At 31.0% G+C, this 72,089-nt stretch overlaps 4 protein-coding genes and 1 non-coding gene across 6 annotated transcripts; 1 reads left to right on the top strand and 4 right to left on the bottom strand.

The window, feature by feature from the left end:
• Positions 1–12,093: 12,093 nt before the first annotated feature.
• Positions 12,094–17,315, bottom strand: LOC130807822 (disease resistance protein SUMM2-like). The gene is made up of 2 exons (XM_057673168.1): positions 17,159–17,315; positions 12,094–15,031 (listed from the first exon to the last, which is right to left on the bottom strand). Exons 1-2 carry the CDS (start codon positions 17,165–17,167, stop codon positions 12,287–12,289), a joined length of 2,754 nt encoding a protein of 917 aa, XP_057529151.1. The 5' UTR covers positions 17,168–17,315; the 3' UTR covers positions 12,094–12,286.
• Positions 17,316–25,116: 7,801 nt separating this feature from the next.
• LOC130809529 (U5 spliceosomal RNA) lies at positions 25,117–25,232 on the bottom strand. The gene has a single exon (XR_009040833.1). It is a non-coding gene; the product is annotated as a U5 spliceosomal RNA (small nuclear RNA).
• A 1,071-nt stretch (positions 25,233–26,303) lies between these two features.
• LOC130809154 (probable disease resistance protein At1g15890) lies at positions 26,304–28,089 on the top strand. 2 transcript variants are annotated; one of them, XM_057674803.1, is made up of 2 exons: positions 26,304–26,384; positions 26,640–28,089. In XM_057674803.1, the coding sequence occupies exons 1-2, from the start codon at positions 26,369–26,371 to the stop codon at positions 27,806–27,808; spliced, it is 1,185 nt and encodes a 394-aa protein (XP_057530786.1). In that variant the 5' UTR covers positions 26,304–26,368; the 3' UTR covers positions 27,809–28,089. The 2 variants fall into 2 exon arrangements, with proteins under 2 accessions (XP_057530786.1, XP_057530787.1); XM_057674804.1 differs by having other exon boundaries at positions 26,305–26,384; positions 26,698–28,089.
• An 11,223-nt stretch (positions 28,090–39,312) lies between these two features.
• Positions 39,313–46,954, bottom strand: LOC130808249 (uncharacterized). Its single transcript, XM_057673731.1, has 6 exons — positions 46,905–46,954; positions 41,229–41,455; positions 40,846–41,039; positions 40,236–40,757; positions 39,732–40,151; positions 39,313–39,638 (listed from the first exon to the last, which is right to left on the bottom strand). Exons 1-6 carry the CDS (start codon positions 46,952–46,954, stop codon positions 39,483–39,485), a joined length of 1,569 nt encoding a protein of 522 aa, XP_057529714.1. The 3' UTR covers positions 39,313–39,482.
• Positions 46,955–59,592: 12,638 nt separating this feature from the next.
• On the bottom strand, positions 59,593–64,814 carry LOC130807828 (disease resistance protein SUMM2-like). Its single transcript, XM_057673175.1, has 2 exons — positions 64,658–64,814; positions 59,593–62,530 (listed from the first exon to the last, which is right to left on the bottom strand). Exons 1-2 carry the CDS (start codon positions 64,664–64,666, stop codon positions 59,786–59,788), a joined length of 2,754 nt encoding a protein of 917 aa, XP_057529158.1. The 5' UTR covers positions 64,667–64,814; the 3' UTR covers positions 59,593–59,785.
• Positions 64,815–72,089: the final 7,275 nt, after the last annotated feature.

Consider the following 72,089-nt stretch of genomic DNA (forward strand, 5'->3'; position numbering starts at 1 on the left):
CCCTTAGCATGCGATTCTGCATCGGGGACTAAGTCACTGCCAACAACTAATCCTACTTCATCAGATTCTTCTTCATATCCAAACAACCAATTACGAGTTAAAATCAAGGCTTCAACATGTCTTGATAAAAGGGATGCTCTCCATCTATTCAAAATTCTTCCTCCCATAGAAAAAGTTGATTCGGATGCAACTGTGGTTATTGGAATAGCCAATATGTCTTTAGCTATTTTAGACATAATTGGGTATGTAGTTTGTTGGTCTTTCCAATACAACAAAATATCAAACTTCGAATCACCATGCATGTGCAAAGGTGATTCAAGGTATTTTTCCACTTCCGATAAAATATTTGAAGAAAAAAGTAGTTCTTGAGAACTTTCAAAACTCTGTAAACAAACAATAAAACATATGAAACTTATTAATAGTAATAATAATAAATATATTGTTAAAAGGAGTTTAAAATTAAATAATACATACCTCATAGCCATCAGAATCACGAGAGCATGAACCAACTAATGCGACATTTTCAGAAGTAGAAGCTTGATGAGTTTTAGTCGATAAAGTAATTGTAGACTTGTAATCATTGAAAATATTGACAAGTCCAGAGCGAACCCTCACAATTTGTTGATAAACCTCATCCTCAGATTGATAAACCTTTCTAAAATGATGTTTTAGAAATGGAATCTTATGCCTAGGGTCAAACACCGCAGCAATAGACAAAATTAAAGAGGACTCGCCCCAATATTTCTCTAACTTCTCAAACATCTCATTTCTCATCCCTCTAATGCAGGTATCCTCACTTTCACAAGCACGTCGTAGGTGGTACTTTGCCTTACAAACTTGTTCAAAATACAGATTTGCAGTGGGATAATCTGACCCAGAAAAAAGATTGGTCATTTCATAGAAAGGTTGAAGAATAGAAGCCATGTTTTCAACAGATTCCCACTCACGATCAGTGAGCTTTAAGGTGTAGTCAGGCTCAGTACTACCAAAGCGATTCACCGCAACTCTATAGTCAAGAGCTCGCTTCAACATTAAGTATGTAGAGTTCCATCTCGTTACAACATCCAACCACAATTTCAGCGAAGAAGGTTTTTCCAACTGAGATACAAAATCTCTAAACCTAATCATCCTTCGACCTCCAGCTAAAGAAATTCCACCTCTTCCTCTACTAGTTTTTGCACGCTTTGGTGGACGAATAGGACATTGGACAACTTGTCTAGGGTTCGGGTTCACATTCCTTGGAGTGGATACACTAGTTTGTAACTCTTCAAACGCTGTTAATTTCAACAAAAATAATACACATGCTAGTAATTTATCTCAATATTGAACACAATGCAAAAGAATGATAAAGTACACAACATATAAGGTACTTGAACCATTAGATTAACAAATTACCCGTGTTCGAAATATTGTCAAATTGAAAACCATTAGCTTCATTTGCCTCATTAAAATTCATCTTCCTACAATTAAGAATTAGAGATTGAACAAATTTAATCCTATCTTCTAATTTCAAAAGAAGTATTGAACATTGTTTGAACAAAATTATACATTAATATGTATTCAAGATTACTAATACAATTACAAACTATCTTATACTTCTCTGAATAATAAGCTATTAAAAATGAGTGACAAAGAAAAACTGCTTGGAGGACTTATAGCGGGTATTCTGAGACTACTTCAACTCAGACTACACCAACTAAGAGTGCAAGTAAGCCTCCGAATCCTGGGTATGGTCCGATGAGTTTACGCGTAGTTCCCATAGAGGAATGACACCAACAATATTTGAATATTTTTTCAGTACAATGAGCAGATCACAGCTCTCCTTGATCCATCATCAACAAATTTGTTTCTTCGTGATACTGTGAAAATTGTGTCCGATAGAAGCAAAAACATTTACGTTAGAATATTCAGATCCAATATATGATTGTGAATTTTGAAGCAAAAACCATAGTGGTATGACCAATAACAAAGAAAATGATGCCAATTTTGGTCCATTTGATAAAGCTAACTAAAAACACCAAAACAAGGGTTCAACAGATGAACAACTTACAAAAACTTGACAGTTGCAACCATTTCAACATAGGAACAACATATGAACAACTTACAGGGGTCCATTTGATAAAGCTAACCATGAATATCAGCCGTTTTCTATACAAAAACTTACAATTTTAACCCAAACAAGAAAACAGATGCAAAAGTCACTATCAAAACCCATAAGCATTAATCAAACATTCAGACTAAAACCTAAAAAGTAATAATATGGAAAAAGTAAGTTCATGTACATGGAAGAAGCTTGCAATGTTATTCATAATTAGGAACACATTTGGTTGGGTAAATTGCAAGTCCTTAGGTCAGTTTTGAATACATCAATGGCATTTGGTATAAGATGGATTGGATTTCATGACGCTGAAATTGAAGAAATGTGCGAAACAATAAGTGCAACATCAAATAATCCAGCGATAAACCAACGATAAGAAATTAATCCAGCGATAAACCAAAGATAACATAAAATTCAAGCATCCTTATTGCATCTTGAGAGCTTGAAGGCTGGTTAAATTAAAATCCCCTTTCTATGAATTTATATCACAGATTCACAGTTATCCTTATTAGAAGTATCCATTACTATCTAAGATTTTATTTGAGTGTTTATATCCTTATGTGAACCTAACCAACTATAACAAATCTCAAACATCATCATCATTATACACAAATGATTCTCAATAAAGATATACATAACTATCAACTATGTCTAAGTGTGTACTTACCATTAAGAATAACAACTACAATTCACACTGCAAAACAAAAAGGCACTTCTATGACAGAAGAGAATTGCATACAGAAATTAAACTTTCATAAATACAGACTTCAATTACACGATGGGGCTCCTTCCAAAGCAGATAAGGTTGCATACAGAAGACAATTGAACTAAATCTTCATAAATACAGACTTCAAGCATGCCAAGAAAGTAAAAAATGACCCCAATGAATATAACTTTCAAAGACAATAGCATAAGCCCTTACCTTCCTTCACCAAATTTAATCAAGTTCACAGCCTCCTCATCAATTTACTCAAAGCAATTTACTCAAAGCAAAACTCAATCAGTGTGTGCGGCTATGACGGTGAAGGTGAAGAAACTAGGGTTTCTTCGACTGCCTTAAGATTGTTGGGTATTTGGGCCGTGAGAGTGTGAAGTGTATTGTAAATTGGAGGAGAACGGTGAAGTGTGAACGTGTTCTACCAGCCGGATTGGAGGAGAACGGATGGGATTGAAAGAGGGCCGCCGGTTTCAGTGAGAGGATGAAGAAGAGAGAGTTGGGTTAGGGTTTAGTTGAGCGGGAATTGGGAAATAAGGTATTGTATCAGATTCACTTTCAGGATGAGGAAAATACATCAAATCCCTTTTTCATCCGGCGACGTGGCACAATCTTGACCACTGATATGATATTACCATTATAAATCCAACGGCTTAAACCCGTTATCCGTGTGCTATCAATATAACCAATAACATTTTATCATCAAATTGGACAATTATATGATTATATCTAAAATAATTTATTTGAGTAATATAAATATTTTATATCAAATATTAAATATTTTTATTATTGAATTTGGTCAAATTACATAATTTAGGCTATTTAATTCAAAGTAAAAAAAAAGGTGGAGTACTACACTAGTTTCATTTACTATAATCTATAATAGATCGAATTATGATAAGTGAACTTTGAATTACGATCGATTATTAATAATAGCCTATAAATTACTTTAGAGTTTAGAGTATTCAAGATCAATAATAACTAATAACTAATAGTAATAAGTAATAACATTGAGTTAACTGTCAAATGTCAATGATAGTCTATAAGTCTATAACTATAACTCTATAAGTATAACTCTATAAGATAGTTTGTATTAGTTTTATTTACTCCAATAGATATAGTTCCAAACATTATTAAGCTTTAAATTAAATACGAATATACGATCAATTATTAGTGTAATATTCATGGTCACTAATAAGTATAAATACATAATATCATATAAAATGGTTATAATTACTTGATATATCTAATTCACTTTATTATATATAATAAGTTTCAATTATCAAACTTAGAAATACAATCGATTATTAGTGTAATAGAGTAATGTATATTCTAATAGCTTATACTCCCTCTAATTAAAAAACAAATGTCTCATTTGGAATTTGCATAAATTCTCCTCTAGTAATATATTCTAAATTTCTAATAGGTTAATTACAAGCCTAAAAAGAAATCGAGATAATTACTCTGAATTGGAGAGACTATTAGTTTATACTTTAGAATACTCAATAAGACAATAACGCTAATAAGTCTAAGTACGCAACTAATAGTCTACGAGATAGTTTAGATTATTCTTATTCATTCAAACAAATCGAGTTTCGATTATTGAGTTTTAATATTCAACCAATTATCAAAAGTAGCAACATGATGCATCATTAAATAAAAGTCTCATATATATATATATATATATATATATATATATATATATATATATATATATATATATATATATATATATATATATATATATATATATATATATATATATATATATATATATATATATATATATATATATATATATATATATATATATATATATATATATATATATATATATATATATATATATATATATATATATATATATATATATATATATATATAAACTAATTGAAATAAATTGATCTGCCATAAAATGAGCATACATCAATTAAAAACCCGACTATTAACTTATTTCGATATTGACCCGATCGATAGTTGTCCGTAACCGATAACTACTCGAAAAATAAAGCTCGAACCCGATCTGTACCCGAAAAAACCGAACCACTTAGTAATCGATGACAACCCGAGACCGATTGACACTCGACACGAACTTCAACCGACACCGAACTGATGCAAACCCGATAGCTTGAATAACCGATCTCCAACCGAACCGTGACTAACCGACTCGACCCGAGTGCGACCCGTTGTAACACACAGCCGAAAAATAACCGATCCGAAATACAACCGAACCGAATAACACCCGTCCGAAACCGACCCGATCAACCGAATGAACACCTCTACTTATTCTTTACACCATTTGCTATTGATTAGATCTCATAGGGACTGATAGTGATAGGAGAGAGTAGTTGTTATTTATACTCCAAAAATATCTCAATCCTTTAATTTTGCCATTTTTTTATTACATTGCCACCCCTTTATAATAAAATTACTAAAATGTTCTTAAATTTATTTTTAATTATAAAATCAACCATTATTACTACTAAACTAAATTTATTAATAATTATTAAATTAAAATAAAAATTATTAATTTAAAAAAGAAAATAATTTTTTAAAATCGGAAAATAAACATAATCACACGTTTTGTGTTGAAATTTGATACATAATCACTCTTTTGGCCGAAACTTTTGATAGGAAAATCACATTACTGCAATATTTACGGCATTAGAACCTAGACTTCAAGATCTTTCCAATGATATATTACATGCCCAACTCCGATAACCGAACAAGAAATGACGATCGTTTAAAGTTTGTTTGTGCTGAAATTTAATATATGTTCAATCTTCCAACAATGGAATTTGAAGAAAAGTTGGCTTTAATCTCAATAAATGATGAATCTACCTGATGGCATTTGAGATTCGGACATCTAAATTTTAACAGTCTAAAACTATTAAAACAAAAAGAAATGGTAATTAGACTACCATCAATAAAAAATGAAAGAAAAATTTGCCAAGGCATGAAGTATGGCAAGATGCACAGATTGCCATTTCCTACCGCATCTTGGAGGGCCAAGGCTCCTCTAAAGCTTGTTCATGCAAATATTTGAGGTTCTATCAAGAATCTGTCTCTCAGTGGAAAAAGATATTTTCTTTTGTTTGTAGATGACTACTCCCACATGATGTGAGTATATTTCCTAGAGAAAAAAAAATCAGAAGCTTTTTCCAACTTCATGCAATTCAAAGCCCTCAGAGAAAATCAAAATGGGCATTCTCTTAAGATTCTTAGAACGGATCATGGCGGAGAATTTACAACCAATGAATTCAACAGCTTCTGTAAGAAGCATGGAATTAAAAGAGAACTTCCAGTAAGACATACACCTCAACAAAATGGTGTCGCAGAAATGAAAAACCGCACTATAGCATAGATGGCCTGTAGCATGATGCAGGGTAAACATCTACCCAAAAGATACTGGGCCGAAACTATTCACACGGCAGTATATATCCTCAATAGATCTCCCACAAAAGCAGTTAAGGATTTAACACCATATGAAGCTTGGCACAAGAGAAATCCAAGAGTAGAGAACCTAAAAGTGTTCCGGAATCGGGAAAAGCTCGATGAGAAGGGAGAAAAATGCATATTCATTGGATACAGTCACGAAACAAAAGGATATCGGCTCTACAAGTGTAACACCCCTGCGGGAGGAAATTCGGGCGTTATAACAAGCCTGAATCTAAAGAATTAATCATCTCTAGAGACGTAATTATTAACGAAGCAGCCGAATGGACGTGAAAAGAAAAAGAAATTGATGCTCGCGAAGGAGATACTCTCCCAAGAGATGCAAGTGAAGAAGACGAAGCAGACCAACCAACAAACCCATCATCTCCGAGTCCAAGCACACCTGGAAGTACAAGATCATCCCCAAGCTCAAGAAACCAAACATCACGTTCAACTCTTCAACATCAAGAAGCTCGAAGATCAACACGAGATCGACAACCGCCATCATGGCTACAAGATTACCATTGTGACCAAGCAATGATGGCTCTCTTCTCTAGTGAGTCACAAACATTTCAAGAAGCAGCACAAGAAGAAACATGGATTGAGGCTATGAACGAAGAAATCAAAATGATCGAGAAGAATCACACATGGGAACTTGTAGACAAACCACAAGACAAGGAAGTCAGCGCACTCAAGTGGGTCTACAAGATGAAACATAACAATGATGGCTCCATCAACAAGTACAAAGCAAGGCTCGTAGCAAAGGGATATGCGCAACAACCAGTAATCGACTTCAACGAAACATATGCTTCAGTTTTCCACATGGAGACAATCAGAACAGTCCTGGCATTAGCAACACAACATCAGCTACCAGTCTTTCAGCTCGATGTCAAATCAGCATTTCTAAATGGAGAACTCGAAGAAGAAGTGTACGTCGAGCAACCGCAGGGATACGTCATCAAAGGCAAAGAAGACAAAGTATCCCGCCTTCGAAAAGCTCTGTACGGACTCAAACAAGCACCCCTAGCGTGGAACAGCAACATCGACGATTATGTTCTCCAGCATGGTTTCATCAAGAATCCAAGTGAACCTTCACTATACATCAAGACACAAGGTAAAAACTTTCTCATTTTATGCCTGTATGTGAATGATCTAATCTATACAGGCACACATCCAACAATGATCGAAGAATTTAAAAAGACAGACCTTGGTACAATGAAATACTTCCTTGGCATACAAATCAAACAAATCCCAGGAAGAATATTTCTATCACAAAAGAAATATGCAGAAGACCTTCTCAAGAAATTCAACATGGGTGAATGTAAACCGCTGGCTACACCAATGGCAATTAGTGAGAAGTTATCACAGTACGATGGCAAACCAAAATTCGACGAAGCAATGCATCGAAGCTTGGTCGGCTTACTTATTTATCTCATAGCATCGTATCCAGGTTCATGAGTGAACCGAGCAAGGATCATCTAACAGCAGCAAAGAGGATTCTCAGATACATTAAGGGAACGAAAAGCTATGGGATCATGTACGAAACTGAGAAAGATTTCAAGCTCACAGGATACACCGATAGCGACTAGGCTGGAAGCGTGGATGATAGAAAAAGTACAAGCGGGTACATATTTCAGCTTAGGAACAAGGTGGTCTCATGGTCATCAAAAAAAACAAGCGACAGTAGCTTTATCATCAGCAGAAGCAGAGTACATTGCAGCAACAAGTGCAGCATGTGAAGTAGTCTGGCTCAGAAGGATATTAATCGATCTACAACATAAGCAAGAGACACCAACTACAATGTTCTGCGACAACATGTCAACAATAGCAATGATGAAGAATCCAGTGTTTCATAGCAGATCAAAACACATCGAGATACGACATCACTAAATTCGTGAGTTAGTAGACAAGAAAGAGATCGAACTACAATTCTGCAAGACAGGGGAGCAGCTCGCAGACATTTTCAAAAAAACCCATATCAACTGATAGATTTATCGAGTTCTGAAGACAACTCAGAGTTCAAGATTTTTCAAAATAGGGGGAGTGTTAAATTAATCTAGAAAAATCTAGAATTTTAATTAAACCTAAAAACATCTAAACTAAAGAATTAAAAAATGAAAATATCTAAGATAATTTAATAGAAGATCCTAGAAAAAGTAATTAAAAGATAAAAATATTTAAGATATTTTGGTAAACTTGTAACCAAACTCATCACTATACATACCCATATGCTAATTGGAATTCCTAAAAAATTTGTTTTCCAACTATATTTATTGGGTCTGTTATTTTGTAACAACCAAACGGCCCTCGAGACTATAGTCTCTAACTAAACAAAAGAATTAGCTAGCTGTTCAACTATGTGATTCTTGCATGTGTTTGGTTTGAATCTTTCCTGCCAAATTGTTTTGATGGAATGTGCATTTTGAAAATAGCTTGGAATTTTTAAAGGTAGCAAATTTGATTTAATTTTGTGTTTTTTTAAAAATAAAAGTGCATTGGTATGTGTTTACGTTATTTTTAAAAATGAAAAAACAAAGAAATCCCATAATAGGTGTTATTAATTTGCTCTATTTTCTCTCTATATTTTTTTTTGAAGATCGTTGAATTTATATAATATATATATTATTAATTTATTATAACACCCCGTAATTTATCGGATTTAAAAAATAAATAAAATATAATAAAATAAAGTATAACAAAATAAAATAAATACGTAATATTGAATTATGTTATTTTACATGGTTAATTATAAGAAACGAAGTAAGTTTAAATTTTAACGGTAACGAGTTTTATCGCGTGACGTTTCTTTTCTGTTTTAACAATAATATAATAATTACTCAATTAATTAATTAATTAACAAAAAAAAATTAAGGAGGGAATGGGAAGGGGGTAGCCAGTTGAGTATAGGGAATGGGAGGAGTTTTGTAACTCCTCTCATAATTGGGTTTTATGGCACAATAAGTGATTAATAATTCCTATTAATCCTTTAAACCTCAATTGAAGTCTTCACATTCTTAATCCCCAAAATTGATCACAAAAATCAGAAAAATTTTTTCCTTCCCTTGCTCTTGGTTTCGGTTTTCACAAAGAAAAAAAAAATTTGGTTTGTTCAATTCAATCTTTTGATCTAAGGGGTAAGTTAATTGAATTGTTAATTAAGAAAAAAATTTTATATACAAGATTTCTAAGGTGAATTATATGTATATATTTATCTTTGTGTATGATGATATCGACTTTTTGGAGGATTGAGTATATTTTTTTTTATATATATATAATTTTCTCTAATAATCCTTTAATAAACTTTAATTTTGTTAAAAGGATTAAGTTATGTTTCTTGATTTATATTCTTTAACAATGTTTAAATTATTATAAGAATTAAGTTTATATTGATATTTAAATAAATTCTTTTATGATTTATATTTCTCTAACTAAATTACAATTTGTTAGTAGGAATTTAAATAGTATGGATCAAGTAGTGTAGTCATCCAAGAATATATAAATCCATTAACAAAATTTGATTTGCTTGAAGGAATGTGAATTTATATATGTCTTAATTTAAAAAGGATGATTTGGTTTATGATTCTCTACAAGAATTATAATTTGTTAAGAGAATTAAGTATTTAATTTAATTATCATAGTTTGTGAAATGTTTTAAAGTCTCTTGAAAGATCTTGTGGATGGACATATTTCTTTTATTTGATGACTCTTATGTTTTGTTGAACGGGGTTTTGTGAAATAATATATATGTGGAATTATCAAGTGGTTGTGTGATAGAAAAATTTGTCTTGTTTGTTTTATTGTAGTCATTGTGATATTGGTCTTGTTAGATTATTTTGGTCGTGAGATTAAAAGAGTTAGTAATTTGAATAATGAATATATATAATAATAATAATAATAATAATAATAATAATAATAATATAATGGGAGTGTTGGACAGCAGCTGCTGCCTCGGCATTGGTGCCGATCCGGAAACGTTAGTCGGGTTCCGTTGTTGGTTTATGTATCCGATGCGTTAAAAAAAACCCGTTAAACGCTTGAAATAATTAAAAATAGTAATCGGATGTTAGAAATTATGAAATTTGGTACCCAAGGTAATTGATGCATTCCGGACGCAGTGGTGAAGTCGGATTTTTCATTTGAATTTTCTAAACTGTCCGAAATGGCCAATAAAGTTTCTGGTCAGAAATTAAATTTGGAATCATTGAAAATTGGATGAAAACATTTAAAATTATCAAGTCTTAGTAATATCTTAGTAGTATGGAGTGGATTAAATGTGTAAACACGTTCTAATACGTGATCGTTTTGTGTGTGTGTTATTTAGGACCTCGATTCATAAGAGGGCGAAATTCTTATCGTGCTTAAACGTTGTTTGGTTGCAGCGCTTAGACCATACTGTTTATGTGGTTGTGCAAGTAGTGTTGTTTCATTTCTAATCGAGGCTTTGTAAATCACATAAGGATTAGACACCTCAAATAATTTGAAAGAAATTAATTGAAAATTTAGAATTTATGTGTTTGTCACCCAAAGGGGTTGACGTTTGGTTATGTTACCCAAAGGGGTTAACGATTGGTTTGGATTATTATAATTATTGTTCCCATGACAGTTTTGGATTATTACGGTCACCATGGGGGTATGCATACTTTAGCCTTTAGCGACCCGAACAGGACGGGCAACGTCTTAGGTCGGTGGTTGCCTTGGGATTAGCTCTCCCAAGTGTACTCCTCCAAAAACATTTGAATTTGTACTTGAACGACCCGAACAGGACGGGCAACGTTACAAGTTGGAATTATCTAATGATGAATGGTTTGTACTTGAACGACCCGAACAGGACGGGCAACGTTACAAGTTGGGTTTCATTAATAATAAATGTATTAGAGCCTATGCATGCTAGGATGAACAATTTGCTTGTTTTCAACCTGATTGATAATTGTATGATGTCTCTGACGTGTATTGGTTTGTTTCTTTGGAACCTACTATGTGTTGTCTTACGACGACTAGTAGGTTGATTGCAGGTGGGGTCTGGAGTGAGATCTTGACGTAGAACCCGTAATAAGCAAGACTATGTATTATCTTTTATATTAGATTATGAATAGACAGAATCTCTGTAATTAATGTAACAAAAGAGATAGTTTCTTTTCGCTTCCGCTATTTCAATTAGTTTGTTTAGAGGCCTCTAGGCTCTCGAGTTGTACGTTAGAGTTTCCGCTGACTTATTATCTTTCACATTGGTCTTGTTTTCTGTTTATCTATATTTCTTTATCGACGGAACGTTGACGGTCCTAGAGAAAAGTCTTCTCTAGAGTCCAAAAAGGTGAATCGGAATTTGTATTTTCATATGGATTTCCGGATCACTTAAACCGGACCGTTACATTTATAGTATATTTCTTGATTATTTATATCTAGATTTCATTTTCTTGAGTAAAAAATGTTTTAATATAGTTACTAAATATAATAGAATTGACATTTATTTATTAGTGGAAAATATTCTAAATATTCACACTGGCCCATAAATAGAGGAGACTAGGGGCGTTCAAATTGATTTTCAAATCGATTCAAATATTTAGTTTTTCGGATAGTAAAAATCATGATCTAGTACCGGTTCGAATAAACGGGAAATCCGATTTACCTTAGATCGTATATTGGATATCAAATTTCGATTTTATCAAAATTCTTATTTTTTTTATCTTTTATTGTTTGAAAAAATAATTTTGGCAATACGATTTGATGTTCAGGAGGCTAAATTAATTAAAAATTGCAATTTAATGGAATTTAATTGTAGTTGAGAATTGAAAAAATAAATAAAATAAATATTGAAATTGAAAAATAAATAAATAAATGCAACAAGTTTATGGCAATGTTTTGAATATCATCACTTTGAGATGTAAAACATCACTCAAATCCAAGATTTTCTATGAAAAATTCAAGTTCATAATCACACCTTCCAACAGTAATATATTACTTGACAAACTTAGTTTCAAATAATATGTTAATCTAAAATACAATATCTGCTATTACTTCACAACGTACATACTTGAAAATTAAGAAAGGGAGAGTGATAAAGCTGCATCCCATTCGAGAATTTCATTGATTTTATGAGAAATCTGGGTAACATTTAGGGGTTCATACTGCTGAAAGATCTCCCAAAATTCTGCATCTTTGGAAATGGAAGCTAATGTAGACGGTGATGCAGGGCATATTATGTGTTTTATATCATTCAACACCCGCAACTCTGGACATTCATCTATGTAGAGTACCCTTTTTTTATAATAAAAAACAATTAGCCCCTCATATATGCAGTGCAACTTTGGTAGGCAATTTAAAAGTAGTAGTTCTAATCTAGGAATAGAAAGAACAAGATTGGGTAGAGTACCGTTGTTTGATTCAAATATACGCTCCAATAAATCACAATTACTCACCATTAAGGAGCGCAAGTTGGGGAGGTTCCAATGCTTGCTGAATGGAAACATCTCCTTTAGTTTTGGACATTTGAATATATGTAGAACTTCAAGTTGGAAAAAGGAGCAGCTACAGAATTCTACTATCCTTGTCAAATCAGACGACTCATCGATTTGTAATTTTTGAAGGCTATCTAGTTGTTGCGTCCCGGTAAATATATATTCTAACCCTATACATTCTGTTATGATAACCTGGTTTACCAAGGAGGGGGAAATATCTGTCAATGCTCTTTTCCCCTTTATATTACATTCGTCAATTAAAAGCACCTCAATTGAAGTAGGAAGTAGACTTGTCTCCTCTCCAAATTCTACACCTGTGATACACACCATCCTCTCACTTTCTTGATATCCTGTAAGCCACGATATTCTATTGAATGGACTATCGTTGACATCAAAATGATCATGTGATGTAAGCCAGAACCTGTAGCAACTTAAATGATGTAAACGTTGTATAAGCCCATTAAAACCAGTCATATCATCATTTATAATCCAACGGCAGTATACCTTCTCTAGCTTCTCTAATCTTTCTATTCCTCTCACATTTTCTTCAAGCTTGTAGTTGCGATCCAAGTCCAACACTCTTAGATTTGTAAGCTTTTCCAGTGATGGCAAATAAGTTAGCTCCGAACAGCCATGAAGTAAGAGTGCCCTTAAATTTTCCAACTTTGAAATACCTTCTGGCACCCTTTTAATTTTAGTATTACACAAATCAAGAATTTTAAGAGCCCTCATATGATCAAAGAAAGATTCTGGGATCTTCGTTAAAGAAGTGTGATCAAGCTTGAGCACTGTGAGATTTGGAGTCCGAGGTGCCATACCATATGGAATCACTGTGATGTCATAATTGTCGCTCAGTGAGACTTTCACTAGATCTCGACTCCATAATCCTTCTTCTGGTACTTCCTGCAATTGTTTTCCTGATTTTACTAGAAAACGTGGACAACAATTTGTGATCGAAATAGCCATTTCTCTCACCGCATCATGCATCTTCACACAGTCATCTCTAGCATATTCCAATAAGCATGAGTTTTTTAGTTTTTCTAAGATGTCATGGCCTTTGTACTTTTTCTCTAACCTGCTCCCTTTATCATCCAACATTCCTTCCATAATCCAATACTCTATTAAAGCTTCATTAAATATAAATAAATCTTCTGGATATAGCACACAACTTAAGAAACACTGTTTTAGAAGCTCATTATTGAGGCGATCATAGCTGAATTTTAGTTTCTGAAGCACCTTTTCATCCATGTCTTCATGCACCCTACTTGGATTTTTCAACTCAGCTAAAGCATTTTTCCACACTAGCACGTCAAAAACGCCTATCATACTACGAGCTATGACAATGGTTGCAAGCGGCAAACACGCACACTCCTTAGCCACTAATTTTGCTATTTCTTGGCCCTCAAAACAAAGATCATCATAAGTCTCGAGCTTGTTCTTAAACAAATCCCATGCCTCATGCTCTGAAAGAACTTGAACTCGAATGACATAATTCTTACACCCCGTCATTCGGCACACGTCTTCTTTTCTAGTGCTAAGGATGATGTTAATCTTACATCCATTCTCTTTATTTGGAATGCCAATAGAACTCAATTGAAACTTTTCCCACACATCATCAAGAAAAAGCACCACATTCTTCTTCATCATGACAAAAGAATGATGTAATTCAGAAGCTCTCTTATCAGTATGTACCTTACTAGAAAGCTCTACACCAATCTCTTTTGCAACTTTTTCCTGTAACATGTACAAATTGCAATCACTTGAAACTGTTACCCAAATAACACGCCCTGATTTGTAATCACCCAGTAGCTGATTGTATATGTTTTTCATGAGCGTGGTCTTCCCTATACCTCCCATACCAAGAACCCCAATTGAATATGCTAAAGGATGATCATCAAGCCATTCTCGAATCATTCGAACATTTTTCTGGAAAAGCTCACCATACAATGGTTCGGGATAAAATGGCACTTCCTTAGTCTTAGGATCATCGAGTACCAAACCATTTGGAAAGTCACTCACCTGAAAAAGATCATCAACCTCTTTTGTCATTACGTTTATGCGATCATTGAGTTGCATATTGGTGAAAAACCCTCTTGATTTCTGGAATTCGTCCACAATACTTTCAAACTTAGATCTTTTGAGTTTGTAAGTATCCAACCAATCAATAACTTCTTGTCTTTTTCTTTTCCCAGCTTGTAACTCAGCTTGATTACATTCTGCACAAATATCATCTTTTCGTGCAGTTAGTCTCTTCATCTTCTCTTCCAGGGTCTCTAACTTTTGTACCACAATGGAGTCGTTCAAAGAACCCAATTTCGGGAGTAGCCCCTGATTCATATGATACTAGTAAGTATCCAGCCAAAGCATGTTACAATAATTATTAGAAAAGCTAAGGTAAACAATAGCAATACACTTTCTTCGTCCCACCAATTTTGCCCCAATGGCAATTAAGAAAAATGAGTAAAGTAATATTTCATGGGAAAGTAGAGACATACGTAAATGTCATCGGAAATCTTTTGTTAAATATATGGATGAATGTTAAAAATAGTTATTTTGGATCTTCGCTAAATTAAAAATAAGGATAATTTGATGAGACAATATAAAAGAAAGAAAGTAAGACAAAATTGTAGAACAGGGGAAGTATGAAACATATTCAATACTTCTTTTTATTATCCATTTACTTTTAGTACTCTATTTAATATATTTTTTATTTTTACATTTTTCTAATTGTATATAATTAAAAATTATAAATACCTGAAAATAACATTTATATTGAAATGAATAAAACAAGATTTCACTTGACTATATTTTAATTTAAAGATTAAAAATATAATATATATTAAAAGTGATTAATCAATGGAATCCAAAAAACAAATGCGACAAATACATTCAATAGTAGAGAATAATAATTTGATTCTTCATTCACATTTTGTATTGCATACAAGGAAAAATAATGCGTGGCACATTTTTTGCAAAATTAGTTGTCAGAATAAAAATTATTATTTTTAATATTTTAAAGTACTTAAATTTTTTATTTATTAAGTTTATAATTATTCAATTTAATTTATTAATTAAATTTTAATAGTAACATAAAAAAGTGAATTGAATATTAGTCATGAGAAAATTACCTAAGTAGAAATGACAATAATTAAATACCAAAACAAAAAATCAGCCCATTGCAAAATATCGAATGATGCAAAAAACATATAAAAATTTGCTTCTAAAAATTCAACCTATTAACCGTCTGGAGCGGGCCAACGTTTCATTTATTCATGAGAGATTGAACATTTTGCTCATTTTTGTAAAGAAAGAGCTTCTTGATTGACTATCAAAAGGATTTGATATATATAGTAATATCAAAAGGAGAAGGTCTTAGTAAATAAAGGTTATTTGTGATGTTAAAAAATCAACCTTATGTGGTAGGATTTAATATGGTGAGAATTCTGTTGTTTTAATTTATCTTTTTTTTATTTAATTTATTATATTAATTTTGTTTTTCTTGTGGTGATTTACAAATCACAGTGATTGATTAGGAATTTTTGATTATAAAAGTAAATATCAAATGGATGATTAAAATCCAACTAAACGTTGAAAAGAAAGACTATTTAAACAAAAAAAAAAACACATAGAAATGCCTTTTAAATTAAATTCATAAGATTTAAGTTCAACACTACTATTTATATTTAAGTTTTTTTTTGTTTTATGGAAAAATCTATTATACTATCTTAAATAGGAGTCTATCCCATTCCAACCCATATAAATATCTTAAATCAAATAGCAGATCTACTTGTGATTCACTTTTGGTTTTCAAAACTGGCTTTAGATCTTATCATGCCAAGAGAAGGCACATAGCATATTCACCTTTTTTTTTTTATTATTTTTATTTTTATTTTTATTTTTTTAATAAACATGGCATATTTAGCTAAGTTTTTAATTCTTGAAGAATTAAGATCATTTTAGATTATGCGAATCGGACCGACATCATTCAAGCATCAATATTAATCGCTCCACATTAATTATAAAACCAGCAACAGCCAACATATACACAGTCTATTAGTAACAAAAAAATAAAAAACAATGAAAAAAGAATTAATATTACAAAAAGTACATATTAAAGTTCTTATAAGATTTGAAACGCGGTCAAAATAGATCCGACCAATCGACCTTGTAATCGAACTCGATTTAAATAGACTTTCAAATGAATTTAAAATTAGGTAAACATCAATATGAACACAAGACCCGATCTTAAATCGACCCAAAACTTGTGACCTAAAATTAATCCGATGACCTAAATAAATACCTCTATAAATCCCACCTTGATAAATTTAACTCATATACATCATATATCTATGAAACTCATGTTTGAATTTCTCCTTTAAGCATAAAATATACCAAACTTAATCAATAAAATAGAAGAATGAATGTTATGAGAGCAACAGAACATAAATAACATACCTCAGCCATTAAAAAATTGCAGTGTGAGACCACTGAAGTATAAATAAAGAAAAAAGAAGACAATTAGAAATAATACCAAAAGACAACTCAATATAGAGAAGGAAAGAGAAGGAAGTATATGAAAAAGAGAACTCAATATTGCAGTGTTTTTATAGAGAAGGTAAGAGAAGGAAGATTAATTAGGAATGAAAAATAACTTTTTTTTTATTTGAAAATAGATCCTACCAAAAAATATTTTTCTTTTGTTATTATTCTATTTGAAATTATTCTACTTATTTTATTTCTTTCATATTTGAAATAAACCGTATAATGTCATCCAAATAATAAAATTGTAAAATAGTTAATTACTTTTTTGTCCTTTTAATTTAACATCATTAAGAAAGTGAGATATTATTAAGCAAAAAATGAATATTTGAAAAATAAATAAATATAGAGATTAAATTATATCAATAAAAATTAGATAAATTAAAATACATGAATAATATTAAAATGAAGTGGTGAGTGTATTTCTAAAAATAAAAATAATATACAAAATAAAAAAATAACTTTAAATAAAATATAACTAAATAACGTATAAGGGAGCACTTATGGTCATCGGTCAAAAAGTTTAATCGATGATGATATTATTTCCCAATATTTTCTGTGATCTTTCCATAAAAAATCCTTGAAGAAGTCAATTACATTTTCATCAAAGAGAATAAAACATAATTTTAAAGAGAACCACATTAAATCTTGTCTTATGTATTTATTTATTATTTTCATTTATCATTAACTTGCATTAGTTGTTTTCTAAACTTAGAGGCAACATAAACATCCAACTTAAACTTTATATTGTGATCCTTGAGTGATCTGAGGCAAACGTTTCTTCTTTTAAAGACTATTTTTATTTTTTTTATTTGAAACAATAGTTCCTACCAAAAAATTTTTTTATTTGAATGTAGACTAGTAAATATTTTAAATGTCTTCAATACAATAAAACGGTAAAATAGTTAGGCATTTTTAAGAAAAGGTGAAAATTTAGTAAAAATTAAGTAAAGAAAAATTACATTGTATAAATAAATTTTAAAAAGAATTAAAATATATAAATGTGATTAAAAAAATAGTATGTTATTTCCAAAAAAATAATATATCCTTTTAACAAAATATAAAATGAGAAAATCAACACAAAATAAAAATACGTTAAAATTATAGCAAATGAGGGAGTCGTTATATGGTCATCGGTGAAACTTCTTTCGTCTTTCCATGCAAGTTGATTTTTGAGTGCTAAACTTATTTGACGTTTGATGGTGAAGTCATTGTCGTCATCAACTTTTAAATACAAAAATTATAAAAAGTTAATATTGTGAGAGTATGCGATTAGACGATTTAAATAAGATCTCACTTGACTATATTTTTTCTTACATATTGGTCGCAATATATAAAATAAGATTGAACAATAAATAGTGTCAATAATAAAAATGTAGCGAGTATTTCAGAACAGAGAAAGTACGTGTATATATATATATATATATATATATATATATATATATATATATATATATATATATATATATATATATATATATATATATATATATATATATATATATATGATCAAATAAGAAAGATTTTAAAATGAGAAGGATGAGAAGAATTTTTGTTTGATTTTGTTTTGTTACTATATATACAAAAAAGGATACTATATTATAAATTAAGAACATTTTAAAAAATTATTTTATAGTTACTTTTCTATGTAACATAGTTACTTTTACAATTAGGTGTTTTTGGCTCAATCATGATTCATGACCATATATTTTTTTATTTTAGTGAAATTAAAGGTGTAGGATCCTTCTTACCCTTCTCATTTTCAACCCATTTTCATTGGATCCCTCCTATATATATATATATATATATATATATATATATATATATATATATATATATATATATATATATATATATATATATATATATTGCACGCTTTTTTAGACTATTTTAGGCCGTCTATAGAAAACTTACCTGTAACTTTGATTTAAACATTACTCAAAATCAGCGGAATGATATTTAAATATAAACTAATTAAAATAAATAAACATGTCAAACCAACTTATAATGGAATTATTATGTTGATTCATTCACTGTTTTCTCCGTCTATTATACTTGCAAATAATAGTTACATTTTCTTATGTAAATATCTCTATCACTTAAATATTTTTAAAACAAAAATAATAAGAGAAAACACCACAACATGACTTTCAAGTTAGAATACTTAAAAGACTTTTCAAAGTTGACTAACTTTATTCACTTGCTAAAAAGTCTTTATCCACATAGTTCCCACTTAAATAGTATGTAACTTTTTATTTCAAAAATAGAATTAAGTAATTTATTAGAATATAAAGAAATATAAATATCATTGCACATAATTTTAGATTGGACTAAGACTATAAAACAATTTACCCATAAATTTGTTTAAATATTAGTAATATGTTAGGGTTTGCAACACATTGCCTAAATTTCCTACACAAAAACTTAGACGAGATCATCCCAAGTTTAGATGAAGTGTAGGCCGGGCCATTTCACGTGCGTGTAACAATATTTTAATTTTTGGACATTTATCAATTTTGACTTGAAAGGTATTAATAATGAAAATTGATACCTTTAAAGTCAAAATTGATAAAATTGATATCTTTCAGGTTAAAATTAATATCTTTTAAGATCAAAAATGATAAATGTCCAGAATATGAAAAAAAAAATGTCCAGATTGTTACATGCGCGAATTGAACCAGCCCAAATTGACGGTCTCATTTAGAGGCCGTCTCGTCCAAGACCAACTGAATTTCCTAACCATCCATATTTAGAAAATATAAGATTACGAATAAAAAGGCCGTAATTATATAGCCCAATCTAATAGTTAATCTTAGTCCAATAAAATATACTTATGCGTAATGTTTTAGGATTTGGAAAACAGATGACAGATCCAAAAGGAATTGGGTATGCTAAAAGAGTTCAAAAAGTCAAAAATTTGGCAATTATTATTGTTTAAATCAGTTAATTGTCAATTAATGCCCGATTGCCATAAAGAAATATGATAAATATATAAAGCCAAGAATTATCAAATACTCCTTGTTTGAATGAGAAATAAATTTGGGCTATTTTTTTTAAAAAAATGTAATTAAATTATTAAATAATAAAAAGTACCAACATTATTTTATGTGTGATGCTTTCCTAAATATATTTAGTGATTGCCTGAAAGGTCACATCACATGCATAAATCTTTGACACTAAAGTTAAATATATTAATTTATGTACTCAAATACAATATTTAATAATTTATTATTGTTTTCGTGATTTCTCTTTTTTTTTTTTTTGTATCTAATTGGGTTAAAATTTACTCATGGGCATGGCTGAAAAGTATGCAAAAGTGAGTATCGTCGAACTGCTCATATGCTCACTCGAAATTGGCGTCATTAGAGTAGAACATGTATTTTCCAGCAGGTCTTAGTAATCAACTTGAAGACCCCACACTATATTATATTTCCACTTATTCTGTTATTCATTTTAAGTGTCTTATTTTCTTATTGGATTAAGTCACCTTAAACATCTCATTTTTAATTTCTCTTTCGTTCTTTTATATTTGTCCACTCTATATTTTATACATATTTTTAGCTAATTTTAAGTCTTAATATCTCTGATTACACATCATGAAAAATTATAAAAATTATATATTAAAAAACTTTACATCAAGAAAAATTTAATAACATTTCACAAGAATATCTTTTTTTCAATATATAATTTAAAATTCTAATTTAATTGCTCCCTCTTAAAGTTGGTGATGAAGCCCAAAGTTGGTGGAACACCTTAAATCTTATCTTGTTTATTTAATTATTATTTTCATTTATCAATAACTTACATTAGTTGTTTCCTAAACTTCGACGCAACATAAACATCCAACTTAAACTTTATATTGTAATCCTTGAGCGAGCTAGGCAAATGTTTCTCCTTTTAAAGACTATTTTTACTTTTTTTATTTGAAACAATACTTCCTACCAAAAATTTTTTTATTTGAATGTAGACTAGTAAAGATTTTAAATGTCTTCAATACAATAAAACGGTAAAATAGTTAGGCATTTCTAAGAAAAGGTGAATATTTAGTAAAAATTAAATAAAGAAAAATTACATTGTATAAATAAGTTTTAAAAAGAATTAAAATATATAATGTGATTAAAAAAATAGTATGTTATTTCCAAAAAAATAATATATCCTTTTAAGAAAATATAAAACGAGAAAATCAACAAAAAATAAAAATACGTTAAAATTATAGCAAATGAGGGAGTCGTTATATGGTCATCGGTAGAAAAAGTTGTATTCATAATGATTTAATGAATCATGATGTACCGAAACTTCTTTGTCTTTCCATGCAAGTTGATTTTTGAGTGCTAAACTTATTTGACGTTTGATGGTGAAGTCATTGTCGTCATCAACTTTTAAATATAAAAATTATAAAAAGTTAATATTGTGAGAGTATGCGATTAAACGATTTAAATAAGATTTTACTTGACTATATTTTTTTCTTATATATTGGTCGCAATATATAAAATAAGATTGAACAATAAATAGTGTCAATAATAAAAATGTAGCGAGTATTTCAGAATAGAAGAAGTACGTATATATATAGGATCAAATAAGAAAGATTTTAAAATGAGAAGGAGGAGAAGAATTTTTGTTTGATTTTGTTTTGTTACTATATATAAAAAAAGATACTATATTATAAATTAACAACATTTACAAAAATTATTTTATAGTTACTTTTCTATGTAATATAGTTAATTTTACAATTAGGTGTTTTTGGCTCAATCATGACCATATATTTTTTTTATTTTAGTAAAATTAAGGGTGTAGAGTCCTTCTTACCCTTCTCATTTTCAACCCATTTTCATTGGATCCCTCCTATATATATATATATATATATATATATATATATATATATATATATATATATATATATATATATATATATATATATATATATATATATATATATATATATATACATATACATATTATTGCACGCTTTTTTAGACTATTTTAGGCCGTCTATAGAAAACTTACTTGTAACTTTGATTTAAACATTACTCAAAATCAGCGGAATGATATTTGAATATAAACTAATTAAATTAAATAAACATGTCAAACCAACTTGTAATGGAATTATTAAGTTGCTTCATTAACTGTTTTCTCCGTCTATTATAGTTGCAAATAATAGTTACATTTTCTTATGTAAATATCTCTATCACTTAAATATTTAAAAACAAAAATAATAGGAGATAACACCACAACATGACTTACAAGTTAGAATACTTAAAAGACTTATCAAAGTTGACTAACTTTATTCAGTTGCTAAAAAGTCTTCATCCACATAGTTCCCACTTAAATAGTATGTAACTTTTTATTTCAAAAATAGAATTAAGTATTATTAGAATATAAAGAAATATAAATATCATTGCACATAATTTTAGAGTGGACTAAGACTATAAAACAATTTACCCATAAATTTGATTTAAACATTAGTAATATGTTAGGGTTTGCAACACATTACATAAATTTCCTACCCAAAACTTAGACGAGATCATAGCAAGTTAAGATGAAGTGTGGGCCGGGCCTTTTTACGTGCGTGTAACAATATTTTAATTTTTTTGGCATTTATCAATTTTGACCTGAAAGGTATTAATATTGAAAATTGATATCTTAAAGGTCAAAATTGATACCTTTTAAGATCAAAATTGAAAAATGCCCAGAATATAAAAAAAAAATATCTAGATTGTCACATACGTGAATTGAACCAACCCAAATTAACCGTCTCATTATGAGGCCGTCTCGTCCAATACCAACTGAATTTCCTAACCATCCATATTTAGAAAATATAAGGTTATGAATAAAAAGGCCGTAATTATATAGCCCAATCTAATAGTTAATCTTAGTCCAATACAATATACGTATGCGTAATCTTTTAGGATTTGGAAAACAAAAGAGTTCAAAAAGTCAAAAATTTGGCAATTAATATTGTTTAATCATTTAATTTGTCAATTAATGCCCGATTGCAATAAAGAAATATGATAAATATATAAAGCTAAGAATTATCAATACTCCTTTTTTGAATGAGAAATTTAAATTTGGGCTATTATTTAAAAAAGTTGTAATTAAATTATTAAATAATAAAAAGTACTAGAATTATTTTATGTGTAATGTTTTTTCTAAGTTTATTTAGTAATTGCCTGAAATGTCACATGCAAAATTCCTTCATATTAAAACAAAATATATTAATTTATGTAGTTAAACATAGTTTTTAAGAATTAAGGCTTTGGTAGTATTGTTTTTGTGATTTCTCAAACATGCATTTTTTTTATCATTTACTCATTGGCATGGTTGAAAAGTATGCAAAAGTGAGTTTCATCGCAACTGCTCATATGCTCACTGGAAATTAGCGTGTTGACTTCGTTTCCTGCTATTCATCTTAGTAGTCAACTTGAAGACCCCACTCTAAATTATATTCCCTCCATGTTAAACTCTTATTTTCATGTTGGATCAAGTCACTTTAAATATCTCATTTTTATTTTTGATATATTATTTTTATCAACTTTACTCTTACTGAACTTAATATTTTCACACTTTTACAATTATTAATCCCACTTTACCCCTATCAAAATTTAAAAACACTACATTTTTTCTTTCATATGTGGTCCTGTTTCACTACTTATAAAAATGGTAAAAAGTCAAATAAGACATATTAGGTGAATAAGAGGGAGTATTATCTTCTTTTCATAAAGTTGTTTTCACAAAAAATCATTCACAAAAATTTAAAAATATAATTTTTTAGATGGCGGATATATTAATTTATTGAATAACAAATTTGGTGGAAGAAAAATAAATATCATAAATATTTAAAATATATAAAAATAATTAGTGAGATAAAAATATAAAGACCAAAATATGTAATGACCATAAGTATATACTATCAAAATATTAAATAAAAATAAATAAAATAATTTTGTCTAGAGACTATCACATAAATAGAAATATTGTCTATGAAAACAACAAGTTGAATGACTAAAATGGCATATGCGAACAATATTAAATAACAGAGGGAGTATACGTACTCTAACATACTTCTTCCGTTTCATTATACTTACTATATTTGATTTTTTACGCAATTTAATGTGTTATTTTGTTCATTTAACTATGGTACGTTTAACTTTACTTTTTCATTTTATATCTTGATTATATTTTAACTTACATATTAGTTGCAATATAAACTTGAACAATAAATAGTACCAAAATTGAAATGTAGGAGTAGAGGTGTTCATTCGGTTGATCGGGTCGGTTTCGGACGGGTGTTATTCGGTTCGGTTGCATTTCGGATCGGTTATTTTTAGGCTGTGTGTTACAACGGGTTACACTCGGGTCGAGTCGGTTAGTCACGGTTCGGTTAGAGATCGGTTATTCAAGCTATCGGGTTAGCATCAGTTCGGTTTCGGTTGAAGTTTGTGTCGAGTGTCAATCGGTCTCGGGTTGTCATCGATTACTAATTGGTTCGGTTTTTTCGGGTACAGATCGGATTCGAGCTTTATTTTTCGAGTAGTTATCGGTTACGGATAACTATTGATCGGGTCAATATCGAAATAAGTTAATAGTCAGGTTTTTAATTGATGTATGCTCATTTACTTACAAAAAATAATTACCGATTGTTTTATCAGATATAGCAGATAGGGGTGTCAAACAGGTCGGGTTAGGTCATTTTCAGGTTCGGATCATATATAATGGTCAATAAACCCTTAATATGAACCTGACTCATTTAATTAATGGGTCAAAAATTGAAACACCGACCTGATCTGTAGCATATCGGATCAACCTGCTAATGGCCCTTTTAACCTACTTTTTTTTTAGGTCATTAAATTCATATATTTCAGGTCATTTGACCCATTTAACCTTAATTAAAGGCTTCCTCCAAAAATAAACGTATGCCACTTAATGCAGCGAGCACACGGTATTCTTTAGTAAAAGGCGAAAGAATAGTTCGCTTTGTGCTCACGGCGTGGCTGCGTAAGTTGGTATGAGATCTGTGGAAGTGATTTAAAGAATTTTTCTTTTATTAGTATCTTTCATAGCCGATGTGGGACAACTTCCTTTGTTATTAAAAGTCATCTTCAGCTGACGAATCCCTTAGCCGATGTGGGACAACTTCCTTTTTTATTGAAAATCATCTTCAGCTGACAAATCCCTCAATACATGGTAATTGGTATTATCTTAGTTTTACGAAGTATTTGGCAAATGTTGATCCGTCTTAAATTTAATAAATGGGTTAAACAGGTTTTTTTCGGGTTTAAATATTCAACCTGAACCTAACCCATTTAATAAACAGATCTGGTTGGATTGACCCATTTAATTAATTGGTTCAAAAATCTAAACCCAAACTCGCTAATTTCGAGTCGGTTTCAGATCAGGTTAGCAGGTCGGGTCAGCTTTTGCCAGCCCTAATAGGCAGATCAATTTATTTCAATTAGTTATATATATATATATATATATATATATATATATATATATATATATATATATATATATATATATATATATATATATATATATATATATATATATTCTGTATGCAATCTCTTTTGTATAGAACTTGTGTTCTTCCTTTTTCCATATTATTAGGAAACTGAAATTGGACTTAATTTGCTAAAACTAGGTGAAAATTTGATTCGGATTTATAACAGTTCGATTTACAATCAGTTCGGGTTAAAAACAGTTCGATTAATAATCGATCGGGTTTGTATCAGTTCGGGTTAAAAACAGTTCGATCTTAATCGGTTTTAGTCAGGTTAAATTCGGTTACGTGCATAATTCGGGTCGGATTTGACTCGGGTCGATCACTGTTCTGTTCGGGTAACATTGGTTAAGGTTTATATGTCGGTTATAAAATTCGGTTGCAGTTCGAGTTCGATTTTGCCCTTTTCGGTTATCAAACGGTTTGAGTGAAGTATCGGTTCGGTAAACCTAAAAAACTTACATTTTTTCGGGTCGGATTTTCGGATCGGGTTTGTTTTGAACAGCTCTATGTAGGAGGTATTTATGAAGTAACTTTAACTTTACTTTTTCATTTCATATCTTGGGCTTCTCATATTCATTTGCAAGAGCTTTCTCTGCCTATATTTTTCAGCAAACCAAAACAGCTACATGATGTTTGAATATGGTACGTTTTTTTTTAATCTTATTAATTAATGCTTTCTCTGGCTATATTCATTTGTATCAAAAAATCCTTATTAGTTGAATATGTTTTTAGAAAAAAAAAAAAAAAAAACAGGTTTTTGAACAAGATTCAAACCCTATAAGTGAGTAGAGACGGGTACGAGTCGCATCTGGGTTTTTGATTATGCTACTAAAATACACTGCTTTCATTTGCAAGGGTATCATGTTTACTATGTGTTTCCTGATGTAAATACTTCAGCTGTGCTATTTTTGTCCCTCATTGTGCTCGGAATTTCACTTGCCTTCAACTTCGTTAGTTTATTGGGGACGATGTGGAGTATGAGGGAATCTATAAACGATACAATCAATTTCATGATCAAATTACCTAATTGGTTAAACTACTATAACAACTTGAAGAACGACACAAACACCCTCCATATGAAAACAACAAGATTAACCCGAAAAGCCCATGACATCAGATCAGAGGCATCTGCTGCAGAGCATCAGACCCTTCGCCAAGTGAAGGCAGAAGTACGAAATTGGTTGGAAAACGTGCAGACTGTGGATAACCAAGTTAAGGATATTCTGGAGCAGGCAGGAAGAGATATGAACATTTTCGTAGATTTCTTTTATCGCGCTTGGTTAGGGATCGTTCATGTCGACAAGAAACTTCAGCAAGTAGAACAACTCTTGGATACTGGAACGTCTTTACAGACTGCTCCCTTGATATCTAATGTAAGACTGGAGCTTCCTTATCTGACTTCCAACCTAATAGGTAGCGAAGCATTCGGTAATATCAAGAAAGTGTTGGAGTTTATAAAATCAGATCGGATATCATGTATTGGTGTTCATGGAGCACAAGGTACCGGCAAAACAGAAATCGTTAAGCATATCTACAACCGAATATTAGTAAACACGAATGTTTATTATGTACAAATTAGGGAGAATATCACGAACCATGAGTTGTCGAGCATGATTGCTCTAACACTTGGGTTAGAATTAGCTGAAGAGGATGAAGGTAGGCGGCCTGATTTTTTATACAGAGCTTTGAGAAGTAAAGGGAAATTTGTTCTTATACTAGATGGTTTAATAAGAGATTTCAGATTAATTGAAGTAGGTATCCCTGTGCATTCAAATGGGGGAAAATTGATTTTCACTACACGTTCACCAAATGTTTTGCGAAGAATGCAGTCACAAGAAACAATCGAGCTGCAGCCGTTGTCAGAAGATGAAGCACATGAGCTGTTTCGAAAAGAGGTGCAGGTGAGTGAATATGACTCGGAAGAAATGGAAGGCGTAGCACATCGTATCTTACAACAATGTGGGAATGTACCTGGCGTAATTATTCGTATAGCAGATATGTTGAGAAGGGAACATGATATACATGTATGGTGGAACACTTTGAATGAACTGCAACAACACTTGTAGTTGCTTAAGCCTAAATACTCTATTTTTAGAAACTTATTCCATCCAAAACTCTGTGTAATCAGATGGTTTCTAAATTTAGAAATGATAGAAGGTAGTATGAAGCTGCTACAGAATAAAGCAGACTAATCGACTAGCAAATGAATACTTGCAGCTGTAGTGTGTCTGTTTCAGTGTGTTTTCTTTGTTGATGTTGAGCAGACTAGTAAACAATATTTTTACGTAGGGTTGAAAACATAATACTATGAGCTAAAAAAATCTATACTGAGCCGATTCGACTACTATTCTTATGTTTTGTGTGTGGCACAATTTAACATGAAGTTTTTGGATAACATGGCTCTGATCATGGCCTAAATAATCCCAAAACCAAATCTCACCTTATAAGTCCCCTTAATTTTATATCTCGTCGTCATTTTTGTCTTTGAGAACCATAAAATGATGAGATACTCTTGTGCGAGACCTCTCGGTGAGACGACATCAAAACAAAAAGTTCATCTGATATTAATAGGTGTTATTGGGCTATTAAACCTATGTATAAAGCACGTCTTACGGAAATACCGTCTCATATAAGAATTTGAGTGGAATAATAGTGTGTCATAATGTATAATTTCCACCATCTAAATATTATTAGTAGGGTTGATAAGGTTGTGACTTGTGAGTAGCCCTATGTGCGTGACAGGCCATATACAGACTTGCTTGAACGGGCCGGGCCCATTAAGCACGACCTGATAAATGAAAATTACTTTGCTCTTGGTATGATCTTATAAATTTGTAATGCAACTTTTTCCTAATATATGAAATTTCAAATTGGGTTTAATTTAATTTTTTATTTGTACTTTTTAAAGAATATTTATAAGGTAATTTAATCAATCTCAATGCTAATATATGTAGAGCATCATATATTCTTTTAATTGGAGCAAGTACTAGTACGTTTTCCTATGTAAGGTGGACTCGGCTTTCTCCTCTTTCCATTTGAAGCTGAGTCGACTTTAGTCACCGAGCAAAAGCCAATTTTTCAAAAAGCAACATCGACACGACGTTTTTTGTCCCAAAAGATGAAACCGAGTTGACTTTTATCGCATTGGAAATCGCAGCAAATTTGAAAGGTTGCCATTTCTAGCTCAATTGTCGAAATCGGGCATAAACTGTTCCATTGGAAAGCTCTCAAAATTTAGTTTCTAACTCCACAAACCTTGCATTATTATGTTCTTTCTATCAAAAGCTACGATCAAAAGAGGGAACATGTATCAAATTTTACCTCAAAATTTTGCATTATAAAAAATTTTCAACTCTTTTGCTCGTCTTCTTTATAAAACATCTTCAACCGAGCTAAAATTCCCTTAGGTTACTCCGTCATCTTTAAAATCATAAGTTTTTATGCTTAAATAATATAACCCACTCAAAATCAATATGAATAACCAAAATGGATAAATAGTATAAATATATTCAAAAAATCACAAAATTACTAACAATATCCAATATTAATGAGCATAAAATGATATAAATTAGTGCAAAAAATTACACTTATCAAAATCCAAATAATTTTGTATAAATGGACGAAAAATTACTTAATATATTATTTTATACTTAAACCCGACCCATATCATACCGATGATGCCCATCCCTAGTGAAGACTAATTACTAATTAGGATAGATTAGTAAGTGAAATTGTGTCACCAATTAGTTAGCTAAAAATGGTTTAAAACTTGTACTTGGCTACTTGCCTTTAATGAGATAAACATTTTTTCTTTTTTTTCTTCTCCCTACTTCTCTGATCCATATTACTTTTCTTTTATTCCGTAGCAGCTATTGTGAAACATACTTTCTCTTGTTTTTAATAGCTTCTACTCTTTCAATATATCGAATACCTGATATTAATCTTTAACATCTTTAGTTTTATATGATAAAAAATTCTTAAAAGTTAATATTATGAAAATATGTATTAAGACAAATCAAACAAATCTCACTTGACTATATTTTATATTATACATGAATAAATATAAATAAATAAAATCAGTTAATAAACAATAGTTGCTACAGTTAATAACTGTATCAACTATTAAAATCTAGATAAAATATGAAAAAAAAAGTTTAGCAAAGGCATTATAAGATGGAGCAAGCAATATTTACATACTTAAAAATTAACAAAGGGATAGGGATAAGGATGTTCCCCATTTGCCTTTGTTGCTTGTGTTTGTCTCATTGTGTAATGGAAGAGATAAAGACGCTTCCCACCCCATGTAGTTGTTTTTTTCTCTTATCGTCATAAGGGATAAGGTTTTACCCCATTTTAGTCTGTTGTTCTTCTCTGCTTCATCAGAAATCGAAATTAGAGGTGAATGTGGAAGCTGTGATTGGATTTGACTTGTTAAATCAAAGACAATCTTTTTTGTTTCATCGTCTTTATTATCTACATCACCAAGCAAGGTATCGCGTTTGATAATCTGATTGATTCGATCAGAAATGAGAGAAACATTTAGGGTTTCATGCTGTCGGACGATCTCCCAAAATCTTGCATCTTCGGTAATGGAAGCTAGCATTGATGGTGATGCAGAGAACATTAGACGATGTTTTGATTCGTTCAACACCTTGAGCTTCGGACATTCATTAATTTCAAAACCAGAAATATTAGCACAAAATACCAGTAGCCCCTGGTATATACAGTGCAATTTCGGAAGATTACACAATGATAGGACCTGTAATTTAGGAAGAGAAAGAACAAGATTGGGAATAGTGTCGTTGTTTGTTTCAAATATCTGCTCCAACGCCTCACAATCTCTTACATGTAATGATTTCAAGCTTGGGAGTTTCAACTGCTTGGAATTGATTAATGGAAACACCACCTGTAGCCTCGGACAATCGTAGATTTCTATTGCATTAAGTAGGGAAAAGGAACAACTTTTGAATTCTACTATCCTAATCAAGTCAGGCAACTCCTTCAGATATAAACTTTCAAGGTTTAATTGTTGTGTCCCTTTTGATATGTATTCCAACCCTCTACATTCTTCAATGTAAATACTCTGCAAGTCTAAAGCCCCAACTAGGGAGGGTAAAACATCTGTTAATGCTCCTTTTCCCTTTATCTCAATTATCATGATTTGCAGCAACTCTATCGAAGTCGGAAGTAAAATTGTCTCATTTTCCTCAACATTTACTCCTGAAATACGCACTCCCCTCTCATAATCCAAAAATTCTTTGTCTAACTCTGATGAAAATCGAAATCCATAAATATAATCATAATAATTAGATGATGTAAACCAAAAAATTGATGTTAACGTTGTATAAGCCCCATTAAAATCAGTCGTATATATGAGTAAATTATAATAAACTACCTATTATATACCTCTATTTGCAAAAAACTACTCTATCTAAATTTTTTTGCAAAAAACTATCTTATATAATACATTTATTTGCAAAAGACTACCTTCTAACGGTTTTTTGTATTTGACCGTCTAAATTAACGGTTGACTATCACGTGATAGTCACGTGAGCTTATAATGCTTTATTTGTTCTTCATTTCAGAATCTTCATTGCAGTTGCTCCTCCTTCTTTCATTCGAAGAACCCTAAAATGTTGCTGTAATTTGTCTTTCTCCCTTCTCCCTATCAATCCCTTGATTTCCAATCCCTAAATCATTCAAACAACCCAATTTTTTCCAGGTAATTAGTAATGTCTTCTTCTTCTTCTTCTACCGAAAAATCGGTACCTGAAAAATGTGGGTGTGGAGTTCCCTTTGCAAGGAGGGTTTCATGGACCAAGGAAAATCCAGGAAGAAGGTTTAAGACTTGCGTTTTTTATGATCCTGATACAAATTGGAGGGGATGCAAAAAGTTTAAATGGGTTGATGAACCTGAAATGGCTGTTTGGCAAAGAGAAGTCACTAACAAGCTTGTGGACGAGAAGCGACAATTGGCAACCGAAATCAAGATTTTGACATCAAGGGTTTGTTGCTTGGAACATGAAAAGGAACAAGCAATTTCAGAAATTAAAAGGATTAAGAAGAAATGGATGAATGAGAGGAAGCATGGAAATCAGATTACAAGCTTTGTATTAGGGTTTTTCTTTTGTTTTTTGTTGGTGTTTCTTGTAATAATCAAGGCTAGTAATTGAAGTTTAGGACCTATTTAAGAATAATTGTAATAGTGATTTGGGTATTGTAGCTTGATCATGATGAATGAATGAATGAATTAAGCTTTTATTTTTTCCATTTAATTTCTTTGCAGGTACTGTAAATACACTTGTGTTTATGTAATGTGTGTTGTGTTTGCTGTGTTGTGCTTGCTGTGTATGTTGTGTTTGCTGTGTTTGCCTTCTGCCTAGAACAACAACATACAGTGGTTAAGTGTTTGTTGTGTTGTGCTTGCTGTGTATGTTGGTTTTGGTATGTTTGCTGTGTTTGCAGCACCCAAATATGCCTACAACTCTCCAGGAAGCTTGATCTTGAAATTAGCCCAAATATGCCTACAGCAGAACCTAATTTCAGCTTCAGGAATCACTGAGTTCAAAGCTTCAATCAAACCCTACATTGTCCACAAATTAGTATTAGGGTTATAACAATATTTAAATTTGAAACAAGATATGTGTTAACAAGTTATTACGTTCATACCTTTTGCCTATCGCGCATGAAGGTAAAATCTTCACATCCTGCTTCTACACAACTACTTGATGGATTAACCGACTTTAGGTCTTCTACGAGAAGATTTAGAAACCAAGTCCAAGTTTCTACGTTTTCTGTTTCGACCACAGCCCTTGCAACAGGGAAGATGTTATTGTTTCCATCCTTACCTACAGCAGTCAGCAACACCCCAGGGAAAGGTCCCTTCAAATGTGCCCCATCAACACATATAATAGGCCTACAGCCAGCAACAAAACCCTCCTTACATGCTGACAAACATATATACATCCTTTGGAACAAGGGTGGAGGTGTGTCTATTCCGATGCATTTCACGATTGCAGTGCTTCCAGGGTTAAACCTCCTTATTGCTTCCGCATAATCCCACACCCTGCTATACTCTTCACTAGCATCACCAACTATCATTTTCTTAGCAATTCTTTTAGCCATGTAACACTTAGAGTACTTCACTTCACAACCTAACTCCCTGTTTACCCGTTTCTTAAATGCCTTTAATTCCCAATTTGGATTTTCCCTCCAATCCTGTATGTATTTCTCAGCTAAATATAAAGCAGTGACTTTGTTATTTTGGTGTTGGTGACCATAAGTGTGCTCGGGAAAATAACTCCTTATTTGAAGTGTCTCCTCATCTTTCAACTTCACAGCATGAACCTTAAAAAAACACTTCTTATCCTTCCCACAAACACAGTTCACAATTGTAGCTTTCGATTTCACGCAATCGCATCTATTGTAGCAATACACACTTATCCTACTTCTACCATTATGCAGGTAATAATAATTGTAACCACATTCAATAACATGGTACCTCAATGCTTTTCTAAAGACATATGTAGAAGGAAACTTAAGGCCTAAAGTCAAATTGATCTTACCCTTAAAATCAACCTCAGGATTGAATGTAGGATAGCTGGCTATACCTTCCTCATCAACATTTAATGCACCCAAATCATCATCATCAGACTCCAATTCATCATCATTAAAGTATATGTCTCTATTGTTTTCCTCATCAACCTCCTTATCTACTAACAATCTAATTTCATCATCACCTATAAACACATCATCGAGACCATAAACTACATTTTCTGCAAACAAATCAGAATCATTATCATATTCATCCTCATCACCACAACTGTAATCATCATTACTGCTATCCTCAAAATCAGAAAGTTCTTGCTCTATGTGGCCTCTCTCATTTAGTTTAAGGTTTAGGGTAGAAATAGCAGCTGAGTTAGTTGTTTTAGATCTAGGGTTAGCACTTACACATTCTTTATAACCCGTATATGTGTTTGGTGGTCCCATTTGCCCAACATCAACATCTACATTTGCTCTTTCCAACTCATCCACAACCTCATGTGCCACATCAGATCTTTCGAGCTCCACCTCATCTATCCTAACATTGCCCAATTCAGTTGCCAACTCAGAATGCTGCATTTTCGAAGTACTTGCTTTTTTCAGATTTTCAATTTCTTCATCTTATTGATTTATCTAATTTTAGGAACCATAATACATTATTCACACACAACAACAATCAATTAACAAATTACAAGATAAAAACAGGAAATTGAATGGGAAAAGCGCAGCCCAAGGAAGCAGATTTGTAAAACGAGTTCAATTTTAAAGACAAAATAAAATACAACAATGAAGAACAAAACCTTAATTGAGTAGTACTACATACCTCTATAGGTTAGATGTTTCAGCAAGAAGATGTCGCAAGGAAGAAAGGAGCGAATTCAAGAAGTTAGAGCATTGATCTTTTCGAATGAAGAATGGGAAGCAACTGCAATGAAGATTCTGAAATGAAGAAGAAGGAAAGAATTATAAGCTCACGTGACTATCACGTGATAGTCAACCGTTAATTAAGACGGTCAAACGCTTCAAACCGTTAGAAGGTAGTCTTTTGCAAAGAAAAGTATTATATAAGGTAGTTTTTTGCAAAAATTTTATATAAGGTAGTTTTTTGCAAATAGAGGTATATAATAGGTAGTTTATTATAATTTACTCTATATATATATATATATATATATATATATATATATATATATATATATATATATATATATATATATATATATATATATATATATATATATATATATATATATATATATATATATATATATATATGTATATATATATTGGAGTCTCAACCATAAATTTTAAGCTTTTAATTAAATTGATTCTCTCAACCATAAACTTAAAACTTTTGATTGAGTTGGTCCTTTGACATAACTGAAACTGCAGAATATATTATATACTGTTTACCGGAGTAGTATATAAAGGCAGAAACCTGAAAATAAAAATAAATAAATAAAAACTGAATTAAAAAAGGAAGCAGCGAATCTAGCCTTAGAACACAAGCAAGCCAAGAAAATACAGAATAAAGTTAGGGAATTATTATTTGTCGCCACCATTTTCATTTTTTCGCCACCTCCTTTATAATGAAATTACGATATTGCCCCTGACATTTAAAAAATTACAAAAATGTCATTTCACTCAAAAAATGTTTAACAACACTATTATTATCACTTAATAACACTGTTATCGCTTAATAACATTATTATCCGAACTTTATATATATTGAATTTTCAGATGCGTTATTGTAGTATATTCGAATTCAAACACGGTACTTTCTCTCTAAAAACTCATTAAAAACACTACGTTAACTTAAACAAGCTAGATCTCTACATCGAACATCAATGGCATTACCAAGACGAGCATGGTAACGATTCGGTAAGTAATTAAACGGTTCGATTTTTGCCGGAAAAAAAAAAATTGGGATGCAGTCGCACAAACCAGTCGCACAAAAAGTGCGACTGGACCTAGGATGAGTCGCACTTTTTGTGCGACTGGAGATTTTAATTTTTTTTCTTTTTATTTATTTAAAAAAAAAAAATAAATAAATAAATTTATTGTTTAAGTTGTTGTTAATTAAAGTATTTGAAATTATTATATTATGATAATGTTATTATAATAATTAGTGTAGTAGTGTTGAATATTAAAAATTAAAAAAAATATAAAAATAAAAAAATTAACATAACAAATCGCACAAAAAGTGCGACTGTGCCTAGGGTGAGTCGCACAAAAAGTGCGACTGGACCTAGGTGGAGTCGCACTTTTTGTGCGACTCGAATTTTTTTTTTTTTTTGTTTGAACTTCGAATTAAAAAATATATTTTTAAGTTATTTTTATTTTATTTAATAAATTAAATTATTTTTTAATTAAATAATTTTTTTAGTTATTTTTATTTTTGTTTAATTAAATTATTTTTTAAGTTAATTATTTTTTAAGTTATTTTTATTTTTGTTTAATTAAATTATTTTTTAAGTTAATTATTTTTTAAGTTATTTTTATTTTTGTTTAATTAAATTATTTTTTAAGTTAATTATTTTTTAAGTTATTTTTATATTTGTTTAATTAAATTATTTTTTAAGTTATTTTTAATTTTTTTTAAGTAAATTATTTGTTAAGTTATTTTTATTTCATAAATGTTGTATTATTTTTTAAGTTATTTTAATGTGAACTTCAAATTAGAAAATTTATTTTTAAGTTAGTTTTATTTCATAAATTAAATAGTTTTTTAATTAAATTAATGTTTAAGTTATTTTTATTTCATAAATTAAATTATTTTTTTATTAAATTATTTATTAAGTTATTTTTATTTTTGTTTAATTAAATTATTTTTTAAGTTAATTATTTTTTAAGTTATTTTTATTTTTGTTTAATTAAATTATTTTTTAAGTTATTTTTATTTCATAAATGTTGTAATATATTATTTTATTTTAATGTATTATTGTGCTATGATAATGTTATTTTATTTTAATTATTTTATTGAAAAATTAATTCTTCTTATTTTTTATAATTATTTTTGAAGTTGTTATTATTTTGATATATTATGATAATGTTATTATAATTATTATTTGCAGGACTTTGAAAATTTTGGGGATAATGTAGATTATTCTGATAGATTTGTTACCGATAGAGAATTTGATTCTGTAGATGAGTTACATGCTTGGGCTAATGAGATAGCGGTAACAATTGGATTTCAATTTACACGTGCTTCATATAAAAAAAAAGATGAACGTTCTAGAGTGAGTCTGTACTTAAGATGTCACCGCTACGATAATAGAAGGGGTGATTTACATAACTTAGACAATGCAGCCCGACCTGGTTCCAAAAGTAGAGGTTGTGGGTGTAAATTTATGATTTTAGGAACTAGTCGTAACCCAGAGGAAAGACTTTGGACGGTTAGAGTGTTTCCTGGTGAAAAAGGAAGACATAACCACCCGTTCTTCATGTACATAGATGGTCAAATAAGAGTAAATAGGATGAATGTCGATATCAAGCAGCACATACGAGATCTGAGTGCAACTGGCATGCAACCAGCGTTTATAATGTCTTCAATTAGAAGACATTTTCCTCGTTTTTATGCTAGTATGAATCAAAATTTACAATGTAAGACAATCAATAAGGAGAGAAGAAATGGCTGGCAGGACTCCTCTTCAACACTGTCTATATATGGCCACGGAGCATAATTATGTAGTTTGGACAGACTTGGATAGTGAAGGTCAGTTGACTAGATTATTGATTGCGAATCCGACATCTATCCAGATGCTACGTTTGTGGCCCCATGTTGTGTTGATAAACACAACGTACAAAACGAATAAGCAAAAGTGGCCCCTTTGCGAAATCATTGGAATGATGCCAACGAATCATAACTTCTTGGTCGCGTTTTGTTTGATGCGAGATGAGGCGGCTGTGTCTTATTCTTGAGTGTTGGAGCGATTGAGGGATATTTACGGCAGAGTCCAGGCGCCCGACGTAATCGTAACAGATCGGGATGAGGGTTTGGCTGCAGCTATTAGTGTTGTGTTTCCAGGTGAACATGTTTTTATTATTAATTATTATCGACCTATATATATATATATATATATATATATATATATATATATATATATATATATATATATATATATATATATATATATATATATATTTGAATTAATTTTAAATATGTTTTTGATGCAGATGTACGACATTTATTATGCGTGTGGCATATAGGCAATGACGTGGAGAACATGGTCGATAAATTGTGTGGCGGCAAGAAAAATCAACAGGGGCAGATATTCAGGCAAACAAAATGGAACCCCTTGGTTAATAGTCTGACGATCGCCGAATTTGAAAACAGATGGGAAGGGATTGTGTCCACTTGGTCGACTAGGAACCGGAAGGTCGTGCGATATTTGGCTGGTACATGGATTCCTCACAAACAGAAATTTGTGCGTGCCTGGACGAATGATTGTTTTCACTTGGGTAACAGTACTACCAGTAGAGTTGAAAGCCAACACTCTTCCTTCAAGTACTACTTGGGTAGTGGTAATAGCTCATTCGATACGCTCTTTAAAAGGGCACACGCACAAACAACGAATCAACAAGCGAGAATAAGACAAGCTCTTGAGGAATCTAAGAATTCCATTTCAAGGACGTCCCGACTGAATTTTCTTAGACCGTTGTATCGTCATGTTTCTATATTTGCCTTGGAACAGTTGATGATGGAGCACAAACGAATGTTAAACCTGGGCAGTTGTCTTATAGAAAGATGCGGTTGTGTCCTTCAAAAAACCCACGGATTACCATGCGCGTGTTACTGTTACTTGTCAATAAGGTCTAATGGTGCTTTGTACTTGGACGATATACTTCAGCTCTGGAAAACGTTAAAGTACTTAGATCCAGAAGAAGAGGCAAATGAAGAAGTACGGCACGCAAACGCCGATGATAAAGAGTACTTTCAATCGTTGGTGGATGAAGTTTTAAAATCCGACCCCTCAGTTGTACGACGTGTGTCTGAAGTACTTGAACAAGAGCTACACCCCGATAGTAACGATATACCTGAGCCACAAGCAAGTCCACCGAGGAAAGGAAGACCAATGACAAGCAGAACCTTGAGGAGAAACAAAAGTGCGTTTGAGTACAATACATCGTCCTCAAGGGGTCGTGGATCAAGATCTTCATCACGCAGGAGATCCAGAGGTAGATCTAGCAGCCGGTCGCATCAGTAATCAGTTGGAATTAACTTCAGTTTCAACTTATCTGGTACGCTTATTCCTTTTCATATAATCTTATATGTTTTAGATCAATTGAGTGATGTTAAAATATTGTTATTTTTTCAGATGGTCCAGCAGGACGTGATTTTTAACTTTTTCCGAGGCCAGAAAACATTCCGTTTATTCTTCCGCCATATCTGTTTGACTGGATTGATGTCATAGGTGACGGTAATTGTGGATTTAGAGCCATTGCCGTTACAGAGTTAGGGGGCGAGGAAGCATGACCTCTGCTCCGACGTGCAATGACTTTAGAAATTGAAACGCACAGAGAACAATATGCACGCGTCTATCTATCACATCAATCAGTGGAGGAAGCTATATACAGAATTGGTGCCCACAACAAAGGACCTGCTCCGTTCAGTCACTGGATGGAGGCGACAGCATTGTATTCCGCAGCAACGTTTCCAAACATAGCAATTGCGTATTATGGCTCTGCGGATGGTCATCCAATGTACAATTGCTTAATGCTTCCTTTAAGAAGAACAGGGGGAACGCATGGCGTAAATAAACTTATACATGTTCTTTGGGTAAACGAGAATCATTATGTTCAGCTTTTAATGAACGATGATTCATCGCTACTGCCGCCAGTCCAACAAAATTGGAGAGCAGCAGCAAGCAATGAATGTGCAGATTTATAAAGACAGTATCGTAACAGGATATCACTTTGGAATATAATGTGCGGCATTCAACGACAAGGGACTAATAACAGCGTCGAAGACGCGGTCAATTTAGATAATCCATAGTGTTTATTGTACTGTTTATATATAGTGTTATCATTTTTATAATTCTATTCATTGTAATAATTATATTTATAGTATTCATTGCATGATTAATTTAGTTAATAAATTAGTAAGTGATTCAAACGCAACACGTAACACAAAAAGTTGTTCATCTATACAGATTATAAAAAAAATTGTTCATTCATTACAAAATCCACAAATGTCTATTAAGGGCTACGCCCTCTACACTGTTGCCATTCCGCAAACAACTCTCTAAGATCATCTAAATACATATCAGCAACATCTCTTTTCCGAGGCGTCATTTGGGCAATAGCTGGCATCCTGAGCAATGGCGCAAGTCGAGCACTATATTCAGCAGCAAACTGTAAAAATCATACAATTGAATTGTCAAAAAATTACAAAGTCAATTCCGGTTATGAAACATAAAAATGAAATATATAATTAGAAACACTAACGTATTTGACTCTGTTATCCGCTACACCAAACGCAGCAGCAGGTCCTTCACCAGGGATGAGAAAACAGTGGGAAGACACTCTAAACCAGTCAACGTAATCAGGGCCAGCCTCTGATGGAACCGATGTCCGACGCAATGCCTGCTCAACTACGCGAGCGCAGTAGGGGAACCTACTCCACATCTCAGTAAACATAGGAGAAGAAGAGAATGTCACTGAGTAGGAGCCCTGTGCCGGTCGCACAGCTTGGGTAGGTCTCAGCGGAGGGGGAGGAATATCCTGTGCAAAACCGAGCTGCCTCACTGTCCTCTCAGGCAAATAAACCTCCACGACATCGAAACAGGTGATACCACCGATATAGGCGATACGTGGGTGCTCGTTCAATAAAGCCCTAGCAGAAGTCATGTACGGAGTCCACTCCACCTGCCCACAAAGAAAATAAACATAATCAACATAACATAATATTAATATAATAATCATAATTATGTTTGAGTTTATGTACAACACCTGTGTCTCTATCATGGCGTCCAGTATGCTCCTACAGTCTCTCAATCTGCTCAGCTCACGGATTGGCTTCTGAGGGGACCACATCTCTGCCCTAGTCTTGTTCGGCATGTCAGCTTGACGCAGATTGGGGCGGAAGGCTGGGAAGTACTCGTAAATCCATATCTGCAACAGTATCAGACAACCAGCAATAGTCTTGCACCCAGTCCTTGTCGCCATACCCAGTTGGCGATACAAGTACGCAAGCGTCAAAGTACCCCGGGCAATGTCAGCCTGATCAGCGGCGACAGCAAGAACAGGGTGAGGACGCATCCCGACTCTAGTTTTATCCACGAGCAGTAGCTTGAGTATCCATAGTCTGAGAACGGTGGCATAGCTGCAACAATGCACCCACGTTAATGCTACTGCTGGTGAAGTGCCCCTTCGCACGCAGCTCCGACAATGGCTCCCCAAAAAGGCCGGCCAGGCCCAGCTGCCAGTCTTGATCAGACGGTTCCACGGGAAGTGAACCGTCAATACCAATTCCTAAGATGCGTTGCACGTCATGCAACATTATACTCATCTCCCCCCAAGGCATGTGGAAGGTGTTGGTATCAGGCTGCCACCTTTCCACAAATGCTGTAATAAGAGCACTGTCGATGTGCTGGTGCATTATATACAGCAGACGACCAAGGGGACTGGCAGGTAACACCCTGTACAATTCATCAGACATGTCCTGCAGTCTGATGATTAAATCCAACGTCTTCTTCCGAGGACGACATTCCAAAATCGGAGGGGTGCGCTCCAATCCCTCGAATATTACCTTTGCTACATGCCCACCGTAGCTGGGTATTAAAGTGGTATCAACAGGGCCCCCGGGCTGGGGTGATGTGATCAACCAGTCCGTGTCCGCGGACTGGTTGCGCCTCCTCCCCCGTGGAGCCGCATCCTCAACCTAGCTTACTCCTGCCTGATCAGAAGTGCCAGCCGACCCATGCCCTCTAATCCTGAACTTACCAGCATGCCCTCTTATGAGCGTCCAATCAACAGGATGACCGACAGACTCATCCTGACCGACAGACTCTTCCCGGCTAACAGAATTGTCGTAATCAGTATGATCGTCACCTGAGCCGACCGTATGACTATGTAGGCTACTCTGGCGCTCCAAGCGACTACGCACTTGCTCTAGGGTACTTGAACGTTGGGCCTGACTATGTACGGCCGCCTGTTCTTGCCTTGCTCGCCTAGCAGATCCCGTAACCCCCCTCTCAGTAAAGTTGGCCTAGATCTATTGCCGCTCAATAACCCTCTAAAAAACCCTTTTCCTTTACCTTGATTTCCAGCCATTTACTACAATTTTCGTATTTTAATAACTATTAATAAAAATTTATAAGCATAAAAAATTAAATTAAGACGACATTCCAAAGTTAATATAATAAACACTTACAATCATATAAATTACAAACAAGTAACAACAAAAATAATTCACAATTACAAAAAAATAAACAATTATTATATTCATAAATATTTAAACAACTAAAATGTAATTAATTAATTACACAAAATAAATTCATTCCAATAAAAAAAAATTAAATAAATTCTTATACGAAATTTTAAAAAAAACAAAAAAAAAAATCAAAAATTCTGATTTGAAATTTAAAAAAAAATAAATAAAAAAAATTAACTCAAATTTCTGATTTTTCAAAAAAAAAAAAAATTTAAAAACACATATTTCAAATTTTTGATTTAAAAAAAAAATAAAATTTAATTAAATTAAACATTATTCGACATTCTAATTCGAAATAAAAAAAACAAAAAATAAAAAAAAAATTCATAAATTCTGATTTGAAATTTAAAAAAAATATATATTCAAAAATATTTATTCAAAATTCTGATTTAAAAAAAATAGTAAAAACAAAATATTTCAAAAATTCTGATTTGAAATTAAAAAAAAAAATATATAAATAAAAAAATAATTCATATTTCTGATTTAAAAAAAAATAAAAAAATTTAAAAATCATTATTCAAAATTCTGTTTCGAAATTTATAAAAAAAAATTAATTACAAAAAAATAAAAAAAATTTTAATAATTTTATTCAAAAATTCTGATTTGAAAATTATAAAAAATAAATATTAAAAATAAAATAATTCATAATTCTGATTTTAAATAAAATAAAAATTTAATAAATTAAATTTTAATATTTCTAAATTGTGATTCGAAATTTAAAAAACAAAAAATTAAACAAAATTCAAAAATAAATTTTTCAAATTTCTGATTCGAATTTAAAAAAAAAAAAAAAAAAGATGTTTAGTCGCACAAAAACTGCGACTCTACCTAGGTTAAATCGCACTTTTTGTGCAACTGGGTTTTGAATTTGTTTTTTTTTTCCTTTTTTTTTCTAAAATTTAAATTAAAACCTACTTCTTAAAACAACATTATCATATTACAATCTATTACAACATTTATTAAATAACAATAACTAAGAAAATAAATTAATTTTACAATAAACTCATTCGAAATTTAAAAAAAAAATAAAAAAAAATATTCATCCCAGTCGCACAAAAAGTGCGACTCCACCTAGATTAAGTCGCACTTTTTGTGCGACTGTGTTGTGAGACAGGGTTTTGATTTTTTTTTTTTCCTTTTTTTTATTCTCAAATTTAAATTAAAACATACTTCTTACAACAACATTATCATATTACAATCTATTACAACATTTATTAAATAACAATAACTAAGAAAATAAATTAATTTTACAACAAACTCATTCGAAATTTTTTTAAAAATAAAAAAAAAATTAAAATTCATCCCAGTCGCACAAAAAGTGCGACTGTGATGAACAAATTTTTTTTTTCTTTCGTTTGAATTAAATTAAAAATTACCTCGATTTTTCGTTGACGACTTCGATTCCAAAGCTTTAGCTCCGATTAGTTTTAAGTGAAGAATTTGAATTTATGGAAGTGATGAGAGTGTTATTGAGTGAGTTTGAAGTGTTTTATAGAGGTTTTAAGGTTAGTGGCATTTTCGTAATTTTTTTAATTCCAGGGGCATTTTGGTAAATTCGTTCGAAGGGGGTGGCGATAAAATAAAAAGGATGGCGACAAATAAGAATCGGTTAAAGTTATTGGTAATGAAACAAACCTGAAATCAGACACAATAATGAAACAAGATCAAGCAAATGCAGGAGTACCTAATCCGTAAATATTTTTGAACTTTGCCATCCTTTTTATTTTATCGCCACTCCTTATATATTGAATTTTCAAAACTACCCCTGATTACTTTTCAAACTTTCAATCTTTAACATCCCTTTAAAAACTCTCTCCGAACACTCATTGAACTAAAATAAGCTAAAACTAAAAATCGAATTACAATGGCCAATGAAAATGAGGATCAATATGATTGCGGAATCAATATGATTGTGTTAAAATTTGATACATGATTACTCTTTTGGCTATAACTTTAAATAAAAAAATCATATAATTGCAATGTTACGGCATTAGAACCTAAACTTTCTTTTTAATAATATATTATATACTCAATTCCAATAACCGATAACCAAACGAGAAGTACAACAACAAAACCCAGTTAAACAAATCACAAAAACAAGAAAGCTACCTACTTTATAAACAAAAAAAATCAGAAGAAATAAGAATAAAAACAGACAAATACAACAAAAACCCAATTAAAAAAAAAAAACCCTACAAAATAAGTGAATTTCTACCGAAATAACCTAAAAATGACAAAAGATAAAATTAAAATGAAAATTAATGAAATAAAACGTACCAAAAATAAGACCATCGGCAATCAATCGCCTGGAAAAATCATCCGTATTGGGTACGATTAAAACTTTCGGAGCTAGTACATTGAGCAATAAAAGGAATTTCTTGATCATCCGACTGAAAATAAAGCTTGTAAATCTCAAAGTTGTTAATTGAAATAATTCGACAAGATCAATATGATGTTAAGAATTTTGATTAATGACAATAATTTCAATGAACTAACAAACGTTTGATAAAATAAAATTTGCAAAAATTAACGCAATGATTTAAGGAGGTTCACTCAATGATGTCTACGTCCTCCGTGGTGTGTAGCTGTTTGTTTATATTATTTTAGTGGAGTAAAACACTCTTACAAATGAAGTATTACAATTGAGTAAGAGATAAAACAAAGGCTATGTGTTTGGCTTAGGGGTTATGTTTGATGTACCTTGGATGAACATGAGAGCTCTCTATTTATAGTACTAAGTACATTCAATGACAATATAGCCTTAATTCTATGTAATAACTATTTTGAAATAGCTCCAAGAAGTTAAAGGGACAAAAGTCAGCAGCTCATGAATTGTCAAAAAGAAACCGCTCAACCGGAACAAAAGCGTGCTCGGTCGAGCGAGCTACAGCAGGCTACTGGATGTATTCTGTTTGTTCGCTTGACCCACCCAAGAGCTCGCTCGGTCTAGCGAGCTGGTCGAGCGACCTTCAGTATTCTTTTTTGTCAGTTTCTGCTCGACTAACATTGCAAAGCATCATTAAAAAACCTTTTGCACTTCTTTATAAAACACCATCAACACCAATAACTCCCATGATTACTTCACCAAATAAATCACACTTACACACTACAAACATTAAGTTACCAACTTAAAACACTCACATTAACACACTCATAGGATTCCATCCCAAGAGACACACATGAATGCACTCATCAATTTGTGCACTCAAATCACACCATTCATAACAATAATCATCCGATGTATTAAACTAACCCTAAAGTTTTCTAAAAAACTCTGAATTTTCAATCTAAAGAAGTTTAATCAATGAAATCAAAATGAAACTCAACGATTTCATTAATAATGGAAACTAACCTTGAGAAAATCAATGGTGAAAGAAAAGAAACTGAGGAAGCAGAGAAAGAGAAGAGTAGAGCCGGAGAAGAGTAAAGCAGGAAGCCGAGAGAAGAACTTTTTAGGTGAGAGAGGGAAGTTCAGTGATAACAACAAAGAGGAAAGAAGAGGAGCAAAAGAAGCGTGAAAAGCAGAGTGAAAAAGTAGAAAAGTAAACAATACTTTTACTATTCATAATAAACAGTACTCTTTCCTTCCACTCTTTTTATAATTAGAGGATTTAACTCTAGTGTGAAAATCATACCCATAAAATCAAATACTTTTTGACTATATAGCCATTTTCCACTTAAATTTTTTGAAGTCTTCTTTGTCGACTGTTATATGCCAATATTGTTATTCAGGTATATTTTTTTTCTTTTAATCATATTCACACAAGTTCAATGCAACGATGATTTTGTTAAAGTATATAATATATTCTGAGACTCAATATATTTAAGCTATTAATTGAGTTGGTTTCTTAACATGGTATAGTAGAAGCCAGCGCGACAAGATGTTACGAGTTTGAATCTCAACTACCCCTCATTTAAAGTAGAATAATTAGCGCCAGCTATGATGAGAGTATTATATGTTGCATCCACATTTCAACAAGCTCTCGTGTGCGGGGGCGTATTAGAACATATAACATATCTTGTATATAATTATTTACATAATAATTAATATTCACAAGAATATTCGTAATATTCTAATCTATTACTCCCTTCGTCCCATTGAATTTGCATCATTTTCCATTTTAGTTCGTCCCACTTAATTTGCATCATTTTTATTTTTGGACAATGGTCCATCACTTATTTTTAATCTCATCCATATATTTTAAGTCTCTTTTAATTTTATCCACACAATTTATTCTTTCCCTTCTTATATTAATTTATTCTCTCTCTTTATTTATTATCACTTTCTTAAAAACAACTTAATTCCTATATGATCCAAATCAAAAAGTACTGACTACTACACTTTTGCAATCTTATTCTTAGAGTTGTGCAAAACAAACCCGACCCGAAAATCCGACCCGGAACCGAAAATTATCCGACCCGAAAAATGTAAGTTTTTTGGTTTACCGAACCGCAATTACCCGAACCGATACTTCACTCGAACCGTTTAATAACCGAAAATGGCAAAATCGAACTCGAACTGCAACCGAATTTTATAACCGACATATAAACCTTAACCGATGTTACCCGAACTGAACAGTGATCGACCCGAGTCAAATCCGACCCGAATTATGCACGTAACCGAATGCAACCTGACTAAAACCGATTAAGATCGAACTGTTTTTAACCCGAACTGATACAAACCCGAACCGATTGTTAATCGAACTGTTTTTTACCCGAACTGATACCAACCCGAACCGATTGTTAATCGAACTGTTACAAATCCGAATCAATTTTTCACCTAATTTTAGCAAATTAGGTCCAATTTCAGTTTTCTAATTATGATTTTTTGAATATTTGAAACTAATTTCTAATATTGAAAGATTGTAAACAAGATTATATATAAATATTTTAGCAAATCAATTATAAACCAATAAGATTTTACCAATTCTTCAAGCTTTAAGCCCCAAAAATTTACATTCATCACTTATACATCCACCAAATATAAATTTACAAATATTAAGTTTTTAACCCCAAAAATTTACATCCATCACTTATACATCCACCAAATTAACATATACAAATATCAAGTTTTTTACCCCAAAAATTTTACATCCATCACTTATAAATCCACCTAATGTAAATATACAAATATCAAGTTTTTAACCCCAAAAATTAACATTCAATCAGCAACTATATATAGTTACATATCCACCATAAAATCTCTCACGTACTGCTGCTTTGCTTGTGGTACCATATTTCAATCTTGAACAAAAAACAAACAAAAAAAGTATTAAAAGAAAGTAATTCATTCTTATAAGAAAGATACAAAAAAGAAACACCTAAAATTTTGCTACCAGAATATGTATCACATGTCGGGTGAGATCATTGTAATGCCTTTCAAGGTCAACAAACACCGCATGTTCAGCAAGCTACCAACATGAATCATAGCTAAGGAAACATTTCTAATTGCCTAATCTCAAGTAAACAAGGCTATTAGAAAGTTGCCTATAAGACTAAGACTCATGGATAACATTCACCCAACCCAACGATTATCAAGTTTCCATGTGACTTGTAAGGTTAAATTACTTGCGTCCAGATTCCGTGTTTCAATTTGAGCCACAATCAGATCCATAAGAACCAACATCTTTTGCATGGCAACAATCAAGTGAATAAACCATAACTGAGTACATAAAGTACACGAAACAGGAGTTATAATAGAATGATAATTAACTAAAATTTATTTAAAAAGTAAAATACGTACCAGATTCTAAAGATGAGGATCCACTTGGACCCTGATCTCCCTTAGCATGCGATTCTGCATCGGGGACTAAGTCACTGCCAACAACTAATCCTACTTCATCAGATTCTTCTTCATATCCAAACAACCAATTACGAGTTAAAATCAAGGCTTCAACATGTCTTGATAAAAGGGATGCTCTCCATCTATTCAAAATTCTTCCTCCCATAGAAAAAGTTGATTCGGATGCAACTGTGGTTATTGGAATAGCCAATATGTCTTTAGCTATTTTAGACATAATTGGGTATGTAGTTTGTTGGTCTTTCCAATACAACAAAATATCAAACTTCGAATCACCATGCATGTGCAAAGGTGATTCAAGGTATTTTTCCACTTCCGATAAAATATTTGAAGAAAAAAGTAGTTCTTGAGAACTTTCAAAACTCTGTAAACAAACAATAAAACATATGAAACTTATTAATAGTAATAATAATAAATATATTGTTAAAAGGAGTTTAAAATTAAATAATACATACCTCATAGCCATCAGAATCACGAGAGCATGAACCAACTAATGCGACATTTTCAGAAGTAGAAGCTTGATGAGTTTTAGTCGATAAAGTAATTGTAGACTTGTAATCATTGAAAATATTGACAAGTCCAGAGCGAACCCTCACAATTTGTTGATAAACCTCATCCTCAGATTGATAAACCTTTCTAAAATGATGTTTTAGAAATGGAATCTTATGCCTAGGGTCAAACACCGCAGCAATAGACAAAATTAAAGAGGACTCGCCCCAATATTTCTCTAACTTCTCAAACATCTCATTTCTCATCCCTCTAATGCAGGTATCCTCACTTTCACAAGCACGTCGTAGGTGGTACTTTGCCTTACAAACTTGTTCAAAATACAGATTTGCAGTGGGATAATCTGACCCAGAAAAAAGATTGGTCATTTCATAGAAAGGTTGAAGAATAGAAGCCATGTTTTCAACAGATTCCCACTCACGATCAGTGAGCTTTAAGGTGTAGTCAGGCTCAGTACTACCAAAGCGATTCACCGCAACTCTATAGTCAAGAGCTCGCTTCAACATTAAGTATGTAGAGTTCCATCTCGTTACAACATCCAACCACAATTTCAGCGAAGAAGGTTTTTCCAACTGAGATACAAAATCTCTAAACCTAATCATCCTTCGACCTCCAGCTAAAGAAATTCCACCTCTTCCTCTACTAGTTTTTGCACGCTTTGGTGGACGAATAGGACATTGGACAACTTGTCTAGGGTTCGGGTTCACATTCCTTGGAGTGGATACACTAGTTTGTAACTCTTCAAACGCTGTTAATTTCAACAAAAATAATACACATGCTAGTAATTTATCTCAATATTGAACACAATGCAAAAGAATGATAAAGTACACAACATATAAGGTACTTGAACCATTAGATTAACAAATTACCCGTGTTCGAAATATTGTCAAATTGAAAACCATTAGCTTCATTTGCCTCATTAAAATTCATCTTCCTACAATTAAGAATTAGAGATTGAACAAATTTAATCCTATCTTCTAATTTCAAAAGAAGTATTGAACATTGTTTGAACAAAATTATACATTAATATGTATTCAAGATTACTAATACAATTACAAACTATCTTATACTTCTCTGAATAATAAGCTATTAAAAATGAGTGACAAAGAAAAACTGCTTGGAGGACTTATAGCGGGTATTCTGAGACTACTTCAACTCAGACTACACCAACTAAGAGTGCAAGTAAGCCTCCGAATCCTGGGTATGGTCCGATGAGTTTACGCGTAGTTCCCATAGAGGAATGACACCAACAATATTTGAATATTTTTTCAGTACAATGAGCAGATCACAGCTCTCCTTGATCCATCATCAACAAATTTGTTTCTTCGTGATACTGTGAAAATTGTGTCCGATAGAAGCAAAAACATTTACGTTAGAATATTCAGATCCAATATATGATTGTGAATTTTGAAGCAAAAACCATAGTGGTATGACCAATAACAAAGAAAATGATGCCAATTTTGGTCCATTTGATAAAGCTAACTAAAAACACCAAAACAAGGGTTCAACAGATGAACAACTTACAAAAACTTGACAGTTGCAACCATTTCAACATAGGAACAACATATGAACAACTTACAGGGGTCCATTTGATAAAGCTAACCATGAATATCAGCCGTTTTCTATACAAAAACTTACAATTTTAACCCAAACAAGAAAACAGATGCAAAAGTCACTATCAAAACCCATAAGCATTAATCAAACATTCAGACTAAAACCTAAAAAGTAATAATATGGAAAAAGTAAGTTCATGTACATGGAAGAAGCTTGCAATGTTATTCATAATTAGGAACACATTTGGTTGGGTAAATTGCAAGTCCTTAGGTCAGTTTTGAATACATCAATGGCATTTGGTATAAGATGGATTGGATTTCATGACGCTGAAATTGAAGAAATGTGCGAAACAATAAGTGCAACATCAAATAATCCAGCGATAAACCAACGATAAGAAATTAATCCAGCGATAAACCAAAGATAACATAAAATTCAAGCATCCTTATTGCATCTTGAGAGCTTGAAGGCTGGTTAAATTAAAATCCCCTTTCTATGAATTTATATCACAGATTCACAGTTATCCTTATTAGAAGTATCCATTACTATCTAAGATTTTATTTGAGTGTTTATATCCTTATGTGAACCTAACCAACTATAACAAATCTCAAACATCATCATCATTATACACAAATGATTCTCAATAAAGATATACATAACTATCAACTATGTCTAAGTGTGTACTTACCATTAAGAATAACAACTACAATTCACACTGCAAAACAAAAAGGCACTTCTATGACAGAAGAGAATTGCATACAGAAATTAAACTTTCATAAATACAGACTTCAATTACACGATGGGGCTCCTTCCAAAGCAGATAAGGTTGCATACAGAAGACAATTGAACTAAATCTTCATAAATACAGACTTCAAGCATGCCAAGAAAGTAAAAAATGACCCCAATGAATATAACTTTCAAAGACAATAGCATAAGCCCTTACCTTCCTTCACCAAATTTAATCAAGTTCACAGCCTCCTCATCAATTTACTCAAAGCAATTTACTCAAAGCAAAACTCAATCAGTGTGTGCGGCTATGACGGTGAAGGTGAAGAAACTAGGGTTTCTTCGACTGCCTTAAGATTGTTGGGTATTTGGGCCGTGAGAGTGTGAAGTGTATTGTAAATTGGAGGAGAACGGTGAAGTGTGAACGTGTTCTACCAGCCGGATTGGAGGAGAACGGATGGGATTGAAAGAGGGCCGCCGGTTTCAGTGAGAGGATGAAGAAGAGAGAGTTGGGTTAGGGTTTAGTTGAGCGGGAATTGGGAAATAAGGTATTGTATCAGATTCACTTTCAGGATGAGGAAAATACATCAAATCCCTTTTTCATCCGGCGACGTGGCACAATCTTGACCACTGATATGATATTACCATTATAAATCCAACGGCTTAAACCCGTTATCCGTGTGCTATCAATATAACCAATAACATTTTATCATCAAATTGGACAATTATATGATTATATCTAAAATAATTTATTTGAGTAATATAAATATTTTATATCAAATATTAAATATTTTTATTATTGAATTTGGTCAAATTACATAATTTAGGCTATTTAATTCAAAGTAAAAAAAAAGGTGGAGTACTACACTAGTTTCATTTACTATAATCTATAATAGATCGAATTATGATAAGTGAACTTTGAATTACGATCGATTATTAATAATAGCCTATAAATTACTTTAGAGTTTAGAGTATTCAAGATCAATAATAACTAATAACTAATAGTAATAAGTAATAACATTGAGTTAACTGTCAAATGTCAATGATAGTCTATAAGTCTATAACTATAACTCTATAAGTATAACTCTATAAGATAGTTTGTATTAGTTTTATTTACTCCAATAGATATAGTTCCAAACATTATTAAGCTTTAAATTAAATACGAATATACGATCAATTATTAGTGTAATATTCATGGTCACTAATAAGTATAAATACATAATATCATATAAAATGGTTATAATTACTTGATATATCTAATTCACTTTATTATATATAATAAGTTTCAATTATCAAACTTAGAAATACAATCGATTATTAGTGTAATAGAGTAATGTATATTCTAATAGCTTATACTCCCTCTAATTAAAAAACAAATGTCTCATTTGGAATTTGCATAAATTCTCCTCTAGTAATATATTCTAAATTTCTAATAGGTTAATTACAAGCCTAAAAAGAAATCGAGATAATTACTCTGAATTGGAGAGACTATTAGTTTATACTTTAGAATACTCAATAAGACAATAACGCTAATAAGTCTAAGTACGCAACTAATAGTCTACGAGATAGTTTAGATTATTCTTATTCATTCAAACAAATCGAGTTTCGATTATTGAGTTTTAATATTCAACCAATTATCAAAAGTAGCAACATGATGCATCATTAAATAAAAGTCTCATATATATATATATATATATATATATATATATATATATATATATATATATATATATATATATATATATATATATATATATATATATATATATATATATATATATATATATATATATATATATATATATATATATATATATATATATATATATATATATATATATATATATATATATATATATATATATATATATATATATATATATATATATATATAAACTAATTGAAATAAATTGATCTGCCATAAAATGAGCATACATCAATTAAAAACCCGACTATTAACTTATTTCGATATTGACCCGATCGATAGTTGTCCGTAACCGATAACTACTCGAAAAATAAAGCTCGAACCCGATCTGTACCCGAAAAAACCGAACCACTTAGTAATCGATGACAACCCGAGACCGATTGACACTCGACACGAACTTCAACCGACACCGAACTGATGCAAACCCGATAGCTTGAATAACCGATCTCCAACCGAACCGTGACTAACCGACTCGACCCGAGTGCGACCCGTTGTAACACACAGCCGAAAAATAACCGATCCGAAATACAACCGAACCGAATAACACCCGTCCGAAACCGACCCGATCAACCGAATGAACACCTCTACTTATTCTTTACACCATTTGCTATTGATTAGATCTCATAGGGACTGATAGTGATAGGAGAGAGTAGTTGTTATTTATACTCCAAAAATATCTCAATCCTTTAATTTTGCCATTTTTTTATTACATTGCCACCCCTTTATAATAAAATTACTAAAATGTTCTTAAATTTATTTTTAATTATAAAATCAACCATTATTACTACTAAACTAAATTTATTAATAATTATTAAATTAAAATAAAAATTATTAATTTAAAAAAGAAAATAATTTTTTAAAATCGGAAAATAAACATAATCACACGTTTTGTGTTGAAATTTGATACATAATCACTCTTTTGGCCGAAACTTTTGATAGGAAAATCACATTACTGCAATATTTACGGCATTAGAACCTAGACTTCAAGATCTTTCCAATGATATATTACATGCCCAACTCCGATAACCGAACAAGAAATGACGATCGTTTAAAGTTTGTTTGTGCTGAAATTTAATATATGTTCAATCTTCCAACAATGGAATTTGAAGAAAAGTTGGCTTTAATCTCAATAAATGATGAATCTACCTGATGGCATTTGAGATTCGGACATCTAAATTTTAACAGTCTAAAACTATTAAAACAAAAAGAAATGGTAATTAGACTACCATCAATAAAAAATGAAAGAAAAATTTGCCAAGGCATGAAGTATGGCAAGATGCACAGATTGCCATTTCCTACCGCATCTTGGAGGGCCAAGGCTCCTCTAAAGCTTGTTCATGCAAATATTTGAGGTTCTATCAAGAATCTGTCTCTCAGTGGAAAAAGATATTTTCTTTTGTTTGTAGATGACTACTCCCACATGATGTGAGTATATTTCCTAGAGAAAAAAAAATCAGAAGCTTTTTCCAACTTCATGCAATTCAAAGCCCTCAGAGAAAATCAAAATGGGCATTCTCTTAAGATTCTTAGAACGGATCATGGCGGAGAATTTACAACCAATGAATTCAACAGCTTCTGTAAGAAGCATGGAATTAAAAGAGAACTTCCAGTAAGACATACACCTCAACAAAATGGTGTCGCAGAAATGAAAAACCGCACTATAGCATAGATGGCCTGTAGCATGATGCAGGGTAAACATCTACCCAAAAGATACTGGGCCGAAACTATTCACACGGCAGTATATATCCTCAATAGATCTCCCACAAAAGCAGTTAAGGATTTAACACCATATGAAGCTTGGCACAAGAGAAATCCAAGAGTAGAGAACCTAAAAGTGTTCCGGAATCGGGAAAAGCTCGATGAGAAGGGAGAAAAATGCATATTCATTGGATACAGTCACGAAACAAAAGGATATCGGCTCTACAAGTGTAACACCCCTGCGGGAGGAAATTCGGGCGTTATAACAAGCCTGAATCTAAAGAATTAATCATCTCTAGAGACGTAATTATTAACGAAGCAGCCGAATGGACGTGAAAAGAAAAAGAAATTGATGCTCGCGAAGGAGATACTCTCCCAAGAGATGCAAGTGAAGAAGACGAAGCAGACCAACCAACAAACCCATCATCTCCGAGTCCAAGCACACCTGGAAGTACAAGATCATCCCCAAGCTCAAGAAACCAAACATCACGTTCAACTCTTCAACATCAAGAAGCTCGAAGATCAACACGAGATCGACAACCGCCATCATGGCTACAAGATTACCATTGTGACCAAGCAATGATGGCTCTCTTCTCTAGTGAGTCACAAACATTTCAAGAAGCAGCACAAGAAGAAACATGGATTGAGGCTATGAACGAAGAAATCAAAATGATCGAGAAGAATCACACATGGGAACTTGTAGACAAACCACAAGACAAGGAAGTCAGCGCACTCAAGTGGGTCTACAAGATGAAACATAACAATGATGGCTCCATCAACAAGTACAAAGCAAGGCTCGTAGCAAAGGGATATGCGCAACAACCAGTAATCGACTTCAACGAAACATATGCTTCAGTTTTCCACATGGAGACAATCAGAACAGTCCTGGCATTAGCAACACAACATCAGCTACCAGTCTTTCAGCTCGATGTCAAATCAGCATTTCTAAATGGAGAACTCGAAGAAGAAGTGTACGTCGAGCAACCGCAGGGATACGTCATCAAAGGCAAAGAAGACAAAGTATCCCGCCTTCGAAAAGCTCTGTACGGACTCAAACAAGCACCCCTAGCGTGGAACAGCAACATCGACGATTATGTTCTCCAGCATGGTTTCATCAAGAATCCAAGTGAACCTTCACTATACATCAAGACACAAGGTAAAAACTTTCTCATTTTATGCCTGTATGTGAATGATCTAATCTATACAGGCACACATCCAACAATGATCGAAGAATTTAAAAAGACAGACCTTGGTACAATGAAATACTTCCTTGGCATACAAATCAAACAAATCCCAGGAAGAATATTTCTATCACAAAAGAAATATGCAGAAGACCTTCTCAAGAAATTCAACATGGGTGAATGTAAACCGCTGGCTACACCAATGGCAATTAGTGAGAAGTTATCACAGTACGATGGCAAACCAAAATTCGACGAAGCAATGCATCGAAGCTTGGTCGGCTTACTTATTTATCTCATAGCATCGTATCCAGGTTCATGAGTGAACCGAGCAAGGATCATCTAACAGCAGCAAAGAGGATTCTCAGATACATTAAGGGAACGAAAAGCTATGGGATCATGTACGAAACTGAGAAAGATTTCAAGCTCACAGGATACACCGATAGCGACTAGGCTGGAAGCGTGGATGATAGAAAAAGTACAAGCGGGTACATATTTCAGCTTAGGAACAAGGTGGTCTCATGGTCATCAAAAAAAACAAGCGACAGTAGCTTTATCATCAGCAGAAGCAGAGTACATTGCAGCAACAAGTGCAGCATGTGAAGTAGTCTGGCTCAGAAGGATATTAATCGATCTACAACATAAGCAAGAGACACCAACTACAATGTTCTGCGACAACATGTCAACAATAGCAATGATGAAGAATCCAGTGTTTCATAGCAGATCAAAACACATCGAGATACGACATCACTAAATTCGTGAGTTAGTAGACAAGAAAGAGATCGAACTACAATTCTGCAAGACAGGGGAGCAGCTCGCAGACATTTTCAAAAAAACCCATATCAACTGATAGATTTATCGAGTTCTGAAGACAACTCAGAGTTCAAGATTTTTCAAAATAGGGGGAGTGTTAAATTAATCTAGAAAAATCTAGAATTTTAATTAAACCTAAAAACATCTAAACTAAAGAATTAAAAAATGAAAATATCTAAGATAATTTAATAGAAGATCCTAGAAAAAGTAATTAAAAGATAAAAATATTTAAGATATTTTGGTAAACTTGTAACCAAACTCATCACTATACATACCCATATGCTAATTGGAATTCCTAAAAAATTTGTTTTCCAACTATATTTATTGGGTCTGTTATTTTGTAACAACCAAACGGCCCTCGAGACTATAGTCTCTAACTAAACAAAAGAATTAGCTAGCTGTTCAACTATGTGATTCTTGCATGTGTTTGGTTTGAATCTTTCCTGCCAAATTGTTTTGATGGAATGTGCATTTTGAAAATAGCTTGGAATTTTTAAAGGTAGCAAATTTGATTTAATTTTGTGTTTTTTTAAAAATAAAAGTGCATTGGTATGTGTTTACGTTATTTTTAAAAATGAAAAAACAAAGAAATCCCATAATAGGTGTTATTAATTTGCTCTATTTTCTCTCTATATTTTTTTTTGAAGATCGTTGAATTTATATAATATATATATTATTAATTTATTATAACACCCCGTAATTTATCGGATTTAAAAAATAAATAAAATATAATAAAATAAAGTATAACAAAATAAAATAAATACGTAATATTGAATTATGTTATTTTACATGGTTAATTATAAGAAACGAAGTAAGTTTAAATTTTAACGGTAACGAGTTTTATCGCGTGACGTTTCTTTTCTGTTTTAACAATAATATAATAATTACTCAATTAATTAATTAATTAACAAAAAAAAATTAAGGAGGGAATGGGAAGGGGGTAGCCAGTTGAGTATAGGGAATGGGAGGAGTTTTGTAACTCCTCTCATAATTGGGTTTTATGGCACAATAAGTGATTAATAATTCCTATTAATCCTTTAAACCTCAATTGAAGTCTTCACATTCTTAATCCCCAAAATTGATCACAAAAATCAGAAAAATTTTTTCCTTCCCTTGCTCTTGGTTTCGGTTTTCACAAAGAAAAAAAAAATTTGGTTTGTTCAATTCAATCTTTTGATCTAAGGGGTAAGTTAATTGAATTGTTAATTAAGAAAAAAATTTTATATACAAGATTTCTAAGGTGAATTATATGTATATATTTATCTTTGTGTATGATGATATCGACTTTTTGGAGGATTGAGTATATTTTTTTTTATATATATATAATTTTCTCTAATAATCCTTTAATAAACTTTAATTTTGTTAAAAGGATTAAGTTATGTTTCTTGATTTATATTCTTTAACAATGTTTAAATTATTATAAGAATTAAGTTTATATTGATATTTAAATAAATTCTTTTATGATTTATATTTCTCTAACTAAATTACAATTTGTTAGTAGGAATTTAAATAGTATGGATCAAGTAGTGTAGTCATCCAAGAATATATAAATCCATTAACAAAATTTGATTTGCTTGAAGGAATGTGAATTTATATATGTCTTAATTTAAAAAGGATGATTTGGTTTATGATTCTCTACAAGAATTATAATTTGTTAAGAGAATTAAGTATTTAATTTAATTATCATAGTTTGTGAAATGTTTTAAAGTCTCTTGAAAGATCTTGTGGATGGACATATTTCTTTTATTTGATGACTCTTATGTTTTGTTGAACGGGGTTTTGTGAAATAATATATATGTGGAATTATCAAGTGGTTGTGTGATAGAAAAATTTGTCTTGTTTGTTTTATTGTAGTCATTGTGATATTGGTCTTGTTAGATTATTTTGGTCGTGAGATTAAAAGAGTTAGTAATTTGAATAATGAATATATATAATAATAATAATAATAATAATAATAATAATAATAATATAATGGGAGTGTTGGACAGCAGCTGCTGCCTCGGCATTGGTGCCGATCCGGAAACGTTAGTCGGGTTCCGTTGTTGGTTTATGTATCCGATGCGTTAAAAAAAACCCGTTAAACGCTTGAAATAATTAAAAATAGTAATCGGATGTTAGAAATTATGAAATTTGGTACCCAAGGTAATTGATGCATTCCGGACGCAGTGGTGAAGTCGGATTTTTCATTTGAATTTTCTAAACTGTCCGAAATGGCCAATAAAGTTTCTGGTCAGAAATTAAATTTGGAATCATTGAAAATTGGATGAAAACATTTAAAATTATCAAGTCTTAGTAATATCTTAGTAGTATGGAGTGGATTAAATGTGTAAACACGTTCTAATACGTGATCGTTTTGTGTGTGTGTTATTTAGGACCTCGATTCATAAGAGGGCGAAATTCTTATCGTGCTTAAACGTTGTTTGGTTGCAGCGCTTAGACCATACTGTTTATGTGGTTGTGCAAGTAGTGTTGTTTCATTTCTAATCGAGGCTTTGTAAATCACATAAGGATTAGACACCTCAAATAATTTGAAAGAAATTAATTGAAAATTTAGAATTTATGTGTTTGTCACCCAAAGGGGTTGACGTTTGGTTATGTTACCCAAAGGGGTTAACGATTGGTTTGGATTATTATAATTATTGTTCCCATGACAGTTTTGGATTATTACGGTCACCATGGGGGTATGCATACTTTAGCCTTTAGCGACCCGAACAGGACGGGCAACGTCTTAGGTCGGTGGTTGCCTTGGGATTAGCTCTCCCAAGTGTACTCCTCCAAAAACATTTGAATTTGTACTTGAACGACCCGAACAGGACGGGCAACGTTACAAGTTGGAATTATCTAATGATGAATGGTTTGTACTTGAACGACCCGAACAGGACGGGCAACGTTACAAGTTGGGTTTCATTAATAATAAATGTATTAGAGCCTATGCATGCTAGGATGAACAATTTGCTTGTTTTCAACCTGATTGATAATTGTATGATGTCTCTGACGTGTATTGGTTTGTTTCTTTGGAACCTACTATGTGTTGTCTTACGACGACTAGTAGGTTGATTGCAGGTGGGGTCTGGAGTGAGATCTTGACGTAGAACCCGTAATAAGCAAGACTATGTATTATCTTTTATATTAGATTATGAATAGACAGAATCTCTGTAATTAATGTAACAAAAGAGATAGTTTCTTTTCGCTTCCGCTATTTCAATTAGTTTGTTTAGAGGCCTCTAGGCTCTCGAGTTGTACGTTAGAGTTTCCGCTGACTTATTATCTTTCACATTGGTCTTGTTTTCTGTTTATCTATATTTCTTTATCGACGGAACGTTGACGGTCCTAGAGAAAAGTCTTCTCTAGAGTCCAAAAAGGTGAATCGGAATTTGTATTTTCATATGGATTTCCGGATCACTTAAACCGGACCGTTACATTTATAGTATATTTCTTGATTATTTATATCTAGATTTCATTTTCTTGAGTAAAAAATGTTTTAATATAGTTACTAAATATAATAGAATTGACATTTATTTATTAGTGGAAAATATTCTAAATATTCACACTGGCCCATAAATAGAGGAGACTAGGGGCGTTCAAATTGATTTTCAAATCGATTCAAATATTTAGTTTTTCGGATAGTAAAAATCATGATCTAGTACCGGTTCGAATAAACGGGAAATCCGATTTACCTTAGATCGTATATTGGATATCAAATTTCGATTTTATCAAAATTCTTATTTTTTTTATCTTTTATTGTTTGAAAAAATAATTTTGGCAATACGATTTGATGTTCAGGAGGCTAAATTAATTAAAAATTGCAATTTAATGGAATTTAATTGTAGTTGAGAATTGAAAAAATAAATAAAATAAATATTGAAATTGAAAAATAAATAAATAAATGCAACAAGTTTATGGCAATGTTTTGAATATCATCACTTTGAGATGTAAAACATCACTCAAATCCAAGATTTTCTATGAAAAATTCAAGTTCATAATCACACCTTCCAACAGTAATATATTACTTGACAAACTTAGTTTCAAATAATATGTTAATCTAAAATACAATATCTGCTATTACTTCACAACGTACATACTTGAAAATTAAGAAAGGGAGAGTGATAAAGCTGCATCCCATTCGAGAATTTCATTGATTTTATGAGAAATCTGGGTAACATTTAGGGGTTCATACTGCTGAAAGATCTCCCAAAATTCTGCATCTTTGGAAATGGAAGCTAATGTAGACGGTGATGCAGGGCATATTATGTGTTTTATATCATTCAACACCCGCAACTCTGGACATTCATCTATGTAGAGTACCCTTTTTTTATAATAAAAAACAATTAGCCCCTCATATATGCAGTGCAACTTTGGTAGGCAATTTAAAAGTAGTAGTTCTAATCTAGGAATAGAAAGAACAAGATTGGGTAGAGTACCGTTGTTTGATTCAAATATACGCTCCAATAAATCACAATTACTCACCATTAAGGAGCGCAAGTTGGGGAGGTTCCAATGCTTGCTGAATGGAAACATCTCCTTTAGTTTTGGACATTTGAATATATGTAGAACTTCAAGTTGGAAAAAGGAGCAGCTACAGAATTCTACTATCCTTGTCAAATCAGACGACTCATCGATTTGTAATTTTTGAAGGCTATCTAGTTGTTGCGTCCCGGTAAATATATATTCTAACCCTATACATTCTGTTATGATAACCTGGTTTACCAAGGAGGGGGAAATATCTGTCAATGCTCTTTTCCCCTTTATATTACATTCGTCAATTAAAAGCACCTCAATTGAAGTAGGAAGTAGACTTGTCTCCTCTCCAAATTCTACACCTGTGATACACACCATCCTCTCACTTTCTTGATATCCTGTAAGCCACGATATTCTATTGAATGGACTATCGTTGACATCAAAATGATCATGTGATGTAAGCCAGAACCTGTAGCAACTTAAATGATGTAAACGTTGTATAAGCCCATTAAAACCAGTCATATCATCATTTATAATCCAACGGCAGTATACCTTCTCTAGCTTCTCTAATCTTTCTATTCCTCTCACATTTTCTTCAAGCTTGTAGTTGCGATCCAAGTCCAACACTCTTAGATTTGTAAGCTTTTCCAGTGATGGCAAATAAGTTAGCTCCGAACAGCCATGAAGTAAGAGTGCCCTTAAATTTTCCAACTTTGAAATACCTTCTGGCACCCTTTTAATTTTAGTATTACACAAATCAAGAATTTTAAGAGCCCTCATATGATCAAAGAAAGATTCTGGGATCTTCGTTAAAGAAGTGTGATCAAGCTTGAGCACTGTGAGATTTGGAGTCCGAGGTGCCATACCATATGGAATCACTGTGATGTCATAATTGTCGCTCAGTGAGACTTTCACTAGATCTCGACTCCATAATCCTTCTTCTGGTACTTCCTGCAATTGTTTTCCTGATTTTACTAGAAAACGTGGACAACAATTTGTGATCGAAATAGCCATTTCTCTCACCGCATCATGCATCTTCACACAGTCATCTCTAGCATATTCCAATAAGCATGAGTTTTTTAGTTTTTCTAAGATGTCATGGCCTTTGTACTTTTTCTCTAACCTGCTCCCTTTATCATCCAACATTCCTTCCATAATCCAATACTCTATTAAAGCTTCATTAAATATAAATAAATCTTCTGGATATAGCACACAACTTAAGAAACACTGTTTTAGAAGCTCATTATTGAGGCGATCATAGCTGAATTTTAGTTTCTGAAGCACCTTTTCATCCATGTCTTCATGCACCCTACTTGGATTTTTCAACTCAGCTAAAGCATTTTTCCACACTAGCACGTCAAAAACGCCTATCATACTACGAGCTATGACAATGGTTGCAAGCGGCAAACACGCACACTCCTTAGCCACTAATTTTGCTATTTCTTGGCCCTCAAAACAAAGATCATCATAAGTCTCGAGCTTGTTCTTAAACAAATCCCATGCCTCATGCTCTGAAAGAACTTGAACTCGAATGACATAATTCTTACACCCCGTCATTCGGCATACGTCTTCTTTTCTAGTGCTAAGGATGATGTTAATCTTACATCCATTCTCTTTATTTGGAATGCCAATAGAACTCAATTGAAACTTTTCCCACACATCATCAAGAAAAAGCACCACATTCTTCTTCATCATGACAAAAGAATGATGTAATTCAGAAGCTCTCTTATCAGTATGTACCTTACTAGAAAGCTCTACACCAATCTCTTTTGCAACTTTTTCCTGTAACATGTACAAATTGCAATCACTTGAAACTGTTACCCAAATAACACGCCCTGATTTGTAATCACCCAGTAGCTGATTGTATATGTTTTTCATGAGCGTGGTCTTCCCTATACCTCCCATACCAAGAACCCCAATTGAATATGCTAAAGGATGATCATCAAGCCATTCTCGAATCATTCGAACATTTTTCTGGAAAAGCTCACCATACAATGGTTCGGGATAAAATGGCACTTCCTTAGTCTTAGGATCATCGAGTACCAAACCATTTGGAAAGTCACTCACCTGAAAAAGATCATCAACCTCTTTTGTCATTACGTTTATGCGATCATTGAGTTGCATATTGGTGAAAAACCCTCTTGATTTCTGGAATTCGTCCACAATACTTTCAAACTTAGATCTTTTGAGTTTGTAAGTATCCAACCAATCAATAACTTCTTGTCTTTTTCTTTTCCCAGCTTGTAACTCAGCTTGATTACATTCTGCACAAATATCATCTTTTCGTGCAGTTAGTCTCTTCATCTTCTCTTCCAGGGTCTCTAACTTTTGTACCACAATGGAGTCGTTCAAAGAACCCAATTTCGGGAGTAGCCCCTGATTCATATGATACTAGTAAGTATCCAGCCAAAGCATGTTACAATAATTATTAGAAAAGCTAAGGTAAACAATAGCAATACACTTTCTTCGTCCCACCAATTTTGCCCCAATGGCAATTAAGAAAAATGAGTAAAGTAATATTTCATGGGAAAGTAGAGACATACGTAAATGTCATCGGAAATCTTTTGTTAAATATATGGATGAATGTTAAAAATAGTTATTTTGGATCTTCGCTAAATTAAAAATAAGGATAATTTGATGAGACAATATAAAAGAAAGAAAGTAAGACAAAATTGTAGAACAGGGGAAGTATGAAACATATTCAATACTTCTTTTTATTATCCATTTACTTTTAGTACTCTATTTAATATATTTTTTATTTTTACATTTTTCTAATTGTATATAATTAAAAATTATAAATACCTGAAAATAACATTTATATTGAAATGAATAAAACAAGATTTCACTTGACTATATTTTAATTTAAAGATTAAAAATATAATATATATTAAAAGTGATTAATCAATGGAATCCAAAAAACAAATGCGACAAATACATTCAATAGTAGAGAATAATAATTTGATTCTTCATTCACATTTTGTATTGCATACAAGGAAAAATAATGCGTGGCACATTTTTTGCAAAATTAGTTGTCAGAATAAAAATTATTATTTTTAATATTTTAAAGTACTTAAATTTTTTATTTATTAAGTTTATAATTATTCAATTTAATTTATTAATTAAATTTTAATAGTAACATAAAAAAGTGAATTGAATATTAGTCATGAGAAAATTACCTAAGTAGAAATGACAATAATTAAATACCAAAACAAAAAATCAGCCCATTGCAAAATATCGAATGATGCAAAAAACATATAAAAATTTGCTTCTAAAAATTCAACCTATTAACCGTCTGGAGCGGGCCAACGTTTCATTTATTCATGAGAGATTGAACATTTTGCTCATTTTTGTAAAGAAAGAGCTTCTTGATTGACTATCAAAAGGATTTGATATATATAGTAATATCAAAAGGAGAAGGTCTTAGTAAATAAAGGTTATTTGTGATGTTAAAAAATCAACCTTATGTGGTAGGATTTAATATGGTGAGAATTCTGTTGTTTTAATTTATCTTTTTTTTATTTAATTTATTATATTAATTTTGTTTTTCTTGTGGTGATTTACAAATCACAGTGATTGATTAGGAATTTTTGATTATAAAAGTAAATATCAAATGGATGATTAAAATCCAACTAAACGTTGAAAAGAAAGACTATTTAAACAAAAAAAAAAACACATAGAAATGCCTTTTAAATTAAATTCATAAGATTTAAGTTCAACACTACTATTTATATTTAAGTTTTTTTTTGTTTTATGGAAAAATCTATTATACTATCTTAAATAGGAGTCTATCCCATTCCAACCCATATAAATATCTTAAATCAAATAGCAGATCTACTTGTGATTCACTTTTGGTTTTCAAAACTGGCTTTAGATCTTATCATGCCAAGAGAAGGCACATAGCATATTCACCTTTTTTTTTTTATTATTTTTATTTTTATTTTTATTTTTTTAATAAACATGGCATATTTAGCTAAGTTTTTAATTCTTGAAGAATTAAGATCATTTTAGATTATGCGAATCGGACCGACATCATTCAAGCATCAATATTAATCGCTCCACATTAATTATAAAACCAGCAACAGCCAACATATACACAGTCTATTAGTAACAAAAAAATAAAAAACAATGAAAAAAGAATTAATATTACAAAAAGTACATATTAAAGTTCTTATAAGATTTGAAACGCGGTCAAAATAGATCCGACCAATCGACCTTGTAATCGAACTCGATTTAAATAGACTTTCAAATGAATTTAAAATTAGGTAAACATCAATATGAACACAAGACCCGATCTTAAATCGACCCAAAACTTGTGACCTAAAATTAATCCGATGACCTAAATAAATACCTCTATAAATCCCACCTTGATAAATTTAACTCATATACATCATATATCTATGAAACTCATGTTTGAATTTCTCCTTTAAGCATAAAATATACCAAACTTAATCAATAAAATAGAAGAATGAATGTTATGAGAGCAACAGAACATAAATAACATACCTCAGCCATTAAAAAATTGCAGTGTGAGACCACTGAAGTATAAATAAAGAAAAAAGAAGACAATTAGAAATAATACCAAAAGACAACTCAATATAGAGAAGGAAAGAGAAGGAAGTATATGAAAAAGAGAACTCAATATTGCAGTGTTTTTATAGAGAAGGTAAGAGAAGGAAGATTAATTAGGAATGAAAAATAACTTTTTTTTTATTTGAAAATAGATCCTACCAAAAAATATTTTTCTTTTGTTATTATTCTATTTGAAATTATTCTACTTATTTTATTTCTTTCATATTTGAAATAAACCGTATAATGTCATCCAAATAATAAAATTGTAAAATAGTTAATTACTTTTTTGTCCTTTTAATTTAACATCATTAAGAAAGTGAGATATTATTAAGCAAAAAATGAATATTTGAAAAATAAATAAATATAGAGATTAAATTATATCAATAAAAATTAGATAAATTAAAATACATGAATAATATTAAAATGAAGTGGTGAGTGTATTTCTAAAAATAAAAATAATATACAAAATAAAAAAATAACTTTAAATAAAATATAACTAAATAACGTATAAGGGAGCACTTATGGTCATCGGTCAAAAAGTTTAATCGATGATGATATTATTTCCCAATATTTTCTGTGATCTTTCCATAAAAAATCCTTGAAGAAGTCAATTACATTTTCATCAAAGAGAATAAAACATAATTTTAAAGAGAACCACATTAAATCTTGTCTTATGTATTTATTTATTATTTTCATTTATCATTAACTTGCATTAGTTGTTTTCTAAACTTAGAGGCAACATAAACATCCAACTTAAACTTTATATTGTGATCCTTGAGTGATCTGAGGCAAACGTTTCTTCTTTTAAAGACTATTTTTATTTTTTTTATTTGAAACAATAGTTCCTACCAAAAAATTTTTTTATTTGAATGTAGACTAGTAAATATTTTAAATGTCTTCAATACAATAAAACGGTAAAATAGTTAGGCATTTTTAAGAAAAGGTGAAAATTTAGTAAAAATTAAGTAAAGAAAAATTACATTGTATAAATAAATTTTAAAAAGAATTAAAATATATAAATGTGATTAAAAAAATAGTATGTTATTTCCAAAAAAATAATATATCCTTTTAACAAAATATAAAATGAGAAAATCAACACAAAATAAAAATACGTTAAAATTATAGCAAATGAGGGAGTCGTTATATGGTCATCGGTGAAACTTCTTTCGTCTTTCCATGCAAGTTGATTTTTGAGTGCTAAACTTATTTGACGTTTGATGGTGAAGTCATTGTCGTCATCAACTTTTAAATACAAAAATTATAAAAAGTTAATATTGTGAGAGTATGCGATTAGACGATTTAAATAAGATCTCACTTGACTATATTTTTTCTTACATATTGGTCGCAATATATAAAATAAGATTGAACAATAAATAGTGTCAATAATAAAAATGTAGCGAGTATTTCAGAACAGAGAAAGTACGTGTATATATATATATATATATATATATATATATATATATATATATATATATATATATATATATATATATATATATATATATATATATATATATATATATATATGATCAAATAAGAAAGATTTTAAAATGAGAAGGATGAGAAGAATTTTTGTTTGATTTTGTTTTGTTACTATATATACAAAAAAGGATACTATATTATAAATTAAGAACATTTTAAAAAATTATTTTATAGTTACTTTTCTATGTAACATAGTTACTTTTACAATTAGGTGTTTTTGGCTCAATCATGATTCATGACCATATATTTTTTTATTTTAGTGAAATTAAAGGTGTAGGATCCTTCTTACCCTTCTCATTTTCAACCCATTTTCATTGGATCCCTCCTATATATATATATATATATATATATATATATATATATATATATATATATATATATATATATATATATATATATATATATATATATATTGCACGCTTTTTTAGACTATTTTAGGCCGTCTATAGAAAACTTACCTGTAACTTTGATTTAAACATTACTCAAAATCAGCGGAATGATATTTAAATATAAACTAATTAAAATAAATAAACATGTCAAACCAACTTATAATGGAATTATTATGTTGATTCATTCACTGTTTTCTCCGTCTATTATACTTGCAAATAATAGTTACATTTTCTTATGTAAATATCTCTATCACTTAAATATTTTTAAAACAAAAATAATAAGAGAAAACACCACAACATGACTTTCAAGTTAGAATACTTAAAAGACTTTTCAAAGTTGACTAACTTTATTCACTTGCTAAAAAGTCTTTATCCACATAGTTCCCACTTAAATAGTATGTAACTTTTTATTTCAAAAATAGAATTAAGTAATTTATTAGAATATAAAGAAATATAAATATCATTGCACATAATTTTAGATTGGACTAAGACTATAAAACAATTTACCCATAAATTTGTTTAAATATTAGTAATATGTTAGGGTTTGCAACACATTGCCTAAATTTCCTACACAAAAACTTAGACGAGATCATCCCAAGTTTAGATGAAGTGTAGGCCGGGCCATTTCACGTGCGTGTAACAATATTTTAATTTTTGGACATTTATCAATTTTGACTTGAAAGGTATTAATAATGAAAATTGATACCTTTAAAGTCAAAATTGATAAAATTGATATCTTTCAGGTTAAAATTAATATCTTTTAAGATCAAAAATGATAAATGTCCAGAATATGAAAAAAAAAATGTCCAGATTGTTACATGCGCGAATTGAACCAGCCCAAATTGACGGTCTCATTTAGAGGCCGTCTCGTCCAAGACCAACTGAATTTCCTAACCATCCATATTTAGAAAATATAAGATTACGAATAAAAAGGCCGTAATTATATAGCCCAATCTAATAGTTAATCTTAGTCCAATAAAATATACTTATGCGTAATGTTTTAGGATTTGGAAAACAGATGACAGATCCAAAAGGAATTGGGTATGCTAAAAGAGTTCAAAAAGTCAAAAATTTGGCAATTATTATTGTTTAAATCAGTTAATTGTCAATTAATGCCCGATTGCCATAAAGAAATATGATAAATATATAAAGCCAAGAATTATCAAATACTCCTTGTTTGAATGAGAAATAAATTTGGGCTATTTTTTTTAAAAAAATGTAATTAAATTATTAAATAATAAAAAGTACCAACATTATTTTATGTGTGATGCTTTCCTAAATATATTTAGTGATTGCCTGAAAGGTCACATCACATGCATAAATCTTTGACACTAAAGTTAAATATATTAATTTATGTACTCAAATACAATATTTAATAATTTATTATTGTTTTCGTGATTTCTCTTTTTTTTTTTTTTGTATCTAATTGGGTTAAAATTTACTCATGGGCATGGCTGAAAAGTATGCAAAAGTGAGTATCGTCGAACTGCTCATATGCTCACTCGAAATTGGCGTCATTAGAGTAGAACATGTATTTTCCAGCAGGTCTTAGTAATCAACTTGAAGACCCCACACTATATTATATTTCCACTTATTCTGTTATTCATTTTAAGTGTCTTATTTTCTTATTGGATTAAGTCACCTTAAACATCTCATTTTTAATTTCTCTTTCGTTCTTTTATATTTGTCCACTCTATATTTTATACATATTTTTAGCTAATTTTAAGTCTTAATATCTCTGATTACACATCATGAAAAATTATAAAAATTATATATTAAAAAACTTTACATCAAGAAAAATTTAATAACATTTCACAAGAATATCTTTTTTTCAATATATAATTTAAAATTCTAATTTAATTGCTCCCTCTTAAAGTTGGTGATGAAGCCCAAAGTTGGTGGAACACCTTAAATCTTATCTTGTTTATTTAATTATTATTTTCATTTATCAATAACTTACATTAGTTGTTTCCTAAACTTCGACGCAACATAAACATCCAACTTAAACTTTATATTGTAATCCTTGAGCGAGCTAGGCAAATGTTTCTCCTTTTAAAGACTATTTTTACTTTTTTTATTTGAAACAATACTTCCTACCAAAAATTTTTTTATTTGAATGTAGACTAGTAAAGATTTTAAATGTCTTCAATACAATAAAACGGTAAAATAGTTAGGCATTTCTAAGAAAAGGTGAATATTTAGTAAAAATTAAATAAAGAAAAATTACATTGTATAAATAAGTTTTAAAAAGAATTAAAATATATAATGTGATTAAAAAAATAGTATGTTATTTCCAAAAAAATAATATATCCTTTTAAGAAAATATAAAACGAGAAAATCAACAAAAAATAAAAATACGTTAAAATTATAGCAAATGAGGGAGTCGTTATATGGTCATCGGTAGAAAAAGTTGTATTCATAATGATTTAATGAATCATGATGTACCGAAACTTCTTTGTCTTTCCATGCAAGTTGATTTTTGAGTGCTAAACTTATTTGACGTTTGATGGTGAAGTCATTGTCGTCATCAACTTTTAAATATAAAAATTATAAAAAGTTAATATTGTGAGAGTATGCGATTAAACGATTTAAATAAGATTTTACTTGACTATATTTTTTTCTTATATATTGGTCGCAATATATAAAATAAGATTGAACAATAAATAGTGTCAATAATAAAAATGTAGCGAGTATTTCAGAATAGAAGAAGTACGTATATATATAGGATCAAATAAGAAAGATTTTAAAATGAGAAGGAGGAGAAGAATTTTTGTTTGATTTTGTTTTGTTACTATATATAAAAAAAGATACTATATTATAAATTAACAACATTTACAAAAATTATTTTATAGTTACTTTTCTATGTAATATAGTTAATTTTACAATTAGGTGTTTTTGGCTCAATCATGACCATATATTTTTTTTATTTTAGTAAAATTAAGGGTGTAGAGTCCTTCTTACCCTTCTCATTTTCAACCCATTTTCATTGGATCCCTCCTATATATATATATATATATATATATATATATATATATATATATATATATATATATATATATATATATATATATATATATATATATATATATATATATATATACATATACATATTATTGCACGCTTTTTTAGACTATTTTAGGCCGTCTATAGAAAACTTACTTGTAACTTTGATTTAAACATTACTCAAAATCAGCGGAATGATATTTGAATATAAACTAATTAAATTAAATAAACATGTCAAACCAACTTGTAATGGAATTATTAAGTTGCTTCATTAACTGTTTTCTCCGTCTATTATAGTTGCAAATAATAGTTACATTTTCTTATGTAAATATCTCTATCACTTAAATATTTAAAAACAAAAATAATAGGAGATAACACCACAACATGACTTACAAGTTAGAATACTTAAAAGACTTATCAAAGTTGACTAACTTTATTCAGTTGCTAAAAAGTCTTCATCCACATAGTTCCCACTTAAATAGTATGTAACTTTTTATTTCAAAAATAGAATTAAGTATTATTAGAATATAAAGAAATATAAATATCATTGCACATAATTTTAGAGTGGACTAAGACTATAAAACAATTTACCCATAAATTTGATTTAAACATTAGTAATATGTTAGGGTTTGCAACACATTACATAAATTTCCTACCCAAAACTTAGACGAGATCATAGCAAGTTAAGATGAAGTGTGGGCCGGGCCTTTTTACGTGCGTGTAACAATATTTTAATTTTTTTGGCATTTATCAATTTTGACCTGAAAGGTATTAATATTGAAAATTGATATCTTAAAGGTCAAAATTGATACCTTTTAAGATCAAAATTGAAAAATGCCCAGAATATAAAAAAAAAATATCTAGATTGTCACATACGTGAATTGAACCAACCCAAATTAACCGTCTCATTATGAGGCCGTCTCGTCCAATACCAACTGAATTTCCTAACCATCCATATTTAGAAAATATAAGGTTATGAATAAAAAGGCCGTAATTATATAGCCCAATCTAATAGTTAATCTTAGTCCAATACAATATACGTATGCGTAATCTTTTAGGATTTGGAAAACAAAAGAGTTCAAAAAGTCAAAAATTTGGCAATTAATATTGTTTAATCATTTAATTTGTCAATTAATGCCCGATTGCAATAAAGAAATATGATAAATATATAAAGCTAAGAATTATCAATACTCCTTTTTTGAATGAGAAATTTAAATTTGGGCTATTATTTAAAAAAGTTGTAATTAAATTATTAAATAATAAAAAGTACTAGAATTATTTTATGTGTAATGTTTTTTCTAAGTTTATTTAGTAATTGCCTGAAATGTCACATGCAAAATTCCTTCATATTAAAACAAAATATATTAATTTATGTAGTTAAACATAGTTTTTAAGAATTAAGGCTTTGGTAGTATTGTTTTTGTGATTTCTCAAACATGCATTTTTTTTATCATTTACTCATTGGCATGGTTGAAAAGTATGCAAAAGTGAGTTTCATCGCAACTGCTCATATGCTCACTGGAAATTAGCGTGTTGACTTCGTTTCCTGCTATTCATCTTAGTAGTCAACTTGAAGACCCCACTCTAAATTATATTCCCTCCATGTTAAACTCTTATTTTCATGTTGGATCAAGTCACTTTAAATATCTCATTTTTATTTTTGATATATTATTTTTATCAACTTTACTCTTACTGAACTTAATATTTTCACACTTTTACAATTATTAATCCCACTTTACCCCTATCAAAATTTAAAAACACTACATTTTTTCTTTCATATGTGGTCCTGTTTCACTACTTATAAAAATGGTAAAAAGTCAAATAAGACATATTAGGTGAATAAGAGGGAGTATTATCTTCTTTTCATAAAGTTGTTTTCACAAAAAATCATTCACAAAAATTTAAAAATATAATTTTTTAGATGGCGGATATATTAATTTATTGAATAACAAATTTGGTGGAAGAAAAATAAATATCATAAATATTTAAAATATATAAAAATAATTAGTGAGATAAAAATATAAAGACCAAAATATGTAATGACCATAAGTATATACTATCAAAATATTAAATAAAAATAAATAAAATAATTTTGTCTAGAGACTATCACATAAATAGAAATATTGTCTATGAAAACAACAAGTTGAATGACTAAAATGGCATATGCGAACAATATTAAATAACAGAGGGAGTATACGTACTCTAACATACTTCTTCCGTTTCATTATACTTACTATATTTGATTTTTTACGCAATTTAATGTGTTATTTTGTTCATTTAACTATGGTACGTTTAACTTTACTTTTTCATTTTATATCTTGATTATATTTTAACTTACATATTAGTTGCAATATAAACTTGAACAATAAATAGTACCAAAATTGAAATGTAGGAGTAGAGGTGTTCATTCGGTTGATCGGGTCGGTTTCGGACGGGTGTTATTCGGTTCGGTTGCATTTCGGATCGGTTATTTTTAGGCTGTGTGTTACAAC

This window comes from Amaranthus tricolor, chromosome 3, assembly GCF_026212465.1.
Source record: "Amaranthus tricolor cultivar Red isolate AtriRed21 chromosome 3, ASM2621246v1, whole genome shotgun sequence".
NCBI classification, from domain to species: domain Eukaryota; kingdom Viridiplantae; phylum Streptophyta; class Magnoliopsida; order Caryophyllales; family Amaranthaceae; genus Amaranthus; species Amaranthus tricolor.

Bases quoted from the DNA above. Each gene is read 5' to 3' on its own strand.
- LOC130808249 (XM_057673731.1), bottom strand. From the start codon at position 46,954: ATGGTACCACAAGCAAAGCAGCAGTACGTGAGAGATTTTATGGTGGAT. The intron at 41,456-46,904 runs GTAACTATATAT...GGGATCTGCTAG, and splicing joins AGAGATTTTATGGTGGATAT to GCGAGCAAGGCAAGAACAGG. The intron at 41,040-41,228 runs GTAAGTTCAGGA...GTGGGCATGTAG, and splicing joins GCTCATAAGAGGGCATGCTG to CAAAGGTAATATTCGAGGGA.